This window comes from Pyrus communis, chromosome 1 (assembly GCF_963583255.1).
Source record: "Pyrus communis chromosome 1, drPyrComm1.1, whole genome shotgun sequence".
In the NCBI taxonomy this organism is placed as follows: Eukaryota; Viridiplantae; Streptophyta; class Magnoliopsida; order Rosales; family Rosaceae; genus Pyrus; species Pyrus communis.
In genome coordinates, this window is record NC_084803.1 from 17,078,725 (window position 1) to 17,147,516 (window position 68,792).

Here is a 68,792-nt window from a genome sequence, read left to right on the forward strand (position 1 = left end):
GAATAAAGTTTCTGACAACTCAACTCTTGTCTCACCTCACCTTTGTTTTATGCCTTTATGACATCAATCATTTCGAAATCCATGATGACGTGTTCTTTGGATGTTTCGGCTGTGTAGAGGTAGCATTGCAGAGTATCGCTTATATTTCCCAACGTGTAGAACCGTTCGAAATGAACCATCTTACCTATGACTTAAAGTTAGCAGTTATCATCTTTACTTGAAAACCGGATGACACTTCTCTGTAGAGAAACGTGTTCATAATCTTTACCAACCTTAGTTTTCTTAAATGCATCTTCATTTGAGATAAGCTAAAATTTTTGATAGCGACGATGAAAGAACCAAATCAACACCTACGATTGCACTATCGTGTATTACCCTGGTTGTGTAAACGTAATTACTGTTCACCGAAGTAAAAGATATATTTACCCTTGAACATTTCCAGCCTTTCCTATCCCATTCCAGCTGGAGTTCACAAACATCGATTTGACGTTATGTCCGAATTATCAAGAAATTATTTGAGTGGTATAATCACTTCCTGTATATGAATAAAGTTGGGAAAGATCATCATAAACTCCCAATACGAGGTTTCTCGTACATGTGGAGAATATGATGATGTTCGATGGTTACTGACCGACTTGACAAGTCAACTCACCTTCCGTTGTGCACATAGGTTCATTCCTACTCACAACGCACTTTTATATTTAGGCACTTTCATGTTTAAATTTATCACATTTTCCACTACACTACACTTTATGGCTTTGTCACATTTCAGGTGTCGGCCAGCACAGCTCAATTCGGAGTCCAAGTGAACATTCCGGGTCGGGATGTGTCAGAATGAAAGTAATGTTTTATTAGGTTTATTTTAGAAATTAATTAGAGATTTGATTTATATTGTATTAGGGTATTTTTGGCATTAACGCATTAGGGTTTCTTAGGTTTATATCGCTATAAATATAGCTTGTAAGGTAGTTTGAGAGGTAAGTTAGTCAAAATGTAGTCTTTACGGGTTATGTAGCCTTCTTGTCACTTTCAATATTTTCAGTTAATAAAGTATTATTTTATATTCTGCTTATTCACTGCTTAGCCTAATTTTCAACTAGTAATACTTGTCGTTAGGCATTTCAATAGTACTTACACGTCTAATATAACATGAGACAAAATTAAAAGGATAGTGCAAAAGGTAGAAGGAGGAGAATAGAAATTACTAAAGAAATTTTATTCAGACTCATTTATTCTTTTTTTACATTTAATTTATTATTTTTTAAGGAGATTAGATTCACACACCCCAAGTTACTTCTCCCACATCTTTTTAATTTTTTAATATTTTTTTATCAAGTGTTAGTGGTGTGTAGAAAATATTAAAAAATTAAAAGGGTGTGAGAGAAGTAAATTGGGGTGTATAAATATAATCTCTCTATTTTTTATCTTAAAATTCTGAATGTGTTAAACAATTCTCGCTTTACACCCAAAATGAAAAGAAAAAAAAAAACAGAAAAAAAAAATAAAATTTCACCATTAGAAAACTCCGACCACCCCATCTCTCCAAACCCCAACCACCCTCAATTTCTACCCCTCCCCAACCCTCCACCCCCACCTTCCCTACCTTACACAACGGCTCCCTCTTCCCCACAGTCCTTCTAACATCACTGAATTCTCTAAAACTATTGACTGGTCGAATCTAACGCTTTACTAGAAGTAGGATTAGAAATTAAAAATTATAAGTTCAAAACTTCAAATCATGTGGTAATGCTAAAACATATAAACATTAAAACTCAATCGCGGCAAATTATTGACTATCATTTGAACAAGATTTGATAAGAAAAAGGATTAATCAACTAATCCCAATAAAACCCTAAAATAGTTGTAACCAATGAAAGGTTTATTCAGAGTCATCCCACGGATTATGCATTTGCCTACAAGCTATTAAGTATTGGTACAAATGCAAATAAAGGTCTACGTTGGAGCAGTTCTTGCATTTTTTATGGGAGAAATTAACATTTGACAATCCAAGTATACACTCTTGTTGACTCACTCTCAAGTTCCTCAACGTTCTTCACTTGTGACAAGTTAGAGTGAGTGATGGCTGAGATCGTTGGGGTTTTCATTGTGCGTGGTAGCGGAGGTCGCAAGGGGGAAGGGGGTTGGAGAGGGGTAAAAATTGGGGGTCGTTAGGGTATGGAGAGATGAGGTGGCCGGAGTTTCCTAGTGCTAGAATTTTAATTTTTAATTTTTGTTTTTTTCATTTTGGGTGTAGAAAGAGAATCGTTAGGCACATTCGGAACTTCAAGATAAAAAAATGAAAAATTGGTGTAAAAAGAAGATTAATGGGTCTGAATAAAATTTCTCAAATCATTGTCGTAGCTAAAGAGCATCTCCAATGGGTATGTCAATTTATTTATTTTTTTGATCAAATTCCTAATTGATGCTTAATGTGGCCTTTTGAAGAATGATGTCAAATTTCTTTATATTCCAATCAGTGTGTTAGTTATTATTTTACTATAATATAGGGCCCACTTTAAAATAAAATAAATAGTAAAATTATTTTTAAAGCTTTATCTTGCAGTGGATGATGGGCCCCACCAATTAAAAATAAATAAAATAGAAATAAATGTAGCGTCAAAATTGGCGCTAGAGGTCTTGCTGTCATTCCAGGTCAGCTAAAAGACTGTTCAATTGAAGCAATATTTATTGTCAAAAGTGATTAGTTGACATTCTACCTGATTTGGCATCTCCTTTGAAGATGGTGTAGTATGCCAATTGACTTCACATTTACTGCTAGCAAGTTTTGATTTAACAACCTAATTTTACAAAGTCACGTGTTATAATATAACTAAGAAGACAATTTCGTATTCTCAAAAAGAAGACAAAGTCGTTGATATGACATAAATTTGACTGTATATGTAATACTATTCCAATTAGGAGGTTTCACGTCTCTTCTAGTCAATGGTTGCATCATGATCGTAATGTAACATCCCATAGTTTAATCTAGGGTAAATTACAAAAAACTACCTCAACTATTGGGTTATTAACAGTTTCATACCTCGTCTTTAAAAAATTTCAATGTCATACCTTATCTTTCGAATTTGTTGCAATGTCGTACCTTCCGTCAATTGACTGTCAGTTCCTCAGTTAAATGCTAACTGTGAGACGTGGCACACTTTCTATTAAAAAATTAATAAAATAATATTAAAAACTTAAAAAAAATCATTTAATATTTTTTAAATATTAAAATAATAATTAAAAAAAAAAAAACCCCCTCACCCCCTGCAAACCAGAAAGAAAGAAGAAGAAGAAAAAAAAAAGCCCCAAGTTCGTCTTCCCCCACCCTATTCTCCCTTCACCCCATGCAACCCAGAAAGAAAAAAAGAAAGAAAGAAAAGAAAGAAAGAAAAAAAGAAAGAAAGAAAGAAGAAGAAGAAGAAGAAGAAGAAAAAAAAAAAAACCTAAGTTCGTCTTGCCCTCACCCTCTGCAACGCAAGTTCATCTTCCCCGACCCCCTTCCTTGCAACCCGGCCCTTTCTTCCTCCTCCCGTCTTCCCATTCCCTCCTCCTCCGCACCCACTACCTGCAACCCAGAAAAGAAAAAAAAAAAAGCCATCTTCATCTTCCGCCGATTCCATGGGTGGAGAAATTGGGCACGGAGAAAATGGGGGAAATGAGCATGAATTTAAGAAGTGTGGTGTGTAGAGGGAGGGAGGGTGGGTGTGGGTGCGAGGGTGGGTCCGGGGGGGGGGGGACGAACTAGGTTTTTTCTTCTTCTTCTTCTTCTTCTTTCTTTCTTTCTTTCTGGGTTGCAGGGGGTGAGGGGTTTTTTCTTTAATTAATTATATTTTAATATTTAAAAATATTAAATGATTTTGTTTGAAGTTTTTAATATTATTTTATTAATTTTTTAATAGAAAGTGTGCCACGTCAGCATTTAACTAAAGAACTGACAGTCAACCGACAGAACGTATGACATTGCAACAAATTCGAAAGATAAGGTATGACATTGAAACTTTTTAAAGTCAAGATATGAAACTGTTAATGACCCAATAATTGAGGTAGTTTTTTTTGTAATTTACCCTTTGATTTAATCCAAACGAATTTATAATTGCAAATGACATTTTGATTTGTGTATTTATTTATCAATACTACCCCGAAAACGCGACCGTCACACTAATTTTTTTTGTAATGCATTGTATCATCCTTTTAACTATTATTTTTTTTTTCTTTCTCAACGAGGTCCACTATGCGTGTGCATGTTTACTCATGTCCTAGGGCTATTTCCATGACTACACAGAAACTCCAACCCGGGGGAAAAGGACGAGAAGAGAAGAATAATAGTTGGGCTTATGGGCTTAGGAGAGAAGAATAATTCGACCAAGAATTTAGCCCAGAAAATAATTTGGGCCGGCTATGGCTAACGTCTTGTTCACATTCTGTGTACTCCTGTCTTCTCCCGCTTGCTCTTTCTCTAAACCCTAAACCCTAAACCCTAAATTACCAGAAGCTTTATCGGCCACCAAAACAACCCTGTTTCAGCTCACAAAGCAGAGCCAAAGCCGACGAAGAACAATGGAGCCCGCTACGCTGACGAACTCAATGGACCTGAAGATTGGGGAGCTCTTGAAGGAGGTCCAGCTCGACTATTCCCCTGCATTCACCAAGGCCGTGGACGACACCGTTTCAGCCATCAAGGACGCCATGGACAAAATCCCAGAAGGGTTCAATGTTCGTTTTCTTTCCACAGACTATCATTCGGCAGTCGGATTCTTAAACCTCTGATTAGTTGCTTATATAATCTTTCATTTTAACCCCGAATTTTTGGAATTTTTAAAAAATTTAAGAAGTGGGATTTTACGTTTTATTTTCTGATGAAATTTTGCTTTACCATTTACCTTGAACTCACTGGTGGTGGTTGGATTGAAAACCGGGCAGGTGACAGCTAACGAAGCTCCAGGATTCATCAGAGACATAGAAGCTGACAAGGTCGAATTCACGTTTAAGAAGCCGAATTCTTTTGAAATTGGTGGGAGCTATGCCATACAGTGCATTGTAAAACCTGAGGTCAATGTGGACCTTTTCGTTCAAATGCCCAAGGTATTAGAATTGCTAATTTTGTAATTGTAATAATGTTGTTGTTTCGGTAATCAGAAGAAAAATGCGTTTCTTGTTGTATTATTGATGCCAATTAAATGTTAGATCTTAGAATAACATAAATCATTTTCTTTTCCTTCTAAAAATTGAATTTCGCTGTTTCAGGAGTGTTTCCATGAGAAGGACTATTTGAATTACCGGCGAAAAGGTGCCTGTACCTTTGTGTAATTAAAAGGTTTTTGAAGTCATCTTCATTAGTTTACAAGGTTGAATGGTACACCTTACAGAATGAAGCCCGGAAACCTGTATTGATTGTCTATCCAGGTTGGTGTCCTGTAGCAGCGTTTTCAAATTCTGTTTTTCTTCCATCAACTTGAAAGAGCGAATGTATTTGTTTCTTTAGTGCCTGGTAAATGCGACTTTTGAATTACAAATAAATTGGTTTTGCAGCCAACTTGCTGAAGTCCCTGGGTTTTGCTTAAGGATAATTCCTACAGCACCATCCCTTTTCAGCATTCCAAAGTTGCACCTAGAACGGAATAATGTTCATGCTTTAAATCAAGGTAACATACGTTAGTGCTTTTGAGCTATTTGGTGATGTTTTCAATTTTCAGATGCTTATATATCTTTTTAACTATTTTTGAAGGGGGCATTCCACAGGCTACTCCGAAGTACAATAGTAGTATTTTGGAAGACATGCTTATGGAAGAAACTGAAGAAATTCTCAAGAAAACTTTCCTTGGATGGAAGGAATTACAAGAGGCATTATTTTTGCTGAAGGTATAAGGCCAGCATTCCATGGCCACTTAAAAAGTACTAATGCAATAGCTGTGTGACAATGGTTTTTCTTATTGATGTAGGTCTGGGCTCGTCGGAGGGCACCGATATATGCTTATGACTGCTTGAGTGGATATCTAATCTCTGTCATACTGTCATACCTAGATGATAGGAATTGTTTTAAAAAGTCAATGACGACAATGCACTTTTACTTTGAGCTTCCTTGGTATGATTCTTTTTTCCTTGGCCACAAGAGACTAACTTAAATGACATCAAACCTAGTTGTAGATTCGGGTTTATCTTACGCGTGTCCCATTTTGACTTATATGGACTTTTATCCCTTATCACAATCTATTTAATAGTGGGGATTGATGAAAATTGAATGGTTTTATTACATTTACTGTTGAGCTTGAAACAGAAAAAGGAAGCCATCTGCTGCAAACTATATAATGTCACCTGCCATTTATATAAGCGTATTTGTCAGACATGCTATTTAATGTGAATGTTGTTATTAGCATTTATCACTAAAAAAAGTCATCATGTTCTCCTCCCTCTCTTATTTATTTCCCAAGGGAGGAGTGCTGGATGACTTTTTGGAGTGCCAATAGCAGCCCCTTTAATTTTACAGGATTTTGTTCTTTTTTATACAAGGAAATCTTGATCTAAAACTAATTTTAATCACAAATACAGAACCGTGATAATGATTATACACACAATTGCCATTGCATGTGCAGCGAATTCAGAACTTTGGAAACATGGGCTCTACTTTACACCGAAAGACCAAAATGCTATACTAAAGGAGGTCTGCTGTTTACTGGATCTTAACGCCATCAATTATGTTTTTCACTAGCCTTTTGTCATTACTGTCCACATTCTAGAGTCATTCTTGGTTTTCTTGTTTTAAGACTCTATCTGTTTTCCTTTGATGATTACCTAAGAAAGTCTATGAAAGAGAAAGACAACATGGGTAGCGAGATGAAATTACTATGTATTTCTTATATATGAACTTCACCTTAGCCATTATCCTTTATTATAGTCAGCCTTGAGACTTGAAAAACTATGTGCTCATTGAGAAGTTTGTTTATGTCTCTTTCAGTTGGTAGTAATTTGAGAAAGTGCTTTTTTTTTTTTTTTTATTTGGAATGAAGCTGTGCAATTATCGTTACAAGTATCCCTCGTTGCTTGGATATTACTTCAGTGTCTATTTTGAACTTGTACGAGATGCTTTCCCTCTGTTGCATTTTATTGATGTTAGTTAACCATGATTTCTGGGATTGTTCAGAATGCTCTCCCCTCTATTGCATTTTACTGATGTTAGTTAACCATGGTCTCTGGGATTGCAGAAAAGGTTGCCACTTAAAGAATCATTTCCAGTTGTTATATGTAGTCCATCTACAAACTTTAATTTGGCCTTCCAGATGACAAGGGTTGGATTCCTCGAGGTACTAATTGGCATTTAAATATTGCCCCTTAATAATGGTAAGTGGTGCACACTCAGTTAACCTCTTAAAAATAATGCATTTCTCTTCATTGCAGCTCCAAGATGAGTCTGGTTTGACACTAGCATGCATAGACAAATGTAGAGATGGTGGATTTGAAGAAATTTTTATGACCACGGTGGACTATCCTGTAAAATATGACCACATCATAAGGTGTATATATATTAGATATAGTATGGTTCTTATTGAAGTTGTCTTTTGTGTGTACAATGACCTTGCGTCAGCATTGAATGTGATATTGCATTATACCTTCTTTTCGTTCCTGCTTGTGGTTTGATTTACCCATTTTGTTTACATGTTTGCTCTTTTAGGTTGAACTTAAAGGGGAACAGTGTAGTTTATACATCAGGATTTTGCTTTGATGATGAATGTTGGAGATTGTATGAGCAGAAGGTGCAGAGTATTTTAATTCAAGGGTTGAGTGACAGAGTGAAGAATGTACGTGTTACCTGGAGAAATATGTTATCAGACCACATCATAAAAAATGTACGTCATCAAGTGTTTTACTTTATCATATTTTATCAAACATATGTTTATGTAGCAGATCAATTTGTTTAAATTTGACTTGTGACTCCAGGGACTGTCAACCCTGAATGCAGAACCATTGCTTATTGGAATTACCGTGAGCTCTTTAGAGAAAGCTTTTAGGCTTGTTGATATTGGTCCAGATGCTGATAATAAAGAGGAGGTATATGAGTACCTGTTTGGAATCATATGTTGATTCTTCTTTTGATGCATGTAATTTACTATGTTCTGTGTAGGCTCTCAAATTCCGCAAGTTCTAGGGGGGAAAGTCGGAGCTCAGGAGATTTAAAGATGTTAAAATTGCAGAAAGCACAGGTTAGTCATTTGTTTTGGCTTTTTTCCTTCTTTTTTACTTGACCTTAGTTGTATCAGTATCATTTACGTGCTTTCCTTGCTCTTGCCAAAATCAATTGTCAAGATGACTAAACTGTTGACACTGTTTGCACATCCTTAGTTTGGGAAAGTGAGCAATGGAGAAGACATATTATCTTAAAAAGGATTTCCGAGTATGTGCTTCAGCGACATCTTTCTGTATCAAAAGAGAATATAATGCACATCGTGGATCAACTTGATTTCTCTTTCCTATATGGTGCTGGAGGTAAACTAGAATAATTCATTACTGTCTTTCTATGTGATTTCAATATAATTCTCATCTTTGTTTTATTTTTTGCTTTATGGTAACATTTCAACTCTTTCAGTTCCTATATCATCTTCTGGGAATTTGCTTGGGGAATTTGAAATTCTATCGAAGCGCTTGCGGCTTCTTGAAGACATTCCACTGAAGGTTTCTACTGTGCAGCCCCTTGATTCAGGTATAATTGCATGGCTGGAAAAATCAATTTTAAATGCCCAGCTTCAATTGTCAATTCCAAATATTTGATTATCCGTTGTTTTTTCACTATTATATATTATGAGATTTGTGGATTGTGATATTCTGTTTGTTTGGGATAAGCAAGTTTTTAAGCTCTGCTGCATTTTTCTTAGATCAGTTTGTTGTTAAATGTTGTGATTATTAAAATCGATCCTCTTGTTTTCATAATTTTACTTTGAAATTTTTTTTCTTGAACGCACTCATTGTCTTATCCCTTTTCCTTCTCTGTATAACTCGTCAAAAGTTTTGAAAGGGTTAGATTAAGGTTTCTTTCACTACAAATAAGCACACACACACACACATTATGCTGTAAAGTGTTGGGGTAAATTTGGAACTTTTTTTTTTTTTTTTTTTTTTTCAGAAAAAAGTAATAACAGAGTCACTACTCATTAGTAATTTCTTTTGAAATGATAATATAATTTGATTTTCAAATGGATTTTCCATCACCCTGTTCACCCCAATATGCAGCTTTCCGGTTTTCATCTGTCTTCCCACCTGAACCTCATCAGCTTGCTAATGAGAAGGGTGCTTTTGTAAGACTAGATAGGTTCACTCCTTCCTGCATTCATCCGCTGGAAGTTATGATCCAGGCACGTCACAATACCCAATAACTGTTAATAACTTTTTTGTTTATTATTTTTCGGTCAGTTAATGAAGCCTTATTACTTAATCTAATTTAGTTGGAAGGTTCTGGAAACTGGCCAATGGATGATGTAGCAATTGAGAAAACTAAATCTGCCTTCCTTCTCAAGATTGGAGAGAGGTGGGCAAAATGGGATTACTAATTCTCAATTTGATTTTACTTTCTATTGAACAGTTATCTGATGATACTATCATATGGCAGTCTCCAGAATAATTGGGGGATGACGTGTACAGCTATGGAGGTTGATGTGGATGTTTTTGTTTCTGGATATGCATTTCGCCTGAAAATTTGGCATGAGAGAGGCCTCACTTTGTTGAGACGGGAAAGTAAGAACTCTTGACTCATGTATCATTACATATTCACCACTGGGATGTTAGATTCTTTTTCTCTTTTTGAGAAGGATGATGTCTTCTTTTGATGCTGACCCCTTCGACTTCTTACTGGCTACAGATGGAAATGATCAAGTGAAGCAGGTCTCTAATACAGACAGAGAACTTTATTTCCGAAGTCAACATTCCAGCATGATTAATGGATTACAGGGTTGTTACGCAGCATATGGGCCAGTTGTTAGGTGAGTTATAGCATTTGCATTCTCATTTATCTCTTATTGTTTTATCTGTTACTGCATATAACTTTTTTTAGTTTCATGTGAAGGCTTGCAAAGCGGTGGGTAGCTTCACATCTGTTTTCGGCTTGCTTGAGGGAGGAGGCAATTGAACTATTGGTTGCATACGTCTTTTTGAAGCCTTTACCATTCAATGCTCCATGCTCACGAATCACTGGATTTTTGAGGTTGATATTTATATAACTCATTTCCAGGGCATTTTGATAGTTCTCACCGACACTTCTGCTTTAAAAGATAGATTCTCTAAATGGCTTGATGTCACTTTTGAATTATGAACATCAAGCTAAATAATTCCAAATTAACTGGCAATTAGATATAATTATTGTCAAACTTTAATAGTGTATTTCGCGCTCTCATATTCATGGTAATTCTGTCAACAGGTTCCTGTGATTACTTTCAGATTATGACTGGAATTTTTCTGTACTAGTTGTTGACATAAACAATGACTTGACTCCAAAAGATATGAAAGAGATAAATGTAAGTTCTTCAGCTAAGTAATAAACTCTGATCCATGTCGATCTCTTTGCTTTCTTGATTTTATTATTTCCTTTTTTTGGTTACAATTTTATTATTTTCTTGACTGCTACTATTTGGCTTTCGATTTCAGGAGAATTTTATGTCAAGTAGAAAAACTAATGAAAATGTGCAAAGTGTAAAGCCAGCAATGTTCTTGGACAAGGCATCTGAGGCCTGGACCAGATTCTCACTAAACTCAATGGTTAGTTTAATTGGTGTCGTTTTCAACACTGTTAATTTTCTTTAGTAAATTCTTGACGCTCCCTCTAGTAATCAGGCCTGTGATACTTTTCCCCTGAGCCGATCCGGGTTTTTTAATTTTACTGGCATTTCAATGCATTCCTTTTCTATAAGAATGCATTCTCATTACTTCAGTCATGTCAGAATATTAGTTTGAAACTCAGTTCCATGAAATTGTTAATTATGGACATAGAGGACTTTCTTTTGTTATTTTGATGATTGTAATAAAAATTAAGATTTGTTGATACCATTGGCCGACGGAACATTCAAACGAAAAATCTCCCATAGAATTTTTGATTGCTGGCACTCTAGAAATCCAAGTGCAGCAACTCCTTTTATAGATATGTTATTTAGTATTGCTTATACATTTTGATCTTGTTGAATACGTAGGAGTTAAAAAGGTTGATGGCTTATGCTGGAAGCAGTGCAAACTTGTTGACCAAACTGATTTCGGAGGATCATAATGATAATTATAGATGGGAGGTGAGCCTGATAAATTTTATTGATAGTGATCCGTGAATTGTTTTACCTTGATGTATATTTGATATATGCAAAATATTATTGTTTACTTTTTGATTTGCAGTGCCTTTTTCGAACTCCTTTGAACAATTACGATGCGGTTATTCTTGTCCACAGAGAAAAATTACCTTACCCCCAACATCTTCTCTTCCCATCCGAATTAAATCAAGGTATATTCTTTATGTTACCCCAATGTTTGCATGTCCTCGGCATTATGTTGTTCTCTCTCCTTTTCTAACAATGCCATATTCAAATTTTAGTATATCCGCAGAGTTTTAATGAGCATATTTACACAGGCGCAGGGGTACATGTGGCACGTGGGAATGCGAGCAAGGTTTTCCACCCATTTCTGTTGCCTGGAGACATGAAGGGAAACTCGGAGGCACTACGAAATAAGCGGTTGGTAGACTTTGATCCACTGAGGTGCTTTGTTGGGGATCTAGAGGCAAGTATTATGTGATGCCTTGGTTTTGACCATTACGCCATTGCTTTCAGTTTTATGTTTCTGGTCACTGTCGTCTTTGCTTACATCCTTGTGTCTTGAATGTAGAAAGAGTACCCCAACACCTTCAAGCTGTGGTATGATTCTCTGGGTGGTGATGCTGTTGGCATAACGTGGGGGAGATATGGTTCAAAGGTATAATTGGATCCGTTCTAACTGAATAAATGTGCATTCCAAAACGACATTGAAAGTTTTAAAAAAATCGTTTGCTATCTAGAATTCCTAATCAGTTGTATTTTCGGATCCTAATATTTGCAGAAGCGAGGGCGGGAAGGAGAAGCAGAGGAAGTAAAAGATCCAACTGATTTATTAAACGACACCGGTAAAGTGGGAACAGGGTTTGTGAGGGGGGTTTATCTTCCCAAAGCCCCAAGGCTCACGAGTTGGCTCTGTTTATACTCTAAAATGCTCAAAGCTTCACGGGCGACAACACTTTTCTCCGTGAGCTACTGCTGCTTTTCGACATGAAGAGCAATCCTCGGGACGCCCCTACAATACTCGTAACAGAGATAACTTCCCCAGTTAAGGAATCTTGTTTGTAATATGTGTATTATTTGGTTGACTGGTAAATGCAATATTCGTAATGAAAGTAAAGAAAATTATTTGTATAGTTGTATGTCAGCCATGAGAATTTCACTATCTGAAACTGTATCACGTTACAATTAACGCCTTGAGAGAGGCATTTTTGTTGATGAGAAATTCGATTGAACTGTTCGTTACAAAGGTTATACTCGTATTCTTATTCTGTTTTGAAAGAAGATATTACTATCTGAAATAATGTATGTTTTCTTTTGACTGAGTAAAGTTGAGAGAGCGTTTACACTAGTACTCGAGGTGGAAAGAGCGTTTACACTTGCACTCAAGGTGGGCTTTTTCACTTACAATTAACCATGATACTCAAGAGAAGAATGATATATAAAAAATGACCGGGTGAAGAGTTTTCGGAAATTGTGGATTCATCAGCAGCTGCCATGTTTCAAATAAGAACCGGATCACTGCTCCACAATAGTTAGACTGCTTCCTGAATGAGTTTTTCTGTGAGTTCTGTAGGCAATCCCATAACCGTGTCAATCGTCCCTATCTGCAGCAAACCATATGAAGCACATTGCAAACAAATTTGGATGGACAGATCAAGACGCAACTGAGGTAAACTACTTTGATCGACAAAATGGCATATGCAGGCCAAAACTCGAGCATGTTTGGTTGCTAGTTCAATCTCGGAATAAGAAAGAAAATTTAGAACCCATTAGCAAAGCGAACAAGGCTGAAAGAAAAGGAAGAAACAAAGAGATAAAGACGACGAGTCTGTAAAGATGCATCAAGCGAATAGCAAGAGCGGACATGAAATAGAGAGATAAGAGAGAGCTAACCACTGCTTCTACAAACGGAGAAATCAATGGATGTTCCAGCATCAAACCACCAGCAACATTAAGCGTAATTCCCTCCTCCATCTGGCCGAACATCAGACTCATGAACCATATTCAACACAGAATTGTTCACAACGAAGTGCCTAAAGTGAATTTGTATCCAAAATTTACCAGGCTGTCGATCACCTCCTGGTATGACATGAAAATAAACCTGCATTCAAATACATGCTACTATCCTTCCCAACCCAACCATAAATTAACCAATACAATTATCGATATTCTTTGTTAGTAAAACCTTGAACAAACGAAAAAGAAAGGCAAGAAGGTTGCTTCAGGACAGGACAGTAAAAGAGTGAGCTTAAGCAGTGAAAGGACCAGTACCTCCGCTCTGCGCCAACCGCCTTTTCTTTTGCCAGTTTTAAGGTTGGTTTCAAGTACAGATCCTATGACTGCTGCTTGACCACCAGAATAGCCTGCAATCCATCCATGCACATCCATCTGAGACTTTAACAAAGGGAAAGTGGTGGACGGTTTCCTTTTAACCAAACCTTCGATAAAATTCCATGCTTCTTCCTTGCTGGATGGTTTTTCCCTTATTATCCCTTCACACACCACAACCTCAAAATCAATAAAGATTTTGCAGTGAGATATAACCTCAACTGCAAAGCACATTCCCCACAAGAGATATTCACTTAAAAAGCAAAACTGTTTCGGGTGTTTTTTACCGGTAACATGTTCTCTGGATAGTGAAAAGAGAGTTTTTATTGTCACTTCAAAATAGTCGTCTTGCACTCCACATTGTTTTGGAGTGCTAATTACGGCTCTTGAGTGAGAATACAAATTAGGAATAGGATTAACAAGAGTTATGGTTACATGGGTCCTCTATCATTTAGGCAATATTGTGTGATTTTCACAATGGATGAGAAAGCATCACGTTTCGAGTTATCATACCGCATTAGGACTAAATTGTGCTTAATTAAGTTAGTTCGATTTCAAACAAAAAGTTGAAAAATGAACAAATATTACTTACAAACACATACTGTGTCTGCAGTAATCAACAGTGTAGCGGGAGCATCCCCATCCAATTGTCCTTCACTTTGGAGCCTTCAAATAATGGCATCCGCCTAACAAAAAATAAAAGCAAGGCACACCTAAATCAAAGTCAGAAAAATAAATTGACTTCTTTTAAGAAGAAAATCACATAGAAAAAAATGAATCCACTTATTTAAAAAGAAAAAACTAAAAATTAGTTTATGGGTGGTTCAGTGGTCATGACACTTGCCGAGTCCGAATTCCGATTAGATTAGACTAGTTTAAACTAAGAAAACTTTAACGAAAAACTCCTAATATTATTTAGTTTAACGAAAAATCATATTATTCACTTTAACAAAAAGTTTCCGATATTATTCACTTTAACGAAAAACTTCCGATATTATTCACTTTAACGAAAAGCTCCCGACTAAATTAGAGTAGTTTAAACTATGAGAACTCGTATCCTATCTCTGCCAGTATTTGCCGGCGCGCCGCCGACGCCGACCCGAGTATTATCTGTCGCAAAAAAAATCAGAAATTGCCACTAATTTTCACTTCCTTTAAACACCGAATCTAACCGTTCAAGCTAGAATGGCAAAGGGGATTGTCATTTATTCTGGATTTAGCGACGAACCTGAAATGACATCTTTGTCTGTCTGCATTCACTTTCTGCTTTCTCGGAGAGGGAAGAATTTGCAACAGTATTGGCTATGACTGTGCACTTTCCGTTTTGGGCCTAACGGGTTCAAGTTGGCCCGGTTCAATTCGAATCTTCCACCGAATATATCCTACAGAAGAAACGACGTCGTTTTTATCCGTTGCCGCCTTTACATTCCGCCCGAAGTCGGCGTCAGTTTGGAGTCTTTACCTCCTTTTCAACCTTCTCTCACCTTTCTGCTCAGCCCCTTTGTGCTCCAAACACCGCACCGACGTCGTTTTCGGGTTACGCTAGGAATTTTGAAATCAAGGGTGCCGATGAGTTCTTGTAGCAGGAAGAAGAATTTCGGGAGCGGCAGCTTCGTATCGAATTTGAGGGATCACATTCATGAATTTCTTCATGCTTCCATGGATGAGCACAGAACTTGCTTGAAAGAGACGGTACGGAAGGTACGATTTTAACCTCACTCTCTCTTGTTTGCATTGCAATGGCAGATTCCTGTTTGTGAATGATTGGGCAATTTGGGAAATAAATTTGATTTTTGGGTTTTGGTCCAAAGCAGATGTTTGAAAGGGCAAAACTTTACAGAGAAAAGAGTGGCGGCGGACCAAACGAAGGAGAAAAGCCCCTGCCTTTGCAAACCACTACAGATTAGGAAGAATTTGCAAGCTTTTCTATTTTCTGGGTTGCAGAGAAAAAAGAGTACTGTAAGACAAATTTGATATCTTTATCTTTAGCATCTGTATAGGTTGTGTTTGAAACAATAGTTTGACGAATGACATTGAAATGCTAGCGTCAATTACTCACGCATTGGAGTTTCATTGATGTGGGTCTCATATTGACTTCATATTTCAATCAATTGCTAGAAATTGTCCATGCTAATGTGAGTGACTGGAGCAAACTTTTTGATGACTCGAATAGTCGTTCGTTGGATGGCATTGAATTTGATTTAACCGGTTATTTACACCCTTATGATACTAGTGTTTCGTGTGAATCTAATTTATTGTATTTTTTTTTTTTTGAGCAAAAATTTATTGTATTAAATTATAGTAATATGCTATTTAATGCTTCCTTTCTTTAATTTTTAACCTAAGATTTCTGCCCCTAATCCCACCCCACCTTGTGCAACTGGAGCTAATGATCATGTGCTAATAGTAATACATGCTCTCTTTAATTAATGATGATTATAAATAAATAAATAAATAAGCAATTGCATCTGCAGAGATTCTTACTTGTTACATGTGCAAACAAGACAAAGAAAAGTATGCTGCATGTAGAAGTTACGGGAAAAAAGTAGGAGGGAATGGGAAGGGAGTGGAGATATAGGTTAACTGCTAATTTGCTAGATCCACTTCAAGAGGAAATTGGTGCTGTGTCTACTGCTGGAGGGCTCCTTTATAGCTTTAGGGCCTTTAGCCTGTAGAAGGTAAACGGAAGTTATTATACAGGATGCTTATAATTTTTTCTGAATTAAGTGCTTTCTAGTTCTGAAAATTAATTATCATTAGGAACATATGATATGAGCGAGGGAGTATAGGAACAAATGATATGAGCGAGGCGTAAGCAGTGAGTAGCTGAATAATGTCATTGTCTTGTACCTTCATCAAATCGAGAAATAGGTACTGGAATTGACATTATATTCATGCTATTCAAAATCATTGGTAGTGAGTTAATAATGCATGTTGATAGTGCAACTCCGCCTATGAAAAGTGAGGGCCATGCAAAATGAAGAATGAGAAGGTTAGTATCAAATTGTAGCCTGAGAGGTTTATGACCAGAAATTATTATATTTATATTTTGAGTAGGGATTTAATACAGAAGTGAGCTTCACTGATTTTGTTGGTTATATATCTCGTGGACATGAATACCGTAAGGTCTATATATGGTCAATTAAAGACTTACGAACAGTAATTCTAGGCTTCATCTTGTCAAGTAATAAGGATAAAAAAGTGTATTACCTCTTTTCTTCACTGCTGATGCTGCTTTCTCCGACTTTCCTATACTTAGGAAGGGGAACTTTGCCTGACTCAATGCGGTTGATGTCCGCTAGAAGGATCTCATACTGCCTCTTCACTTCCTCCTCAGTCGTCCCTCCAACAACCCTGGCAATATTATGCCAACGATCAGGGGTTTCCCTATCATATGTTGCCAGAGCGATTTCGAATGATTTGTTTTGTTTGGCTGTCCAAGTTGAATTGGAGTGTGGAGAAGAAAGCGTGCTAGGTGCCATTTTTATGAGATATTAGAGCAAGATTAGTAGGGTGGAGCTGGAAGTGACGAGAACCAAGTTTCGGTAGGATATTTAAGAGAGAACGAATTTGGGCGATGAAAGGAATCGAAGAAATTTAAAGGGAAAGCCGGAGGCAGAGAAAACAAATAGTGTAGAAAGTAAAATATGAATAAAGGTAGTATAGTACTCCAAGTCAAGCGATTAGCGAAGATGAGACCAAAGAATTACAGTTCATACAAATGAGATGATGCAAGTTGGCAGACAAAACTTAAGGATAGCATATTATAAAACTTTATGTGCTTAGAATAAGCAGCAGAAACTAGGAACAGATAGATCTCTAAGGATGGTAATTTGCTTCCCCTTCAAGTTTTTATTTTTTTATGATTGGAAGTACGATGATCTAATATAAATATTATATAAGCATGTGTGATTTCGTAAGTAGAAAGAATCATTAAACATTGTCAAAAGAAGTGAAACCTCTAACCTTTTGAGAACTCTTAGATGTCAGCGTGAAGCCTTTTTTTTAAGTAAAAAATGCAATCCTATATTGAAAACTTGACAGAATAAATTAAAGCTTATATTGAATCATTCTACTCTTAATCGTATCAAGGTCTTTTGTGATAAAACTCGACACTTGCAGGGATGTGCAGATGGTTAGGTTGGGATAATATCGGTGTTATTAGTAGTGGGTTGCTTGATTGACTGAAATCTTGAAATTCTTTCCTTAAATTTAAATCATTGCAAAACAGTGTTGGTTAGGAGAATTTGGATATACCTGCTTTGTTAATTTCTGATGTCTTAGTTTCCTAGGAAATGAATGTAGAGCTGTAAAATCCAGTTATGTGCTCCAAACAACTTCTTTCTTGATATTTATTGATACAAAAGAAGCAACTGTTGTTATAAACATGTGTATGTGTGCATCCTTGAAGCATTTGTTTCCAAGACATTTCCACTTCTTAGCTCAAATGTTCTGCATGTTTATGTCATTAAATAACTTCTCCCTGGTTTTCTGGAAGTGGCAGGACCACATTGTGGTTACTTACAAGAATCAAATCACTTCTTTTTCCTAGCTACTATATAAAATTTGATGCACTCTAGTCCTACCTAAACATGCATTCTAGTTTCAGTGGAGAAAGACTTTCGTGCAACAGGGGTACTATTGTAGCAGTAACCCCAAGTGCAAAAGGCATTGCCTTGTGGGAATGTTAAAACGCATGGCAGTCCATGATTGACTTGAATTATGGCATCTCCATTGCAGGTAAGTTCTATCCTCTTTGTCACTACAGCCTAGAATTTGGTTTTTTGATTCACCAATGAGATAAAAAAAAAATATGTGGAAGCGGTCCAAAAACGGACACAAATAAAACTTAAGAAAAATGATGTTTCTTTGTCAAGCTGCAGGTTTATAATATATACTATTTGATTAAGTGTGGAACAAATCTTTTAAACCCCATGTGAAGTTTAATCACATTTTGGCTAAACTTTTCTTGGCCACCTTCCAAATCGGCGGATTTGGTAAAGGAAGTACTTCCTTTGTGTTTTTAACTTGTTCTTATGAGGTATTTTTATCCTCTTTTGGAGCAAATTGATTAGTTTAATTAGTAAAAGATAATCATGTTAGAGAAGGTTAATTAAAATTATGTGATATGTCCTTTTGTGCTTATCTTGGGGCAATTCCCCATGAAAGCATCTTTTGGCTTGACTAAACTCTAAACATGTTAAACTGTGTACCCTAGGCGTAGCCCTGAAGGAAACTAAAACCAAAAGTGATGATCTCCTTTGTAATTTACTTTCAGCCTTTCAGGCTTTAGACCAACTAGGATGATACTTAATGCTTAAGAATTAGTCATTTGATAAGTTCAAACTAAACTCTATGAGAATGCATCAACATTTTCTAGCTCACAAGGAGATTCAAAGGATGAAAAAGTAAGTGAGTCGTTTATCTCGTATCGATTCGCTTTTATTTTCACTCATTCTCATATCTATTCGATTCGCTTTTATTTTCACTTATTCTCATATCTATTCCTTTTTGTCCCCACCAAGTAAGAAAACATGCCCTTAATACCATGTGTTGGTAAACGCATGGGAAGTTAAAATTCTAAATACTTTTACGCTCATCTTCTTAAAGAAGGGTTTGTGTTTAAATAACTTTACAATAAAAACCCTAAATTATCCTTAATTTATAAAGACTAGTGCTATCCATACATCCATTTTTACTTCAAACATACCCCTTTTAATTTTCAGCTGTCGAATCGAATGAATTGAAGAAAATCAATGACTACAATTAACAAGGGTGTGTGGAGTTAAAAATTGGTGTGTGAATAGAACTTTCCTTTATAAATTAAGGATAAATTAATAACTTTTAAGGCCTACAAATGGTGGATTGCTTTGGTAGATAGAGCGTTTCTCTTCATGTCTGGTTCGAACGATCCTGTCTTAGTGTAATTTAGAGTAGAATATTGTTTGTATTAAAAAAAAGTTATGGCTTTAAAGAAGCAAACATAAGAAATACTAGTACCTGGACTAAGTTTGTACTTGTTAACTAATGGATATCATTCCATGCATAGCTAGTGTACACAAGAGCCTCCTGAAAGCCCGCAAATTATTCCAAATGCAACATCTTATTCAATCGACAAATGACGAAGAGATGCAAGGGTTTCTAAACTGGGAAGAGCCTCTAGCTTAGGGCAACGACTTATTTCCAGATGCTCAAGGCAAGTACAAGACTGAAGCCCGTCAACCGGTAAACACTTCAAATTTTGACAGTCATGGATACACAGTGAGCGAAGAGAAGTACAAGATCATAGTCCGCTCAGCGTGCTTGTGAATCCATGGCACTCTACAATGTTCACTCGATGGAGGGATGTGCAACCGTGCAAAGATAACTCCTCCTCGTCAGGAGATGTAGTTTGCAGATTCTTTGAACCATGCCAATTCGAAATATGCAACTCGCGGAGGGAAGGTAAGTTGCGAATTGAAAGGGATGTGATCTTTGCACAATTCGTTACTATTGCCAAATCCTGAAGAGACGTGCAATGTTCAAGACCACCTGGGAGGCTTGATAATTCATCACAACCGAGGAGGGATGGTGAAATTGGAATGGATGTCAGATTGGGGCAACAATTTATTCTCAACGTCTCAAGAGCGGTGCAGTCTTCTAACCCGCCCAGCGAGCTCGACAATGTCTTGCAATCCTAAATCACCAATTCTCGGGGACATGTCAAGTCGCGTAATTGGAATCAACTCTAAACAAGGACAATTCCTTACAGTTAGCTTCTCAAGAAGAGGGAGTGTGTCCAGCCCCTTGGGCAATTGCCTCGGCTTTTCACAATTCCTAATAAGCAGTGACTGAAGATTGCGGTTCTCTTCCACCATCCCTGCTGGCAGACAAGTAAGCGCATTGGCGCCATGTATTTCAAGGGAAGTGAGAGTAGTTAGTCGACTGCTTATATTTTCTATTGACGCGACGGTGCCAGTACAATCTAACTTCAACTTTTGGAGAGATGGAAAATTTGCAGGAGCATTTCTCAATTCTGTACAAGAAGAGAGAGTCAACTGCTCGAGGCAGGGAAACACTACTGGCGCTACTTTCTCATCGGTTGGCAATGGCATCACAACAACCGCTTCCTTCCATTCAATCAGAGCTGGACATTCAAGAATGTTTAAGCTTTTCCTCGCGCTATCCAAGTAAAGAAACGTAACGTTTGAAGATGAGTCAATCATCTCATCCCAAACGGAACCACACACTTGTGGAAATAAACATGTCGCAAGTTGATCAAATTTTCCAGCTCTATTGGAAACATTGAACTCTCGAGAGATCCCGTCGGAGTCAACACTCTTAACGTCTGGAGGTTTTAGAGCTTGCCAATAGATTTGGGAAGTACCCTGATTTTTGTTCTGGAAATGTTGAGATACCTCAAGTGTCTTAGCTCACCAATTGAAATGGGCAACTCCTTAAGATCATAACAGAATAGATTTAACACATGTAAAGCCTTGAAGCTTGAGAAAAAGTTACAAAGTTCACCATTTAAATAGGGAGCGCACCTTCTCAACATTTCTTTTCTTTGTTGTATTGAAGGAATATGTGGCTCCTTTAGGACGTTCAGTTCATCTTCTCGGTCAGATTTTGACGCTAGTTCTGCAAGATCATGTACTAGATCATGCATCTTGCATCTGATGATGAACCCGTAGCGATCCTTCGTAACATCTTGAAAAAAGGAGTTCTCTAATAGACTGTTGAAATATTCATTACCTATATCCTCCATCTCTCGACTACTTGGAGAGCGGAGCAATCCTTGAGCCATCCACAGTTGAATCGAATCATTCTTTTCAAAGTTAAAATCTTTTTCCAATATGGAGCAATATATATGCAAAACATTGTTTCGAAGGTGGTGATTTCAGATTATCGAAACTTAGCTTTAAAATTGACATGAGTCTCTCATCTCCTTCCGGTAATTCCCATATTTTACTTTCTTGAATTGATAACCATTCATGTGCACTTTCTTTTAGAACGCATCATGCTTTCCAAAGCCTGTTTGCACGAAAGTCCGAATCTCAATCAATAAAGATTATAACAAGGTGCATAAGCAACATATAATTAATAGGAGTAAAAAGTTAGGGAATTGTTCTTAGCACTCCAAAAATCTCATTTAACACTCCAAACTTTCTATAATTAGAAAGAAAAACACTTGTGAGGAGTGTCGAATGAGATTTTTGTAGTGCTAATAACAGTTTCCAAAAATTAATCGAAAGTGAATAATTAATCTGCTTTAGCGAAGCTATATTTAATTAGTGGTAATATATCGATCAGTGCATACCTTTGCCGCTAATGGTAAACCAGCACACTTTCGAGCAATCGTTCTTCCATTTCTTTGTAACTCTGAATCTATTCGAGCATTGCCGAGTGATTACAATCACAACACTGCCGCGAGCAGAAATGAGTTTCGATAAACAACTAATCAAGCTGCTCCATAGAATGTCATTTTCATTCCAAATGTCATCGAGTAAAAGAACATATCTCCTCCCTGTCAACTCTTCTGATACACACACCCATATATTTGAAGTAATGATCGACGAAGCTTCGTCAGTTCTCCCTTGAATCCCCAGGCGAGCAAGACTTCCTGAGCGGCAAGAGAAGCCACCTTAGTGAGAATTCCCTGGGCTGCAAAAGTAAGCAAAATTTCAGCTGCCATCTTCCGTTCCTAACAACGCCAGCAAAGTGCTTTAGCCAGAACTAGAGAAGGCGTTGATTAATGCTCCAAAATGTTGATTTACATATTGATTATAATTATTTATGGCTAATTACGTCACGATCATTTTCTTATAACAAAATTGAAATTTCAAATTGCAATCACGCGGGAAGGTGGTTAATTAATTAGCAACTAAGCATTATTATAGTTCTTAAAATTGCAATCATCTTTATTTTTTTATTTTTTATTTTTTGTGAAGGGGCATTTCAAAATACAAAATTCCATCTTAAATTACCTTTGTCCTTTATTTCTTTTCCAACTGAAACTTTAAAATGCTTTCCAACTTGATTATGTAATTATTTGTTAGATTAAATATTAGATTAGTCATCACGTAATTTAAACTCATCATACAAGAATTCAACACTTTTTTCACTCATCTGATAAAAGGCCACTTCCTGATCTTTTACATCATTGAATGTATATAGATTTTCTCTCGTGAGCATAGCGCATGAGCCGACCATACTCATCATATCCACTCGTCCATAAAAATGAAGGGCTGGGATTTGATTAAACACGTGAAATTATATACCCAATATTCTGGTGCTTAGTCCTGAAGGAAAAAAAAAAAAAAGAAAAAAAAAAAGAAGAATAAAAAAGCAGAAAAGCAATAGAGTGAAAGAACACAGCCGTTAAACATTTGATTAATCACGAAATTGGGTGTAAAGCGCCATTTTAATTTTTAAGTGGTTAAGCAAGGTGTGATAATTATTTTATTTTGAATTTACGATGGATAAATTTAGAGATTATTTTTAACGATTTTCAAGGTAAGAATTATACTAAATTCAAAATCTATTTTAACTAAAAAGCTATTTTCTTTTTGGAGCTTTTAGATTCAAGTCCAAAAACATAAATTGTTTTTAGGACATGTTTTTATTTCTTTTATACTCATTTTTCATTTTCTAAAAATATTAAAATCAATAAAAAATTTCTAAAATTATGCATTTCCAATTCCAAAAAATCTAATTAATATTTTACAACAAAAAACTAATATATCAACATGAATATATCTGTAAAATATTCTACCTTAATTCAAGTAACAAATATATGTTCGAAACCTGCTGCTGGTGTAGAAGCCAAACTTGTGGCCAAAGAGACTGAAATGCCTCTATAAGTCTTCATAGAACCCGAAAAGAGTAGATAAACGTAACTTGTCACCAGTTGCCTCTTAAAAAAAAAAAAAAAAAAAAAACAAATATATGAAAATGCTACTAGTTTTCAAAATTAAAGGTTGAGTTTTCCCTTTTTGGAACGAAAGCAAAAGCCAGTCCCAGTAGAGGAAAAAAATGTGGCGGAGGAGCTTTAGCAGCAGCAGCAGCACCGGCACCGCCGCCGCTACAACCGCGTTGAAGAAGAAGAAATGGGACGCTCTGGTCATCGGAGGCGGCCACAACGGCCTCACAGCAGCCGCATACCTCGCACGCTCGGGCCTATCCGTCGCCGTCCTTGAGCGGCGGCACGTGATTGGCGGGGCCGCCGTTACCGAGGAGCTCGTTCCCGGGTTCAAGTTCTCTCGGTGTAGCTACCTCCAGAGCCTCCTCCGCCCCTCCATCATCAAGTAAAACACATTTGTTCATCTCTTCATTTGTCTATTTGTGCATTTGCATCGTAGAAATGTTTGAATAATTTAATTTTCTACCAAACTATGCCTTACGCCTCCTTCTAACAGAGAATTAGAGCTGCCGCGGCACGGATTGAAGCTGCTGAAGGGGAGTCACTCGTCGTTTACACCCTGTTTGGATGGAAGATATCTTCTTTTGGGGCCAAACAAGGACCATAACCACTCTGAGATTTCCAAGTTCTCCAAAAGAGACGCCGATGCTTATCCAAGGTCTATACTTATACTATCTATAGTCCGTATCCTGTATTTTGAGTTTTGTATTCTGCATTTGGTATTCGATTCGCTCTGGTTTGGTTTTGAATAAATTGATTGTGCAGATATGGGAATCAGCTGGGGAATTTTTGTGAATTTATGGACCCCTTGTTGGATTCAGCTCCCCCTGAATCTTTGCAATGCGAGTCATCTTGCAGTGTTAGTGATCGGTTTAAGAATAAGATGCACAATTTGATGTTTTGGGCTCGGTGTCTAAGACAAGCGGCCGCCTTAGGCCAAAAGGACTTTGTGTAAGAATCATTAATTTTCCTAACAATGTTATAGCTAGAACCAGCATGAATTACTATGGTTATGGAGGTAGGCTAATTGATTTCGGTTTATGATTGTGTGATTATTGGGTTTTGCAGGGAGTTTATGGACCTTTTGTTATCCCCGGCTTCCAAGGTTTTGAATAACTGGTTTGAGGTGATCAACTCATTTCTACATGAGAGTTATCATTTATGATTCATCCAAAGTTCATACATTGTGAAGTTTTTGCATATTATTTTGTTGGTCTTCTCTCTAGTTGATTTTGCTGTTTGCAGTCAGATGTTCTGAAGGCAACCCTTGCAATGGATTCTGTAATAGGAACTACGGTAAGACTTCTCATGAATGGTGGGAGATTTGTTACTTCAAATTTTTTAATACTTGTCGTATATACTGGACATTTTGTGTGTGTATTTTTTTTCTTCTCAAAAGGACTTTCCTACTGTTGTTTAGTCATTTTTCCACGCTGTTTCTTATCTAGGGAAGTGTCCATACACCTGGGAGTGGATATGTTCTACTACATCATGTGATGGGAGAAACTGATGGTGAGCGTGGAATTTGGTCGTAAGTTACTCTATTGCTTGCTTGACGTATTTCTGCCCTTTTTTTTTTTCCAAAATTAGTTTCACATGATATCTTGATAGAAATTCTTGAGATATTCTTTGTTCTTTTCTTGTCAGCTTTCATTTTCTACAATATCTTTCGTTAAACATTTTTGGTTTATCCCTATTTAGACTTGCTCTTAGTATTGGAAACCCAATTTTCGCTATAGGTTTGTTGAAGGTGGGATGGGTTCAGTATCCTTGGCTATCGCTAATGCCGCTAAGGAAGCTGGGGCTCATATTGTAACATGTGCAGAGGTATTTATGTCCAGAAAGGAGCTAGCTTTAGTTTATGCTTCAGTTCTCAAACTTTTTGCGTTCGACAATTCTTTTATATTGTCTCTCTGTATGACTTTATACATTATGCGGTTATCTTGTCTATAGCTACCTTTAACTTTTCAATTTTTGTTGTTCAGGTTCAGCAATTGTTGATTAATGACTCTGGCACTGCGGACGGGGTTAGTTTCTTCTTGCTTCCTGAATGAGGTAGTCTTGAAACTTAAATCTAACTTTTTCGATAGTTTACATGTCTTGTTGTAGGTTTTGCTGACTGATGGCTCACAGGTGCATTCTTCAATTGTTTTATCAAATGCAACCCCTTACAAAACCTTCAAGGTAAAATACTGGGCCTGCATATGTAAATTCAAATATATAGAGAAGACTTGGGCTGTGAGAAATTAGATGGGAAATAACACCTGTGTAAACCTTCAATTTTTTTATAATAAATGCATTTTTAATCTATGTACTATAGGTTTCCATTATATATGACACAGGAGTTGGTACCAGATAATGCTCTTCCTGATGGTTTCGTCCGTGCAATTAAGTATTCTGATTACAGCTCCGTAAGCTCCTTTTATTACTTCTTTTGCTGGGTCGTTCATCTCAAATTTTCCATTTATAATCTTTCCCTTAACTTGAGGTTACTTACCTATCCGCAGGGAACTACAAAAATAAATTTAGCGGTTGATAAATTGCCCCTGTTCAGAAGTTGCAAGATAGGTCATCCGGATGCAGGTCCTCAGCATGTGGGCAGCATTCATATTGGTTCTGAGAGGTATGCTTTTATCTCACCATTATCATTTCCTTGATTCCACATGCTGTGCTTTCTCATATTGTTTCCGTCTCTATTCTATAGCATGGAGGAGTTTCACTTAGCCTGGCAAGATGCTGTCAATGGATTGCCATCGAACAGACCAGTTATTGAGATGACAATTCCCTCTGTACTCGACAAAACTATTTCTCCACCTGGTACATAAAACTTCTTTGCCTTGAACGTGTGTATCATATGTCTCGTTCCTCTAGAAAGCATTCTAGTTCTCATACGACATAATTTAACTCTTTGTAGGCAAGCATGTGATCAACTTGTTTACTCAATATACACCATATAGCCCCTCAGATGGCCACTGGGGAGATACTGTTTACAGAGTGAGTTTTTCATTTTTTTGCAAAAAGATGAGGGGGAAACTCTGTAAGATATCGGAGAAGCAAAATATCTATCTTTTTCTTTCTAGACAAGGCATCAACTCTTTTTGCTTTATTTTTTGTGGCAACTTTACTTCTGATGGAATACTCTTGTGGTGACACAGAAATCTTGCTCTGGGCCTCTGACTAAATCTTTCAAAATGGCATGGTGCTTTTGCAGGAATCATTCGCACAAAAATGTTTTAGCTTGGTTGATGAATATGCACCTGGGTTTAGTTCATCGATCATTGGTTACGACATGTTGACTCCGCCAGACCTTGAAAGGGAGATTGGTTTGACAGGTACTTCAAAACTCAAATCTTTGTGGAAATGTAAGCAGAAGGTTCAGCCAAATTTAGTTCACCTTAAATGATATTAAGGGTTGTGGCCGGAAATGGCAGCTGTTGAACATCACAATACGGAGATGGGAAGTTTGTCAAACAAGCTTGATCTAACTCAAAATATAGCGAAAGTGTGTAATGTTATAATAGACCAAACATTTTCTTCTTTCTATGCATAATCGATGAGATGGCTCATCGTCTCAGCATAATTGTGCACCGAAAAACTCACACTGACTTGTAAATGTTTTTTGACAGGAGGGAATATCTTCCATGGTGCTATGGGATTGGATTCGCTCTTCCTCATGCGACCTGTGAAAGGATGGTATATCTTATGACATTGATTTTACCTGTGACAAAATCTCTTCCTGCTATAGCGCTGCCTTATGTTTACTTGTGTAAGAAGTCATTATCTGTTTATGTTAATTTGGCATACACGATCCAGGTCAAATTACAAAACGCCGCTGAAAGGGCTGTATTTGTGCGGGAGCGGAACCCACCCAGGGGGCGGTGTGATGGGTGCACCCGGGCGTAACGCTGCACGCGTAGTTCTTGAAGATGTGAACAAGCCATTAAAATGATTCTAATCTGACTGGTTTCAATTTGTAGCGGGTGTGCTCCGAAATTTCCAGGCATACGTGGTCGTGTTTGTATCTTGTATCTTGTATCTTCATCCAGCATAGAAAGCGAACAATATGAGACTGCATTATACCTGTTCGTGTTAATTATCTTTTGATCCCTCAAAATTCTTTGGTTTTCCTGCAAATCATGTTGACAAGAAATTGTAGTTTGAAATAAGGGCGGGCAATGGAGCCGAGAAAACCAAGCACACAACCATACTAAACTGACGCTCCGTTTTGGTGGCATATGCTGCCTCCTCGGACTGTACAAGGTGTCTCAAAGGCTCGAAACCAAAAACACACATGCTCAACAGCTCAAGAAAACAGAATATATATATATATATATATATATATATATATATATATATATAACACCGATAACTCAAGCTTGTCACGCGTTTCTTTTTCTTTTTTTTCATGCAAGTATTAAGCCATCCATCAAGCATCCAAATATTTACAAACATCGCACTAATATTGCAAGAGCTCTGCAGTGATTCCTCTCAAAGAAACTTGGAGGATCGGTGCGTGATCAAAAGACAAATATTATAACGAATCACTCTAAACTGCAAACTATCGACTCCGCCAGGAGGAAACAGATTTTGGGACCAGTGAGATGGCATTTGAGGCAGATTCTAACCTGCACCAGAAGTTTAGTGAATCCGTTAACTTTTCAGATGAAAATAAGCAAGCAGACATTCAAAATAGTCAGCAAAAGAACATTGATAGATACGAGGGGGGAGGGGGCGGGAGGGAGAGACGAGAGAGCACCTTGAGATTTCTTCGACGGCCTTCATAACTTCAGTAGAACTTGTTTCCAGCACTTGACCTCCAAAAATGATCTCATCCAATACGGTATGCATCTGTGAAAGAAGAAGATAGTTACCATAAACATATATTGACATTTGGTTTACATAAATGATCATTTTTCAGTAATGACGAGATATTAATCATATATCGACAGCACAACGATGACATAACGACAATACAACGAGGATATAATGACGACATAATAAACACTCATCACTTCTGCAACAAAATGTCAAAATATGTTTATTGTGGCTAATTGCCCAAAAAATAATTGAAGCACAGTTTGAGGGAAATGGTTTCACGAATCAAAGATCACAAACATTTTATTCAGCTACATCTCCTAAACAATAATGAAGTAATCTAACACCCACTCTTTTACGCGAAGTATCAAAGTACATGCAACAAATCACAAGTAAACAATAGTCACGCCAAAACAAAGGGAGTAATTTACCTTGCTGTAATTGAGGACCACATCAAGCTCGCATACATTTTTGAAGCATTTGTCCAATGTTTCCACAAAAACTGAAATAATGAGAATCGAAGTAAGCTAATCATTGCCATGTTCGGTTTGAATATAGGGAGGGCGTGAAAGCTTAGTCTATTGTTCAAGTCAGGACCATATACACAGTAATCCCCATTTCTCATCGAGTCGTGACAAATTAACTGTAACCATAAGGTCTCTGCAAGAAAATTCTCTCCTATTGAACACATTGCATTTCCAATTAGCAATAAACATCTCGAAATTTCAATTTCCAACAATAAAAAGCTTTCCCCTTCTGATTTCAACTAAAATTGCAAGCAATCAATTTGAGAATTCACTACTAGCCAAATGTGCGGTAAATTGTAAATTCGAAACTTTGCAATTCGGTAGCAGCTCTATAAATAGGGATAACGCTAGGTACCTTGAATGAGGTCGAGCATGGCAAGCTCGTTTTCAGAACTATCGAATACAAAGACGAAGTACAAAGTTGCAAAGTGCTTGTACACAAGGCGAGTATCCTGCACAAGAACAAAAAATGATTCATACACAATTTGAGTAATCATTGAGAAAGGAGTAGGAAGAAACGGACCAACTGCTGCAATTCGGATCATACAGAAACATAAAAAGTAGGAAGAATTTGAGAATTTGAGGGAAGATTAGCTAAAATACCGGGCCGAAAATAGACTCGGCGTCCACGAAATTGCTCACATTCTCAGCTCTACTGGATAACACTGCAGAAAAGGAAACCAAACATGAAACCCTAATTTGAATATAAAGATCACAACAAATTGAGTGTCAAGCTAACATCCACATGATTTATGCAGTAAATGAAGCACAAATCACAGTAGACCGAGAAAGAGAACCTCCATAGACGCTGCGTATAAGCTCCTGTTGCTTCTCCGCAGGCTGACCTTAAACACTGTAAAGTCAGCCATTTTTATACAACGATCGTAGAAATAAATGAATAAAATTTTACAGAAAAATAAATAAATAAATATTGAAAATTGGAAGGGGGAGGTGACCTGAAATTCGTAGAACTTGGCAAGGCGAGGCTTCCCCTGCGTGTTTATCACCATCACCGATCGTATCATCTTCTCCAGAAATAACAAGCAAAAAACCGTTTCTTTCTGTATTTTTAGTGAATTTCCACACGACAAAAATGAGATTTGATCTGAGATCCATGCTGGTGCGGTCCCTTGTAATTATGTAAATAAGTAGGGGCCTACTCGTAAATTCGTATGCGGGGAAGCATGGCAGGAGATCCAAATCCGCGCAAGTAGGCGGTTTAAAAAGTATAAATATCAAATAGTGCGCCAGACAATCCCTACACCACCCTAGTCCAATTGAAGTCAAACCGCAACCAGAATCATCGGCGGCGCATCAATGGCGGATCAAGAAGGTGGTGATTCTGAAGACGATGCAATACTGATCCCCGAGACCGCAACGCTCCTTCCATCGACTCAACATTGCCTCCACTCCATCAACTCAGTCGTCTTTATCCGGGAGCTCCGGTCTCAAGGCCTCTCTTTCCAGCTCTGGCCGGCCGCCACCACGATCCTCACTCTCCTCGACGGCCACCACGGCGACCCTAACACCAGTCCCCTGGGACCCACACTCTCGGCCTTGGACATGCGGAAGCGCCCTCTCAAAATCCTCGAGCTCGGCTCCGGAACCGGCCTCGTCGGAATCGCCGCCGCAGCCACGCTCGGGGCTACCGTCACGGTCACTGACCTCCCACACGTCATCCCTAACCTTTTATTCAACGTGGAAGCGAACGCCTCGGTATTGGAAGCCAACGGCGGGATTGTCCAAGTGGCGGCGCTGGGGTGGGGGGAAGCGGGGGACGTGGAGGTGATTGGGCGCGAATTTGATCTTATTCTGGCGTCGGATGTAGTGTATCACGATCATCTCTACGAGCCGTTGCTCAAAACGTTGCGTTTGCTGATATTAGGTGAGGCGAAGGAGAATGAGGAGGGAAGGGTTTTTGTGATGGCCCACCTGAGGCGGTGGAAGAAGGAGTCGGCTTTCTTCAAGAAGGCCAGGAAGGTTTTTGAGGTGGAGGTCTTGCACGTGGACCCCCCGTGCCATGGCTCCAGGGTTGGAGTTACTGTTTTCCGTTTTACCGCGAAGAAGTCGGGTCGGAAAGTGTTGAATTCTACTCACAATACCAATGTCATTGCCTAACCATCAAATTCCATCTTAATTATTCTTGCGTTTTTGCACTTTTTAAATCCTAAACCAGTCTAAATTACGGGAGGGGAATTGGAATTCAACCTCGGATGCAAAGTGACGGGAATACTGACGTTACTAACTGGCGTAACTCATTTTTGCTTGGGTTTATATTCTCAGTTGCCACAAATACAATGCATTTTTAATTTAACTCAAAACGACGACTATTTTTACATTTTACAATCATTACAAAGAAAGCTATAAATAACCAACAAAGAAAGCTCACAACCTCACTCTCACACAATCTACCATGAACCTCTGCCGAACATCGCGCACGGTGGCCACTTGAGCAAAACGAGCGAAACCCGGAATGCTTGGAGTGCCCGGCAAAGTGCATAGTTAAACCACCGCCTTAAAGCTGAGACTTGTGCATGAATTTCAGCATCTGCTAACCGAAAATGGAGGAAAGCGTTTCTTTTAGCCACATATGAATGCTTGATTTTCATCGCTTCCATAGCGGCGATCCTCTGCCCACAGTTTTCATACTTTGCGAGTCTCTAAAGCACACAAAGTGCACTAACGTTTTCCCGTTTGGATACACGGCAAAGACACTTGTTCCTATTTTCTTCCTGCAAAGGGAGCACATGCTATCACTGGTGATCTTCACCACCCCTTTCCTTTGTTCATAGAGTTCATCTTTAACCTGTTTCAGATAATCATTTATTTATTAGTTCAGGTGAACTACGTTTAAAATCGTTGACATAAATAACTCGTTGGGGAATCTCAACCTCATCAAAAAGCATTTTAAATGAGCACTTTACGATGGGACTAAACGAACAAAAGGACATGCGCCAAGGAGAAAAGGAGACTAAAGTAGAACACAGAACTAGGAGTTCAGTATCATCTGCAACAAGATCAAGCCTAAGATACCTACTCACTGCCGAACTAGATTCCAAGCACGATATATTCATACCTGCAGGTTCTCACTTTGCCTCAAACTCTTGATCACTGAAAGGTTCCTGTACGCTTCACTGGATTTTCTCAACAGAGGTCCCATAAATGGAAGCAAGTGCTGCAGATCAACATAGACAAGCATGAACAAACCAGATTAAAGAGACATCGACACCAATGCGTTAATCGAATATTTAAAAAACAGAATTCAAATATTCATTTCCTCAAACTCTTGATCACTATTTGCAAACACATTGCGTTGTGGTCGATAAAATCATATTCTATGAGAATTAATATGATGAATACCTGTAGCTTAGTTTCCCTTGGCAAAAGTTTAAGTGCCTGAGCTCCATTAATTCTGTCCCACCTTTGGCTCAACAAATCGAGGACCTCATCAAGCATGATTGTTGACCCTCCTTCCTCGCCATATTCCTCTGCATCTCCATCACTCCTGCCACTGTCAGTGCTACTTTGACTGACTCTTATGTCAGGTGCCACCTCTATTGCAGCAATTTTTTTAGCACCACGACCTCCTTTACTTTTAACTGTATTTGCAGAACCAACCTTTGGTGTACTGATATTCTGAGGTGATACTAAATTTGTAATTCGTTTCTCAAAGTTCTTGGTTGTTTTCCTCGGATTAAGATAAATTTGTAATAGAGTTAGGTATATATTGCCGGAAGATCTTGAAGATGGTTGATGAATTAAGGAATCATACACTCGATCACAATAGGACAGTGCCAGCTTGGGAACATGAAGCTACAAAAGTCAAGAACTTAATCAACTCAAACAGGATTCACATAATATACATACATAGTCTTTCTAGGATGTGAACATATAGAAAATACCTTGTGAACATAGAGAGATAAGGCAAGCTCATGTTGGTTCATTTTTCCCAACAACATTGCACGCTCTTCGTATAAAGCATCCGCCGGAAGACGTTTCAACAAAGCCTCCGGACTATATCCTGAGATACTCTCTAAAGCAGACAATAATTTCTTTCTTGTTGAGGAGTAAGTTTGCTCATCCCATTTCTGCTGAGCGCTTAAATCTGCATACCAATCAAGTACTTCTGATAGATAGATATGTACCTGCCACATGCACTTAATCCATTAGAATGCAGTTTTGACTAGTAAATACCGGCATACTACTTGCATCACCAATTTACAGAAATTACAACAGAGTCGCTGAAATTGGCAGCAGATATTTTGTTTCTGACAAATCTACCTTTTTAGCTTCTTGGCGAATCCAAATGACCCTTAATCCCAACTTATAATTGGCCTTACCATTTACATTTTGTAGATTATATTTGTGAACCATGCATACATCTTACCATTTCATTTTGCAGATTTCCAGAGACCCCGTTTTCATCCATTGCAAGCATAAGCTCTAAGTATGTGGCCTGCATGTTTGGAGCATGCTGCTTCAAGTAAGAGTTGACCAGGTCTGCTGGAATATTGCCATTCAAAAAGAGCTGAATTGTCTGTGTTGGACAGCTTTCAAGAACAAGCATTGAATACTCCAGGACAAGCATGGGATCAGTCCCACACAGAGGCTGCACATAAGAAAACCGATCATATCTATTTAGGTATTTTACGTATATTTTGGATCCTAATCCTAATAAAACAAGTAATCTGATCAAATAACCAAGTTCCTAAAACAAAACATTCTCCAAAAAAAAAAAAAAATTATGCTGGATGCTAGGAAATGAAACTCCATCCGTTGTATGAAACATTAAAATATAGTTCTATACTTCTGAAATAAACCCTACATCACAATTTTCAGTTCTATATTCCAAAGTATATGGAAAAAACATCAGATGACAGTAATGCTGAAAAAAATTGTAGTGTCCAGTGATATGAAAAATTTTAAATGGTCAGGCAACTTGTGGTTGACTTAGCATTCATAATATACACCACGGATTTCTGTAATCCTACCATCTGGTTCCAGAGTCCAAATTCCAGTTATTGATGAATGTAAATCTTTCAAATCACTAACATGCTCAAATTTCTAGAATATGACTAGCATATTCAAGATCAAAGTCATCAAACAGATTGAGAAAACCTACCTTGAGATATTCAACAATTGACTCAGGCTTTAACTTTTGGATCAGTTCAGTCTGCACTTGGTTAGATTTAGAATCTTCTACCAATTGATGCAAAAGTTTTAGAGCTTCATGGTGCATTGAATTGCACCTGTAAAGTTCTAACAAAGCAGCGTAATGATTATTTTCCTGGAGTATCTCCTTGCATATTTTTACATCACAGTAGTTAAGACCTTTCAGTAATTCCAAAGCCACTGAAGCCTGTCCAGTAAGAAGTAGAGCTTGGAGTAGTGCTGTATCCAGGATTGCAGCCATCTCCCTAGCACCAGAGGTAACTGGAATGCTGCCACGCCCCTTACGTACCAAAGACAACGTGAGTTTGTTGATATCACAATTTAAATAAAAGGTAGTGACCATATCAATATACATAGAGATATTCAAGTTGTGAAGATTCGGACAGGAATGTACACACACAAGGTCATCAATATTGGTCAACTGAGAAAAACTAACTGCTGACATTTGAGTTATGCATGTTTGCCAAAGGCTAATCTTATCTAATATAACAATGCATGGTTCCTTTTGATAACTATGTGCTTCATGCGTAACCAAGCTAACTTTATGTAAGTAACCAACGCATAGCTTTTTGTACTAAAAATCATAAAGAAACAGGGTGGTAAAAACATAAATCTTTTGCCCACCAAAAAAGAAAAAGAAAGAACCATTTCTTAGTTTGCAACCAAAAATGTCACAATATCTGAGTTCTGGCAAACAAAATCTGGAATGCTGGATTTGGTGACACAAAATTCTCATCACATGTTCATAACCCATATGAAATTTGTGTACCAATACCAGATCAATTATTGAAATCACATATAAAACAAATATAACTAGTTTACCTTGTTTGATTTCTTAAGCCTAGATTCATAGGACACAAAATTGTCTCCAACAGCATCTAAAACAACCTCTTCTGTCCCCTCAGCAGTGGCCTTTTCAATTATGCCATATCTTTTTTTCTGTAAGAACTTTACGAGAGCCATGAGAGTGTTATGGCTCATTTTCTTGGACTCGAGTGCTGCACTCTCCTCAGATTCCAGTACAGATGGAAGAGGGTGTTCCATATCATCTGATAAACCAGACGAACCTCTTGAGAGGTATGATGAATCCCCAGAAATATCCATTAGCTTCTCTGGCACAGCAACCATAGTTGTCTTAGGAAGAACCATAGATGGATACAAAGAAAGAACATAGGTTATGTCTACTTGAGATGCTAAAAAGTGCTCCATGGCATCTTCGTAGGCCCCATTATCAAAAAGATGATGAGCATATCTGTAAACAATAACAACAAAATTTAACATATAAAAAGAAATGGCATTAAACTAGCATGATTTATATGCATCAGCAAGTGATGAATTCTTTAAATCCACTGACTGGTTCACACAATTAAAGCGTTTTTAGTATGCTTGGTAAACTTAAGATGAAAGTTTACCAAGCATACTAAAACCGCTGTAATTGTGCGAACCAGTCAGTGGATTTAAAGAATTCATCACTTGCTGATGCATATAAATCAAACTTAAGCATTACATTAGCATCCTCGAACATGTAAAATATAATACAAAGACATAAATTTATTGCAAGTTTGGCCCCAATACATCAGTTTTTTCACATAAGCAGAAAGTATTCACCTCATATGAATTGAGGCCTCCTTTGCAGCTCTAAGACTTGCTTCTTCTGGAGGAAGCATCTTACATAACGCCAACGCTTCATCAAAATCACCAGATGCTGTTAATTGTACAATCTGCAAGGCAAACACACAATTCACACCTCCTTACCAAAGAAGATGGTGCATCTACAATATAAGCTGTAGTCAGCACAGCAAGAGCATCAGGAATACCTGGGCACCAAGAGGAACAGGGAAGAGACCATAAACAGCATTCTCTAATGCAACAATTACAGCATTGTTGCTCTGTAGAATACGACAAGCATTTCTAAGAACAACCGTCTGTATCAAAGGATAGGGATCCCTGAGCGACCGAACCTGCAAAAGGCATATCTTCCCTGTGTCTTGTAAAATTTTAAAAGCAGAAATAAGTACTTCTTTCTTTAGGAATATGAGGCCCAACGTACCTCAACATATCTTGGTAATAAAGCAATTGCATATGGCTTCTGAATAACAACAACATTCGGGGGATCCGACCAACAAACCCTGCCTTCTTGACAAAGCTTCCCGTTTTGGTCCACAAAAACCCCAATGTTATCCTAGAACACGAGAACACGCTTATCACTAATCAGTATTGCTTTTAGGAACCCTTCTACTATACATCAATGTACATACAGCCTTAAAATTCAGCAAAGTATGCCATATATTGATGTTCTCTAAATTTTTTGCGCTTTTATTCCAAAACGCAAACCAAATGGGACACACGGCAAAAGCAAGTACCTTTCCGAGAAGAAGCTCTCCGGAAGGAAGAGAAACCACCAGCGGCGGCGCTATTCTCCCCGAAGGAAACACCTCAGACAATGCACCATTTGTAGAATTCAGTATCATATACTCTCTTCTAATCCCTATGCATATATTTTCTCCACACCATGACATCGACTTCACCACATCTGGGACCCCAAATTCCTTCACTTCCACAAACCCTCGTCCACCTAAACACATTCAATTCCCAAATGATTTCAAAATTCGAGCATTTTCAACTTAAATTCCTAAACACAAAAATAATAAGAATTAAAATTCATGTGAATTACCGTCGTGCCGGAAAATACAGACCCGCTTCTGCCTCGCGAAGCAGAGGAATCCTCTGCGGTCGTCCCACGAGTAGACATTGGCGCCCTTCGCCTTCGTGATCACGGCGATGGTGCCCAGGTTCGGGAGGCCGTGAAACGCAATCGACTCCGAGAGGGAAAGGAGGAGCTCTCGGGATTCCAGGACCTCCATTGAAACCAAGGGCTTCTTTGAGAAACCGGCGACGTTCCTCTCAAGCGCGTACGGTTCCTTCTGGAGCTTGTGCGCGTGGTAATCAGACGGCGGAGTGCGGTCGGAGCCGGAGGAGTCTGGAGCGTAGATTTTGAGAGATCCATCGGAGCAGCCGAGGAGGAGCTTCGGACCGTAGGATTCGATGGCTTCGATCTTCGTCGGGCAGTCACCGATGAGCTCGAAGGAATCATAGGCACTGTGTACCATGTCGTCGTTGTCCTTTGCTCGGAATATTATGTTGGCTGTTATAGTGCTAGTGAGTCGTACGACGCCGTTTCAGTTGTATACACTATAACAACTAACTTTCAAACGCAATCCAGTGAAAACTTCAGACAAAGGACACATACGCACCAAAATAACAGAATATTAGCTGATTTCAATTTCGTCGTAAAATATTTAGAACATTCCAAATAATTATGTAATGTTTCATTGACAGCAAAGCAAACATGAACACGTACTTTATGGACCTCTAAATTTTCACTATTGGTCATTTTATCTAAGCTAAATTTTAAATTTGTAAATAATTATGCACATTATCACTTAACGCTAGTGATTTAATTTTTTATATCTTAAATAGTTATTTAAAATATTTTAGAAAAATAAGAATTTATTTACAATTTCTCGTAAAAGTTAAATATTTATATGTACTTAACCCCAATATTTAGTTTAAATTATTTTTTTCTCAAATACATTTCTAACACCACATCTCCCATACAATATTTCTAACACCCCAATATTTAGTTCAAATACATTTCAACACCAAGTTTATTGTTTTAGTTGGTTATGCTTAACTGTCTCAGACAAGGGTAAAAGGGAATCGGCTTAGAAAAAAAAAAATTAAATAAATTGCTTTCTAATCCATCATCTATGGACGTGATTTCCACCCAAATGGATATTACTTGGGTTTACCAAAGTTAGTAATCAAAGGCCAGGGGAGTTAGCTCAGTTAGTAACGTCTCTGTTTTGTATGCCGCCGCATCAAAGTTTGAGTTCTGTTGCTAGCAATTCTCGTTGGTACACAATCTATAAATTCTTACTTAAATCCATATCGGTGGTAACTGGCAATTAAGTGTCACGCATAAGTTCTTCAGACTCAAGGTTGTGAGTATGTGCCCTAACGCTAGTGGTAAGAGTAACTAATCTCCCTATAAACTTTCTATTACCCAAAAAAAAAAAAAAAAAGGTTAGTAACCAAAGATACTTCAAAAAGGGACTGTGTGAAAATAGCAAAATAAATGTGGGGAAAATGTAAAAGGATCGTAATAAAAGAGATTAGCATGTGAATTGAAGAAAACAAAGTTTAAAAATACTTCCAATAAAAAAAGGGACTGTGTGAAAATAGCAGAATAAATGTGGGTGAAAAATATAAGAACAAAAAAATTGGTCCCGGCGGGGCTCGAACCCGCGACCTTCGGCTCATAAGACCAACGCTCTAACCAACTGAGCTACGGGACCATGATGTTAACTTTTTACACAATATTATTAATGTACGTTTTCTTTTGTTCTGGTCCTTCTTCCCGCCTATGGTAAATTACCAGTGAACGTCAATTACCAGAAAATTTTAAACTAAAAAATTAAAAATTAAAGAAAAACTAACGAAAAGTTCAAATTTTTTTTTTAATTTTAATGAAAAATGACAAATAAAGTTGCAATGAATAATATTAAAAAAAGGTAAAAATATAGTTTTTCGTTAAAAATGAACAGTACCAGAGAGTGTTTCATTAAACTTTCTTTAATTAATAACAGAGCTAAGGTAAATGCCCAAATTTTCAAAGCTTTTAACTTAGCAAAGTTAATTCATGTATACGAGGGAGATTCTGCTGCATAACTGTTTTTTATTCTTTCACTTTTATTTGTTACTAATAACAATATTATAAACAAAGCGATATGAGAAATAAAAAGACAAAATAAAGAACTGATTACATGCAAGATTTTGTTGATACTACAAAATAATTCTTACCAAATTTCCCACTTTTAGTAAAAAAATTTCTTCTTTACATTACACGTGGTTTAGTTGTTATGTACAATGATACATTTTTATATTAAGAAGTGAAAAATGAATTAGTTACGAATTCGTCATTTATGAGATTCAAACCTAAAACTTCTTAAATGAAGACCAATACTACTTAGAGAATAATAGAAGTAGCACACGTGACTTATATTTAATTGCTTCTTATTGAGAAATTTGGAAATATAATCATTTGGTAACCTAATTTTTCCAATTCTTATAAAACTAACTAAAATTGACATTCAAAAGACTTAATTAGCCTTGGACTAAAATTCTATTTTTCTCCTAAAGTTGTGATTTTTTTACTCTCAACCCCATTGAACCGCTAGGGTCTAGATACAACTGCAATGCTCTGTTATCTCTGCTAAAAAATATTACCCCAAGAGAACAACACACCAATCACTTGACCCCAAGAAATTAAGGCCCTCTGCCGCATGATGAGTTTCACGATTGTTACCCGATTAGTAATACAGTAGTTATTGAGCGATGTATGAGTTTGAGATAAGTATTTGAGACGTCGAGTAGTAAATTCAATCTTTGTAATATTACTTACTTTTTTAAAAATTTTGGAATATAGCCATTTTAGAGAACAAGCTAATTAAAATATGGCTTATTTTTTATAATTCTTGCCAAACTTGCAATTCAAAAGACTAAATTATTGTAAGACTAAAACTTTCTCTTTAAAAAATGAGGTCTCGAGTAATAATACAAAGATATTATAAAAAAGTCAAAATTAGAGGAATAATTTTTTTAATGGTAGGTGCAAGGTAGATGTAAAATACCACACTAAAACTATAGCACAAGAGGATAACAAATAAAAGACAGAGATATAGATGATGTTACTGATATTTTTCTCTTGTTCTCTTCTTCTTATATTTTCTATAACTTGAAAACATACAGAGTGCTTTATTTATAGAGCAACTCCAAACTGATGTATTAACTGCATATTGAAATTTACGACACTTCCTTTGACAATACAATTTCTATGTATTTACATATTCAATTTTTACTTTGCATGAGCATTGAAAACTTCGCATGCTGAAGACTTTTGCTAGTATACTGTGGGCATTCATTATCCAGACTTTTCAACAAAAGATAATAATAAAATCTCGCCCACTTGAGCTCTTGACCAGGTAAGCTGTGAAGCATTGAAAAAACTTGGACCGCATACTGTAAGGGGAAGGAAGAAGAAGAAGAAGATGACGTTGGGTCTGATCAATGCGAATCCCGTGGTCCACGCTAAGAAGGAAAGGGTTGCTCGCACCGAAGATCTCCACGCCGACGACGCTGTCGATCCTCTCGATATCTATGATATCCTTTCCAATTCCATCTCTCACTGCCTTACCCTTTTTTTATTTTATTTAATTTTATTTTCTGATTTAATTTTGTAAAAGCTTGGTTAAACTTTTTGCGATCCTTGACTGGAAATTGTAAATTTCGTGAGGGATATTAGAGATCCGGAGCACCCCTATTCGTTAGAGCAGCTCAGCGTGCTTTCAGAGGAGTCCATCACAGTGGATGACAAGCTCGGTCGTATTCTGTGAGTATTATCATTTCTCAGTTTTCAGCTTCAATTTTTTTTTTTTTTTTTGCTGGTGATGTGGATTCTGGGGTTTTAAAGAAATCACCAAAGTTTGGATTTTTTTTTTTAAATTTTTTGCTTGAAGGATAACTTTTACGCCGACAATTCAGCATTGCAGTATGGCAACAGTGATAGGTCTGTGCCTGAGAGTTAAACTAAAACATTGCTTCCCTCCTCATTACAAGGTGAGTTTGCTTGCTATGTAATTTTGATGGAGTTGGATTGAATTTTAGAGATTCCATGTAAAATTTTGAGTTAATTCGCTCAAGTTCTTGGTGAGATTTGACAATGCTTAAAATACACTACAAAATCTCTCAAATTCCCTCGAATTCCCCAACATTTTAAAATCCTTCAAAATCAATTTCTAATTGAATACACCTAGAATGTTATAAACTCCTTTAAAATCCTGATTGAATACACCTTGACTTAGAATCACTTAAAATCCTGATTGAATACGAATACACCTGGATTTGTAAAAATAATTAAAATCTCTCTAAATCCCAATTGAATACACCCACCCTTAATTTATCCAATGCCTTCTGATTTAGTTATGCGAAAATTCTATGGTGCCTTCGGATCCCTTAGTTTTTAGTTATGACTCTATCAATTTTGGTAGTTGCAATGGGGACCAAAATTTGATGCTCTTTAGTACAAACTCTCATGGTGCTAGATGAGACCCATCATTCTCTATTTCTCTTGGATAGTTCTCACCCAATTATTTGCTAGTTGATTAATGTGATACTTGATGTGTACTTGTTACATTAATATGACGGTTACAATCATCTGTTTTTTGGCACCTAATGCAATTAGAAAATGTCATCCCCTTGCACCACACACTACGTGTTCACTCCATTTTTTGATCGGGGTTGAAGAAATCAATACTAGGGATCAGCACAAATTAGCCTCCCATGTGGGCTGTGACTGCCAACTTAGTTTTCCCCATTTGGAGTCACTAAACTATCTTTGGCGTGTTAAAAGTGTCCCAAGTTTTATCTTAATTGACAACCAATTTAATCCAGAACCAGTGCCAAAGCCGGGTTTTATTTTGGTAATTGGTGTATTTTGAGAAATAAGTTTGAAACGATAATGAGAAATAACATGCAAATAGACTTGTTCTGGCGTTTATGTTTTCTGATGTTAGATATCTAGCTTTTCTTTTGTCAGAGATTTTAGATATATCATTGATCTGCTTTGCATTGTAATTGTTTAGCTATTGTCTTAACCATACGTTTGATGATGCATTAAAACAGGTTGACATTAAAGTATCTCCAGGGTCTCATGCAAATGAAGAATCAGGTAATCTCTTTTCCCCTGTTTAGCCTCAAAAAAAATGACTAAGAAATCTTGTCACAATATCATCTTCAGAAAGGGCTGTTGTCAGTAACTTGGCGTCCTGTCCTGGCTAGTTACGTGGCATATTTGTAACTTTGTATTGTGCGTAGGGAATTGTTGGACCACTCATTTAGGCAAGAACAGAAATGATTGGGTTATATGTTTTATGAAAGCAGGGAAAATAAATCCTATATGCTTTAAGTAGTTTTGACAAATGTTACCACTTTCCAAACCGGTTTTTGGTGCCTCAAGATGTTTTCGCTTAGATACACATGATCCATCGATGACACATATCTTGGCTTCCACTGATAACATGTCAAGTATCAAGAACGCATCAAACATAGTTTGTGAATTTCCAGTGTGCGAGGAGTAACTTTTCTTCATTGCATTTTGACATCTTTCTTGTGAAAAAATATTCAAGACTCAGATTTGAAATTTGTTTCTTTCCGTTTTTCTAGTTAACAAGCAGTTGAACGATAAAGAAAGAATTGCTGCTGCACTGGAGAATCCCAACCTTCGCCAACTTGTGGACGAGTGCCTGTATTCCAATGAACTCTGACCAAGTAAACTTCACAGCTCAAAACCCACTGTACAAAGGGAACCTCAGTAATGCATATGCTATAAGAACCTGTTTTGTTGTAATATTACTCGGCATGTTCGTCTCTATATAAAGGAGTTGCTTTGCAGTGAGTGGCCTTGTTATGTCTGCATGAAATTCAACTGCAAAGATATCAGGTAATATAGGAAACCAGAAGTTGCAATATCCAGTGACTTGTTTTGTAAGCTATGCACATTGTCTCTAGGTTGTGTTTGGATTTGTGTAATAATGTGCCTTGTTTGTCTTCCTTCAGAGGTCTTGCCTTGTATCATGGTTCATATTCATGGGAATCAGTAAGTAGAGCCTCTTAGGTGAATGGTTAGCTTTCGCAGTCGTAGTCTGAAAGTTCTCTAATACCGTCTTATGTAATATTTCGGCGTAGAAGGAAATGAAATGAATGGCTGAGTCAATATGCTATTTTCCTTCTTTGGTATCGGGGTGAGTGGGAAGAAACAAAGGATGCGAAAATAAATGCTCTTAACCATATGAATAAGACCTTCCGACCCGCTATGTCATATGTTGACGTTGCAACGTTGATATCGGGCGAGCCTTGTGACATTAAGTCACTGGTATGCTGTCAACAAGTGAAGTTTGCCTTTGTGATGGATGTGAAACATTGCAGCAATTGGAGTGTAGGGGAGTTGTTAAATCAAGTGAAAATATTATAGAAAAGTCCATTAAAAAACATAGAATGTCAGGAAAACAACACAGAGGTTACGATTTCCCTCGTAATTAGCAGTTAAGCACAGTAGTTCAAATGCTTAATAACCCGCAGAGAGGAACTGAACCATGAATCCTCCCAGTCCTCATTCAGAATATGAAACAAAGACAAATATAAGTAGGTCCAGCTTGAAGCCTTGTACTCATTGTATCCCTTTAAATTCTTACTGTACTTCGCTGGGCGGGGCAGGGTTAATCAGCTAGCCACAGGTGCGACGGGGAGAGGCTCCGGTGCCACCTCTGCTCCAGAATGCCCATTTGTTATATGGCAAGGCTTCTCGTCAAATCCCCAGAACTTGGCAGTTTTCACATCATCCTCCGCCATCATTCGTGAAAACTCCTCATGGTCATACTTGAGGGTGGCTTGTCCCCCAAGCTCGCTCGGAAGATTTTCAACATCAAAGAATGTCTTCATGAGCTCCACACTTTCTTTACCTTTAGGGTATACAAACTTCACCTTCTGAAAGGTCTTGGGATCCAGGAAGTACTTGACAGCCTACACAAACGAAAGGCAGCAGGAAGTTCATCAAAGGACATATATAGCTGTTAAGCGACAAATATTGTGGCGCTAAATATAAGTAAGTGAAGTCAAACTTTAATGAGATCTCACTAAGTCACGGCCCTGACAGTAATCCCAACGAAATCTCACTAAGTTGCCTTCCAGTGTTCTATTAACTAAACGTTTATATTCTGAAAGGAAAAAAAAAAAAAATTGAAATATTGATACTTCAAATTAAGTTCGTACCTTCCAGAATGCCTGAAAAATTCTTGGTGGGTTATACAGGAATGCAACCGCAAGCCTCTCGGGGTAATGGTTCTGTAGAATGTTAATAATATCCCGGGCTGTCTTGACGGTGACATTGGTGTTGATTGAGAATCCAGTGAAGTCAACCAACCACGACATTTGTTCTTGACCTTGAGGAAGGTTGAGGATACCATTTTCTATAAGATAGACTAAATGGCGGATATTATCTTCGGGCGAGTTTGTGTTCTGAAAGAACAAACAAAAAACGAAAAAAGAAAGGCAACGAGTTAAATCTGTTCACTATAAGCCTACTGAAAGTGTAACCGTGTTTTGGAGGGTGGGGAGGATAGCCTACTACAGACCTGCTTTGCCGGCCTCATTATAAGCACGCTCCTCCCAAGTCGATCATGGAAAGTAGCTCTGGATACTTTGCCAGTCTCACCTTCATGCGCTATTTCATGCTGAACAATGGCATGTTTCGATGGTAAGTACAAACTTAAATCAAACCCAAAAAGTGAATTGAAATTTATCATCAGTAAGTATGACGGGCGATAACCTATGTGCAATGCACAGAAGTAAGTTGCAGAATAGGTAAGGGAATTATATGAACAAATTCATACGCAATGTGGTTAGAGAACACCATCCGACTCCATATTAAGTTTTTATTCTGCCATATATTTGATGAAAACAAAATAACTTACCCAACGGGTTTCTTCTGGCTTATAAGTTGCCCTCCACCTCAGCGTCTCTTCAAGCATTTTCTTCGCCTTATCAAGGTTCCAGCTCCGAGCTTCCAAATATCTCCGAAGGCATCCATCGGCGCAGTACTTCAAATTACGTCCAGATAGGGGGCCAAGTGCAGCCCTGAGTTCTTTGACCTGATTGTACATTTGTGTCATTCAACATCAGATTTCTATAGCGCACACAGCTTTGTTTTTTTCAATAAAGATTGGAAGGTAAGGTTTAATTTTTCTAGCTGACTTGACAATTATGATCGTGTGTACGCCGGAGAGGCAGATCGATTTACTTGAGATACAAAACCCCTTTGGATTGCAAGTTGTACACTTTTGCTATTACTACAAACCAGAAACGTAATTGGATTCGTTACCTTTGCATCTTTTTGTGCAGAATCATGCTCAGGGGTTGGTTTTTGAGATTGTCTTCTCAAAAGATACATGTTGCTCACCAATTGACCTCACTTTTCACCCTACAGTAAATAACATAAATAATTAAAAAGTTCAAAAATAGTATAACAAAAAAAATCCTCTTTCAAATACAATTATACAACAAGTGAATCCAGAACAATGTAATAAAATAAAACCATTTGGGTTTCCCACTTCTCCGAAAATATGGGAAAATTACATGGTCTTCAAGTTCAATGTAAAGTTCACCAAATATTTAACCGCACCGCCTAGTTTCATATTTGGCCAACTCCCTCTTGGTTAAAGCAATCACACTAATTTCCAACACTAATATTTTACCAAAAAAAAAAAAAAAAAAAATCTAACGCAATCAGGTAAAATCATTCAAGATCCATTGGGAGAAATGGAGAAAGGGGGTGTAGCTACAATTATTGGATCATCATTTGGGAGTGACAGATCTCCTAAAACATCACAGAAACATGATAAAATACAAAATAGCAAATTGAGTAAGTGTTGGGCAGCTGTGTAATTGCAAAAACAGCCGAAAAATCTCATCTTTTTTGTTGGGGACAGAAGGAATTGAATACCTTTGAATGTACCTTTGGTTTGATGAGAGGAGAGAGTGAAATGCAAGAGATCCCTGTGGGCAAGCAATTAAGGTAGAGCTTTGTGCTTGTAATTTTATGGCAATTAAAAATGTTTTAGAGAGAGAATGTGTTTGGCTTGATGACGCTGATTTTTGACCTTGAAGGGGGTGGCATTTGGTGAGATTTACCGGATGCGAGGATTGAGGTCGATGGGAAGAAGAAGGGAATAATGGTTGGGATTTATAATATACTGGCAAGTAATTGGTGTGCTGCTGTGTGTGAGTCGAGAGTCGAGGACACCAAAGTTGGCTAATTTTGTCAACTTAATTTAATTTCGGATAATAATAAAAAATTAGTTGAAAATATTGAAATGTAGTGTAAAGTGGAACACTATGGTTAGGTAATTATTGAAAAAAAAATACAATTTTTTATATTTTTAATTAGTTTTTTTTATAATTTTTTAATAATTTAAATTGTGACTTAGGTCAGCCTTGCATCACATACGCAAAGCGCTAGGCTAGGCAATTATTGTCTGACTTTTCCATCTGGCTAGCCTTGAGCCCAATTGCCCAAGCGGGCTGTAGTGTTTTGGGAAAGGGGGAAGTGGAATGGGTTGCCTATCCCTAAAGCAATAAGCAACGGTAGAGTTGTTCTAAATATAGGCACTAGCTATGAGAAATAACACACACAAAATTTCTAAGCCTCTCTCCATTCCTCTGCTGCACCCTCTCTTCCTTCAATAAAATAGGTTACGAAAGTTATTATAATTTCATTTATTGTTCGTGTGAATGTTACATTTATGATAATGATACGTTTATTTTCTCTTATATTTATTTAAGGCTTTTTTTTGCCAAAATGGTCACTAAAAGTGACATAACTCCCCACATTAGTCTCTGCGATTTAAAATTGATTGAAGTGGTCACTAAGTTTGTCCACCGTCAATCATTTTAGTTTTTCCGTGAAAAATATCTATTAAACAAGACCAAAATGAAAAAAAAAAAAAAAAAAAAAAAAACCCTCAAATTTTGTTAAATCATTTTGGCCCATTGTTTATTAAATTGAGGGTATTTTTTGTCTTTTGGTCCTTATTCAACATAAATTTTTCACGAAATAATCAAAATGATTGATGGTGGACAAACTCAGAGACCACTTCTAATAATTTATTTTCCTTATAATAGGAACCATATAAGAATTCTTGGAAGTATTTCTATTGTATGGATTGCCGTTTATAATGGAGGGAAAACATTTTATATTCAAATTGCATTTAGATGCAAAAAGAAAGGGAATAAGATTCTCTTCTCTTCAATTCTCTCGTATTTGAACAATCACGATAAATCATGTTAATATTTTTTATTAACTTCTTTATAAAGACAAAAATGAAACTGAGAAAAAACTCAAAAAAAAGAGAGAGGAAGAGAATTAGAGGGAAGAGAATCATATTCCAAAATATAGAGCATTTTTTCACCATGTTTTCTTCCATTCAACTTTCCTATCACCATTGTTCTTTCAATAGGTTATTGTACTTGTAAGACAATACAAAAAGTTACTAAATTATTGGATTTAAGAATTTGTCACCGAAAGTAATTATTTTTTCAATTAAAATATCATACAAAATTTTAAATATTTTTTCCAAAAGAAAAAGGTGTTTTGGACACCTTTATGTGTTGGAAGTGTGGCATGGTCCCCTCTCTCCTATCTGTTGCAAATTTGCAGTTAAGGCTGTTCCTTTACTTTTTAGAGATATGAAAAAGGGTTGTTTAGTGCTAAAAATAGTATTATATTTCACATATAATTGTGAGATCTTCGGTTTTAATGTCGTAGATGGTAGATGAAAAGTTTGATATCAATTTATTCTCTTTCTTTCTTAGTGTAAATATATAGTTATATCAAGACTCAAGAGAGAGATTGGAAAAATAAAAGTTTAGCCGTATTGAGAGTATAAATCTCACATTGGGGAAAGAAAAGATATTGCATGTGCTTATAAGTAATTGAGCTACTCCTCATATTACTAATTGGTTTTACAATGGAACCTTAACTTTCTTCATGATATCAGAGCAAGTTGCCCCACGTTTGGAACCCAACAACAACACGTGTTCCTCATCACCTAATTTGTGTTGTCCACATGCTAGACTTAAAAATTCGTCACATGTAATCAGAAGGGGTGTTGGAGGGGAGCGAAATGTGCAATCGCACAAGGCCCCAAGTTTGAAAGGGCCCCCAAAATTTTGCCATCTAATATTATGTAATAATGTTCTATATTTAGAAAATGACTCTTGTTAGCATTTTAGAATCTCATTGCATTTTTTATAAGAGTAATTTTTTTTTCTTTTTAAATATAAAAGGGTAATGCTAGAAAGACTAAATTTGTAAACTAAATTATGTGTCACCAATAAGAAATGAGCATGTATATCAACTCATATGTCTAATTTACAAAATTTTGTCTACAAATTTAGTCTCCCTAGCATTACTCAATATAAAAATTTAGAGTACAATAAGATATTCTGATTGTCAATAATAACACCTCAAAAACCAATGGGTTTTTAAATTTTTTTTATTTTTTATATAATAATGTCATATATTCAAGTGAAATTTTACAGTTAGAGTTTTGAAGTTTTTTTTCATGTTTGGTTGTTTAAGATTGAACTGTTTTTGAATATTTAGTGAATGTTATGTTTGCAGCTTTTTTAAGTATAATTAATGACATTTGTAAACTTGCAATTAGTGAGTGCTAAAGTTTGTTTTGATTTAAGTGATTGTTTTCTAAAATCAATACATTGGTTTACTTTAAAAAAAAAAAACTATCTTAAGGAGGGACTCTTTTATAAATTTCACACAGAGCTCCCAAAATCTCAGAGATGGCCCTGCACATGAAGGGGTCGTGTTGAGAGTTTTCATATTGAGAAAAGAATGGACCTTGCATGTAAATTATTCCCCATTCTATTAATTATTTTTATGGTTGAACCTCAACTTTCTTCAGTTAGATTAGCTAGAGAAGTGTAAATTCTTCTCTAAACACAAGTTCGAATTTTCCTTTCTATAATTTAAATAATTTAGTGTATATATTATATCCTACCGATTGTCAAAAAAGTTAAAAGTTGCTACAAATAATTGTATAAGTTTATGCCATTGTTTATCAGGTTTCCGGTTTTATCTTTGTACTGGTTTGGTTCCATCTTAAATAATATAATATCGATGATTTTCAAAAGTAAATGCTGTTATTAAAGAACAATCATATATTTTTTTTTTTCTTTTCCGTGCAATGTTTTTTTCATTAAGTTACATTAGAAGCATAGCGGGATTGAGACGTTGTCGCTAAAACTTAACTACTTAAGCAATCATTGAGAGTTGTTTATTTTTTGTAGTTTTTCTTTGTACTTATGATGCTTTAATAACGCATGAATCACACTAAAAATCTTTGACCAACAGAAGTAAAAAAAACACTAAAAATCAACCATATATAAATTAAGACCTCATCTGCAATAGTATATTATTTAAGATTCTGATTAAAGATAACGGACGGGCCACCTGTGTTGAATATGTTCTTGGTTGTTAGAACGTTGTGACAAAAAAATGGGCGAAGAATCAAGAAAAAAAAAGCGACTGGAAACCACTTTTTGTTAAGATGTAATTCAAGCCGAAAGCTTCGTGGGGTTCGGGGGCTCTCAATGTTTTGAGTCCTCTCCTTTCAGAAAAAGCAGATGAACAGTTTTTTCGGTCTCAATTCAAGTAACATCCTATCATCCATGGTATTGGTTGGCATGAGGTCCATATACCCATGCTTGTACAAATCTTTTTTTGGCTGGGGTTTTTAATCCACACGGTGTGATCATAAAAAGCTACGAATAAACGAGTGTTCTCGAGTAGGGCTGCCGCATGGGAAAGTTATTTAGAAGTGAATGGGGGCGCTATTTAGGTATAGGAAGCAAGGGAAAGATTTTTGTATTTTTTTTTTTTTTAATGGGGATTAGTTCTTGGACCCACTTCACATTGAAATTTAACGATCCAAACCATCTATTTTTCAATGGGGAAATCCCTTTGGATAAAGGGCCTGTTTAGGTATATATTAGTGTCACTTCACTACGACAGTTGTCCCATGCTTACATGTATGTAACATATGGTTGACTTAGTTGTGGTAAAATATGATTATGTACATAATTTTAAGTTGAGTAATACTAGAAAGATCGAACTTTTAAATCAGATTTGCAAACCAAATGGTGTGTCACTAATAAAAAATAAGTACATTAATTAATTCTTAAGTAATAATCCAATCATCAACGACCACATCATTTGATTTGCAAATTTGATTTAAAAAATTTAGTCTTCCTAACATTATCTTTTAAGTTTACCGAATGTAATCTGGGATTGGTAGGGTTGGCACCAAAACTACCCGTTTTGCCAAAGGCAGTATAAATTTATACAAAACGGTGTCGTTTAATGGCGGGCAATTTTCTCACAACTCAACCGTGGTGTCAAGCCAAATCTTCTCTAGAAGATTTTGAACCTTCACAGAGTCGATTGACCCCCTTGACACACCGTTGAGCCGCCAGTGGCTAGATTAATATACCACTTGCATTAATTTTGGCGAAGTGCAATTTTGAGGTACAGTTTAGATCACAGTTTGTGACCAAATGCTCAACTTTCAACAATGGTGGCATTGAATACAGATTAAATAATTGATATGAAATCTTTCGTTTATCAGTTTCATATTTTAGTCAAAATGATGTTGAGTTTGGCATAACTCCTTACTTTGATATCTGAGATTTGAAATTAATAGAAGCGGCCTCTGAATTTGTCCACCACCAATCATTTTGATCTATCTGTAAAAAAAACTTCGTTAAATAAGAACCAAAATGACAAAACACTCTCAATTTTTTTTAAATCATTTTGGCTCATTGTTTATTAAATTGGGGGTCTTTTTGTCATTTTGGTCCTTATTTAACAAAAAATTAACTGAATGACCAAGATGGTTAAGGGTGGATAAACTCATGAATTACTTCTATCGGCTTCAAATCTCAGGGACCAAAATAAGGAATTATGTCAATCTTAAAGACAATTTGGCTAAAAGCTTTATTAAAATATCTAGATGGATTCCAAATAGAGATAGCCTTCATGAAAAAGATAGAGACTTACAAAGAATGGGAACCTCCTCTAATAAAAGCAACAAGCAAAAGTTTTCATGGAAAATAGAGACTTATATGGAATGGGAACGTCAAGAAGGCAGTGTCCTAAATGTATCATGCATAACTGTGTGTTTTTGTTAATCCCATATGATGTCTTATGATTAATTTGGAACACTGCAACTATAACGTCAGAGACAAGTAAACAAACACCAGAAATAGGCACCGATGTGCAACCATGTGCAATTTTCAAGATTAGAAACAAACAAGAAGTAAACGCATAACAAAATTTAGTATAGCACGTAACACAAGTGATTTATGTAGTATGATTATTTTATGCTCTATATAATAAATTTACTTTTTTAATAGAAAATCTTGTATATTTCTTTTGAATATACAGGAATCCAGTTTATTTATTTTACACTCTGTTGATGCACAAAATCAGCAAAGACTTTGGTACAACAGAAAGTGTCAAGTTTGTGACCTTCGCCTGGTTGCTTCGGTCACTAATGAGGATAAGTATGTAAAGGGATAGAGACAGGGAAGCAAACACAAGATGTACGTGGTTCACCCAGATTGGCTACGTCCACAGAGTAAAGGAGTTCTCATTAATAGTGAAGGGTTTACACAAATACATAAGTTCAAGCTCCTCATAAGTGAGTTCTAATGAGTAGTATTGTACAAATGACATTAGGGATTATTGTGGGAGAATGATCTCCTTTTATAGAAGAGAGTTTCTTGCTTTATTCTAACATTGACACTTGTTGTGTTATGATTGGTCTCTGATGTTGACACGTGTCGTGCTGTGATTGGCCTCTGATGTTGACATGTGTCGCGTTGTGATTAACCTCTTGGTTAGAGGGAAATTCTTGTAGGTCCTTGACGGTATAATGTTGATCGATGCTCAGTAGTTTCAGGAATGATCAAGTATGGTACAAACAGTGCTCCCTTAAGTTCCCGAGGGAGGGAAGCTCCTTGGTTGGGGACTTGCAAGATCCAAGCCACTGAGTAATCATGAAACTTCTAAGTACTGAAGTGTGGTATCGTTTTCACTTGCTTCTGTCCCATAAGTAGAAGTGGTATGCTCTCTCTGGAGGTACTTGTCCTCCATCCAGGAGTAGTATCTTTAACTAATGTTGACGAACAAGGTAATGTATCATTTTCACTTGAAGCTTACTTGTAGTTTTGGGCTTGGTCAAGTACTATACAAACCATATAGTAGTAGTCCCCTAAGTCGCTGAGCTAAGAGATATGCCGAAAGAGGTGACAGACAACGTAAACAATCAGAGTTCCAAGCAATTAGTCTCAGATCGGAAGTTTATTTCAAGTTCCGGCTGATTGTTCTCCTTATCCTTGTTTTGCAAGCAGCAACAAGGACAGAGAAAATGACAGAGAGAATAGATGATATGAGATACTTTTTCTTTTGAAGGAGTAACAGATGAATCGGCACTTGTTTTGTTGTACTTGTTCACTTTCTACAGGCTTATTCTTGAATTGTGTTAGAGGGTTTTTTGATCTCCTCCAAATGAGCGTGCCGACTCAAGAATCTGAGGGTCAAAACAAGTCCGTCAAATTTAGAGTATGTTCGACCCTAACGATATGGGATACTTTTGCTGTTGACAAAGTAGTGGATATGGCATGGCAAAGCTTTGCTCTTCGACGACGGTGTCAACAAAAGATTTTTGAAGTTTCTCGAACTCTTCGGATAGGGCAGCGACGGCGAGCTTGGATTTGACTTAAACTCCTCCATCTGGATTATACGATTCTCCAGGAAGGGCATCGTGTTGTAATGACCTATTCCAGCTCATCTTTGAACCTTTTGCTTCAATTTTTTGCATAGCAGAAGTGGTGCGCAGCCTTTACATTTGAATGGTCCTTTTGAACACTACTTCATAGCGACTCATCCATACTTGGTAGCTTCAGTGTAAAGAGTTAATCGTATCAACTGTTTTGAGGAATTTGCCGAAAGAATTCGTGACCTTGACAACAGTTGAGGATAAGTACTCGAGAGCAATGCTAGGTAAGCAACCAGGCAAAGGTTCTAAGCAATCAGTTCCAGATCGGAAGTTTGATTTCAGGTTCCGACTGATTGCGTTCTTTCTCCTTGTTCTGCAGGTAAAACCAAAGGTAAAGGAAAAGGCAGGGAAAAAACATGATATTGGAAACTCTTGCTTTAAACCCTGATGATATGAGATATTTTTGCTCTTGGAGAACTATTTTCTTGCTGAAAAAATGAGTTAAGTGTTTTGAGTGATTTGGTTGACGAGGTATTCTCGGGGAGGAAGAAAGCTGAGTATTTCGAGAGGCTTCGTTAGGAGTGCCCTCTCGGATGTGAGGAAGGGTTGGGCATTGTTGTAGGTCTGCCTGGCCATGGAGGATAGAGGTCGACATATATAGGGATTTCCCCAATATCAAGTAGTAATGTTATTCATTTACCCTTCTCGGTCTTAACGATGTAATGGGAACTACAAGATTCACGCGTTTAACTTTGTTAGGGATTTTTGACAAAGTTACCTGTGTTTTCCAAAAAGCTGATGTTGCGTGTGAAGATTGCAAAAAAAATTTATCCAGGGAAATCTGGCTCTCAAAATTCGAAGAGCGTTGCCTCTTTGATTTTTGAACAAGCAGATATGTTGAAGATGCATTCTTGGAGATTAGGAAAAAAAACTAGGTATTCTCGTAAGTAAGCTTTGCCACGGAAGACGGAGGTCGACACATCTAGAGGTTTCCTAATTAGCAAGTAGTGGTGTTGTTCCTTTACCTTTGTGGGTAATAGTAAGGTAGCTGGACCTTAAAAATTTATGTGTCTTAACTTTGTTAGAGATCTTTGGCAAAGTTACCTGTGGTATTCGAGAAGCTGATGTTTCATGTGAAGATTGTCGACAAATATTATCTAGGGAAATCTGGCTCTCGAAATTTGGAGAGCAATGCCTCTTCAATTTTTGAATAAGAGGCCATATTGCCCTTTCTTTTATAAGGGTACCAATTGTGTCCAGGAAGTATGTTCAGAAAGTTACTGCTTTTAGAAATTTCCTCCTTACTTTTGTACTTCTGAGATTTATTGGACCTCATTTTTGCTTCATCATTTCTAAAAATTGTTTGCCCATCCGACCGTCGTTTTGACTTGAATGTTGTGGAAGAGGTAGCCATGTCTTCTCAAGACAACATATGACGCTCATCCTTCTTATCCCCGACTAATCCTCTTACTGTTGGGGACTCTGTGATAAAGAATGACATTACTGTTACGGTGGTGACCAAGAATCTTCTCACTCCCAAAGATAACAGGATACTTTCCAAACGATCCAATGAGTTGGCTGTTTAGGATTCTCTGGCTCTCAGTGTTCAATGTGCGGGCTCTGTATCCAATATGGGCCAACGCCTACTTGCTCGAACCCACCAAGTTGAATCATTGAAGACTGAGGTGGCAAGTCTCAAACAAAAGATCAGAAGGCTCAAGCACGAAAATAGACAGTTGCATATGCTTGCACATAACTACTCCACGAGCATGAAGAAGAAGCTTGACCGACTATAGGAATCCAAGACTCAGATTCTAAGTAATCATCAGAGGTTTGTGGGTTTGTTCCAAATGCATCTATTGCCTGTATCTTTTAGAGCTTTACAAAGTACAGAAGCTCCAAACGATCAATCTCTGGTGCCTTCACTTTCTAGGGTTCTACCTAGTAGTGAGGCTCCAAATGATTACCCTCTGATGCCTCCTCTTTTTGGGGCTCTACTGAGTACTGAGGCTTCTCAAGAGCAACCTTTGTGAAAACGCCCTTCTGTTTGTTTGTTTTGATTCATGTGTATATACATATATGTAATTTCTCAGGGATATCAATAAATAAGCTTTGATTCATTTTAGCGTATTGTGTTAAATACACCAAGGCATACTTCACTAAGCTTTTTGAATTTTTTTTCTTTTGTTGAAGATTGTATGTTGAGACTTTGTTGGTGAAGCCTTTAGGTTGAAACATTGCTCCCTTAATTTCCCGAGTGAGGAAAAGTTCTCAGTTGGGGACCTGAAAAATCCAAGTCATTGAGTAGTCACGAAACTTTCGAGTACCGAGATATAGTACCATATGGTAAGAGTCCCCAAGTCTCCGATCAAGAAGAGTTGCCGAATGAGATGTCTTGCTAGTAGCCAAGCTGTCAAAATAAGCACGTGGCTCATCGATCCATAATTTTGGTTCCATAGAATGTATGTGGTGTGTTGCCATATCCCATGTTAAAACTGTTATATCAATAGAACATTAGTAAAAATTATAAAATAATAATTTATTTGTGTATCAACATTTTATTTAACAAGAAGACAAGTCATGGAACTGGTTTTGTCAAATAAAATAGGGTAAATTACACTTTCATACCTTAGGTTTAGGGTCTATTTCAATTCCTTACAACATCTTCAAAACATTTCACTTTCATATCTTAAGTACTATTTTATTTCAAAATAATACCTCCGTTACATTTTCCATCCATTGATCCGTTAAATGCTGACATGGCTGTCAAATGTCAGCCACGTGGCAAAAAAAATAATTTTTTAATTTTTTTTTAAAACCGAAATCTTCTAAATAAATAAATATAAAAAAAACAAAACTGAAATAAACACCTCGTTAACCCCCCAAACCAAAACCTAGAAACCTAATAACCACCCTAACACCCGCGCGACCCCATCCCTAGTCAAAAAGTCGGCGGTTTTGAACAGCATCTCGTTCACATCCACGGTTCCTTTCAGTGCAATTCTGACGGCGGCAAGCACCATCACCAGAATGTGGTTGCGCCAATATGTGATCCTCCCCATCTTCAATTGATTCCACCACCGCTGCGCCGGCGGCTTGGCCAGATCTTTCTCTTTCACCACCTCGAACCTGACCTTCCTCACCATCTCCACAATATCCGTATAACTCATGAGTCCTGGCAGAGCGTCCCCTCTCTCGCATCCCCCTAACCCGTGACCTTCCCTCCCTCCGCACCCACCTTCGCACCAACTCTCTTCCCTTCTCTACACACCCCCCCCCCCCCCCCGCCCACTCCTTAAATCCACACCCATTCCACGAACCCGACGATGGCGAGACAGGATCTGGGTTTTTTTTTTTTTTTCTAGGTTGCAGGTAGGGGGTCGGGGGAAGAAGATGAAGATAAGGGAGAAGAGAGGGGAAGATGGGGAGGGGGAAGACAAACTGAAGGGTTTATTTATTTTTTATTTTTTATTTTTGGGTTGCAGGAAGAAGATGAAGATGGGGAGATGGGTTTGGGGGTTGTGGGGAGAAAAAAGGAGGTTGGAGGTAGGGGGTCAGGGGAAGAAGATGAAGATGGGGGAGAAAAGAGGGGAAGAGGGGGGGAAAAGACAAACTGAAGGGGTTTTTTTTTTCTGGGTTGCAGGGAAGAAGATGAAGATGGGGGGATGGGTTTGGGGGTTACGGGGAGAAGAGAGGAGGATGAGGGGGGATAAGGTTTTCGTTTTTTTTTTTTTTTTTTTTTTTCCTCTAGGTTACAGGTAAAGGGTCGGGGTAAAAAGATGAAGATGAGGGAGAAGAGAATGGATGATTTGGGGGGGGGGGGGGGAGGAAGACGAACTGAAGAGGTTTTTTTTTAATTTTTTTTTATTTATAATATTTAGAAGATTTAGGTTTATTAAAAAAAATTTAAATTTTTTTTTTGCCACGTGGCATATATGTGGCAGCCACGTCAGCATTTAACGGATCAATGGATGGAAAATGTAACAGAGGTATTATTTTGAAATAAAATAGTACTTAAGGTATGAAAGTGAAATATTTTGAAGATATTGTAAGGAATTGAAATAGACCCCAAACCTGAGGTATGAAATTGTAATTTACCCAATACAATAATAATTGTAAGAATCAGGTATGTGATTTGATAAGTCTATGCCACGTGACTAGCAATTGTCATGTAATAATAACAATAGTAATATAAATGGTGTAGTGGGTGTATGGATTAAAGAGGGTTTTAGGTGAATGTGATCAACCTACCCATGTGTTTAATGGATTAAAATAATAAAATGATATGTGATGTCATATGCTTTTGGTCAACATAATATTAAAGTAATAAACAATGAGCTGAAAAGGAAGATAAAGATGCTCTTATCTTCTTCATGAGTTTTTCCAAACAAGGGGTTATCGATTGGACTGTTGTTAAAGCTTTTGTCTCACTGGCTTGGTCTTGGGATCAATACTTAAGTAGTGGCAGATGATATTAGAGAAAGATGCCCGGCATGTCCTCATATGATCAAGTGAAGACCTAGGTGTTCTTTTGCAAAAAGTAGATCAATGCCAACCAAATAGGTGGTGACAAAGTGGTGTCAATCTTCACTATGTGGTCCGGATAGTCTTTTGAGATAGATACATTCTCCAATGCCTCGGCAGGTTGTGCTTGCTGGGTAAAAGAGTCGTCTCGTGGATCATCTGGTTAACCGTTGCCACCACGAAAAGCCAAGTTGGCTTCATCCAGACTGGTCTTTATGACCTAGCCATATATAGAGAGGGTTTCATTAGGCATAGGCAAATGTTGTTGCTTGATGAAACTGTTGTAGCATGATCGTGCACTAAGTTGATCTCTCCTGATGTAACCATTGCCAGAAGGTGTTGGGAATTTCATCAACAACATATGTGTGGATACCATAGCCTTAACATCATTGATGCCCGTGTACCCGAAGATGACATTGTATGTCGTCGGGCAGTCGACCACAAGAAAATTAGTGGTAATAGAAGTTGTGTAAGGACTTGTGCCAATAATGAGTGGTAAGTGTATGTTCCCTAAAGGTTGCACAATATCACCAAAAAAGCTTATCAAGGGAGTAATTGAGGGATCGAGCAAGTGTTCAGCTACATTAAGTGCCCTGAAAGCTTCTGCGAACATAATGTTGACTGAAGCCCCTATGTCTACAAGGATCAGCCGCACATCAAAATTGGCTATATGAGCCTCCACAATCAGTGGGCCATTGTAAGGGTAAATGATACCTCTTTCCTCATCGGGGTAGAAACATATTAGATCCCAGTTAGGTTTTTGAAACTTGCCTCCCCTGACGTCTTCCACGTGAAACACTTGGTGACCAGGCCTCAAAATTTGTTCATTGTTTTTCCTGGCTCTATTGGAAGATTCAGAAAGGAGTATGCCACCATTTATAGAATATATCACGTTTACTTGACGCTGGCTACGGTTATCCCTTGGAAGGTGAAGAAGGAATTGATTAATTTTTCCGTCACACGCCAAAGCTTCAATATGGTCATGGAGGGTGATACATTTCTCGCTGTTATGGCTATTATACTCGTGGTAGCAGTAAAACATGCCCGTGTTCTTCATGGACTTGTAATCTGGCTGCCTCAGCTTTTGCTTCGGTATCAAGTGAGCTATACTAGGGTAAATGGCTACATATATGGCGTTCAAAGGTGTGTATGCCTCATACCTCAGGGTAAGGCATGTCTTGACATGTGATTATCCTACTGCAATGATTTCTTAGGGGCAGGCATTATCGTGGCGATACCCTTGGTTATTGCGATAGTGCCCCTTACTCTTTTTACTAAAATGAGACTGGTGATGATGGAAATCTTTCTTCTTGCCCTAAGATTGATACACATGTTGACTTAGCAAAGCATTAGGTAAGGTAAAGGGAGGTGCCACTGCTATTTGGAAGGTTGAGATCTTCTCACTTGGTTGGATCTCAACCTTTCACTTCCCACTTATTGATAAAGAATAGTTGTAGGGGGTTTCCCTTGGTATGTCCTTGCCTTGGCAGAGGCATAGTTGTAAGCATATGTCATCACCTCCGAGTAAGTCTTCCAAGTGTTGGCATTGATCATGTACTTGAAGAAACAGTCATGTAGGCCTACCATGAAGACCTTGAGGGCGGTCTTGTCATCTGCCTCAGCGCAGCGAGAATACTCATGGCTGAAGCGACCGGCATACTTACGTAGTAACTCGTCTAGGTTCTGGCAAATAGTGTACAAGTCATGTACATAATGTAGGCGATCGATCTGGAAAATGTGTTGAGAGAAAAACAATTTCCTCAATTCCTCAAATGAGTTTACAGTCTCAGGTGGAAGACTACAATACCAGTTTAGAGCTCCGCCAAAGAGGTGGAGGGGAAGAAAAGACATCGTTCTTCGTCGGTATGCATTCGGTATGCCATGGTGGACTCAAAGAGGTTAAGGTGTTCAATCGGATCCTCCATGCCGGTATATAGTTGTAAGCCGAGCTTCTACTTAGTTTTTGCTTGAAAGGGGGTGTCAAGGATCCTCCTTGTAAGAGGGCCAGGCATAGGCTGGTTCCAGTCAGGTATATCGGCCTGACATTCAGCCTTCAACTTGTTTACTTCCTCAATGAGATGTAGGGCAAGGGAGTCCTGAATAGAGTCATGTACCGCCGGAGTCTTCTTCCGTAGGTTTCCATCGCCTCTTGAAAGTAAGGAGGTTTGATCGAGGGCATGTGTTTTTTTCTTGGACTTACTGTACTAGCTTCCAAGGTGTGCTTATCGGAATACCTCTAAGTCCCCTATACCTTCATGTTCGTATGGGACCTGTCGTTCATTCCTTATATTGGTAGAGGACCGAGTCTTTCAGAAACCCTTGGGTCATTAATCTTTGAGCCTATATGGATGAGGTTTTCTCAGCGTTGCCTCAAGAAGTCTCGACAGTCGCAATAAACAGCTTTCGATCCTTCCACTCTCTCTGCAAGAAGTTACCTTCCTCCAATTCTCCTGCTTTAGGTCGAATCAGCTAGGTTAGGAAAAGTTTCATGTTGACACATTGATGAGTAACTCGCTCCTCATCATGAATATCCATGTTGAAGACTGGTGACCCTCCATGTTGGGAGGCACCCAGATGATGGTTGACATCCACAGGTGTGATGAGCTTGTGTGTTTGAGTATGCCTAGCCTCGTGGAGCATCTCAAAGACTTTCTCGTACTGCTCCTAGAGGATCTCATTCTTCATTGCTATCTTGTTGTTTTGAGCCTCCAGCTCATCGAATTTAGCTTGAAAAGCAAACTTCTTTCTTTCTTTCTTTCCCTGCCTCGCACTAGGCCTGAATGAGGTGTCATTCTGTGTTTGTGGCTTCCTTCGCTCCCCATGTTAGAAAGGGATGCTTTGATCAAAAGAAAATGCAAGAATGGTGGAAACCAGCTTGACAAAGCTGGAGAGAGTAGGGACAAGTGTAGTTCCCACAGACAGCGCCAAATGTTGATGCACAAAATCAGTGAGGACTTTGATACAACAGAATGTGTCAAGTTTATGACCTTCGCTTGGTTGCTCCGGTCACTAATGAAGATAAGTATGTAAATGGATAGAGACAGGGAAGCAAACACAAGAGCATGTGGTTCACCCAGATTAGCTACGTCCAAGGAGTAGAGGAGTTCTCATTAATAGTGAAGGGTTTACACAAATACATAGGTTCAAGCTCTTCAGAAGTGAGTTCTAATGAGTAGTATTGTACAAATGACATTAGAGATTATTATGGGAGAATGATCTTCTTTTATAGAAGATAGTTTCTTGCTTTATTCTGACATTGACACGTGTCATGTTGTGAATGGTCTCTGATGTTGACATGTGTCATGCTGTGATTGGCCTCTGATGTTGACATGTGTCGCGTTGTGATTGGCCTCCTGGTTGAAGGGAAATTCTTGTGGGTCCTTGATGGTATAATGCTGACCGGTACACGAAACATAAAGGAATTGGAAATGCATTAACATTAGCATTACAAAGGTTTTAGTAGTATTTTGCAAATTCCTCGAAATTCTTCTCACTCTTGCTAGTCTTTCTAATTCATGTTTTTAAGCAGATGGTGTTTTACCGCAGTGTCGATGTGTAATCATGTCTATACATTATGGTACGGGTTCAATGCTAACCACTTCCTCTCCCTTTTTAACAACTAAACTAGTTAACCCATTAACGCTATTGTTTGTAAAAAAAAAAGAAATTCATGTTTTGAACATTTTGCAGTGCATTTCTTACTAACGTAGCTTAAATTCTTGCAATTGAGTGATCCATGGTCCAAACACACCATAGAGAAACATTCCCACAACACAAGAAGAAGAAACATTGCAAGACTCCCAACTTAAAACTAAGATCCCCCTTTCCTCCTTCGAGAATGGGACATGATCATAAACCGAAATGGGGACTTGAATAAGCATTGTTCAATGACGAAAAGAATTGGCGTCACATTGGCTAAAGTAGAGACGCTCCCCGACACTCAAGCTTTATTCTCATCCTTGCACCGATTTGTACAAAAAGGAAAATGGTAAACTGATGGCCAACTCTCTTCGCCTTGGTCCTTCTATCTTGTTATGAAGATGCAAACCAATCCTTTGTAATGCTCATTAAAAACAGATATCCAAAGACGGGCATAGAAGTAAACGACCTGGATTTGTTTCTATAGAAATCGTAAAACAATGTCAATTACTTTTCTTTGTCCCATATAAACTACACATACGACATACAAGAATTGGCCCAAAAGAACCCTAGCCTTCGATTTGTAGTGTACGTCATGCAATTGCTAAGAGCATAAGTGCATTTTACATTTTTTGTTAGTCGAAAAGCTCTTCAAAAGTTTTGGCTGTAAACTGTAAAGGAGTAATTGCGATAAACGTGGCTTTGCATCTCTCCATTGAAGATAATCAAGAAAGAAATACACTTTCAATACGACAAAACTTTGGCTCCTTCCTTTGAGAAACAGAAATATTCTCGTTCTTCTGCCATTCATTGTACCTAAAATCCAAATGTTGAAATTGTGTAACGGATAGATTAAATCGAACCTACCAACAACTTAAGATGGTGAGCAAACATGCATACCCTAGAAATAGGTACTCCTATCTTCCAACAAATAACAATTGGACACGCATGAAAAAAATAGTATCTTTTTTTGTATTTTAGATAATTACTTGTTCATGTGGTGTAAACTGTAATTTAAAAGGAAAAAATAGAAAGCTACAAGACTGATCATATTGTCTAATTTTCTCACCTACGTTATAAACCCACCCACCTTAAAAAGTTAAAAAATTAAAATGTTATTTCACCACCCACTATTATTCTCAAAATAACCATTAACATATAAATACATATGAAATTATAAAACCCTCTCTTAAAAAAATATAAATAAATAATATATAAAACTAAAATTAAGAAACTGAAACCTGCACATCTCAGAGTAAAAGATACATCTGGAGGATGTGGTGCTAGCTTTGCCATTGAGTTTTGTGTTTCTCAGAGCTGTCAAGCATATGTTGCCATTCATGATACTTTTTTTTTTTTTTTTTATTCCAACATGCAAATGAAAATACGGATATGTTGGCCAAATTCTTTTGCTGTCTTGAAGTCACAAGTATACAAAGTCAAATAGAAAACCACAGAGCTATCCAAATTCAAAAGAAAATTTTCAACAATAACAAATTGAAATATATGATGCGGCAAATTCAAATAATCCACACAACATATTATTCTTTTACCTCTTCAATGGAAAAATAAAGCGTCATCTTCTACTTCTTCAATGAAAAAAAAGTCATCTTTTAAATCCAATTTTTTTTTTTTTTTTTTTGGCTTTCCCTGAATATAAGGAGATCAAAAGATGAGTTAGGGTTTAAGGTAAACTAGGCTTGGAACCCAACCATTTTTAAAACGCAAAAGAGGATAATGAATGTCCTTATCAGTCATTTTACACATGGACAAATTTGTAATTAGAAGGGAGCTTTATATATAGAGACAAAAATTTCACTATATTTCAAAAAACTCCACTAGTTTTTAAACATGTCAATGAGAGATAAAAACATAAAAACAACTAAAGCCCAACCCAAAAACATGGAAACAATATTTTAAAATACCAATCACGCCCTTAAGGCTTTAGAGTTATTAATAAACTTATTCTTCACAACTCCAACAAAATTAATGTCTCATCAGCTAAACTCATCCTCAACCATTTTTGCAAAATCAGTTCAACCCATCTTTGGCCATTTTCGCATAATCAGTTCAATCCATCCTCGACCATTTTTGCAGAACCAGTTCAATTGGTCCCCGACCATTTATGTATAATCAGTTCAACCCGACCTCGATCATTTATGCATAATTGGTTCAATCCATCCTCGACCATTTTTGTAAATCAGTTCCCTGTCCTCGACCATTTTTGCATAATCAGTTCAACACGTCCTCAATCATTTATGCAGAATCAATTCAACCCGTCATCGACCATTTTTCCAGAATCAGTTTCAACTCATCCTCAACCATTTTTGCAGAATCAGTTTCAAATAATTTGACCCTAGTAAAAGTTAACTCAATAACACAGCTGTTCTAATTTAGGTAAATAGTGAACAAAGTAAGATACTTAAATCCAAAGTAGAAGTATCGTTCCATCATAAAAACCTTACAAAAAGAACAACAAATGCTATCTTAATTTTTCTAGTACTATGAACAACAAAAATGAACAGGAGGAAAATACAAAAATCATTTATTTTTCCATTAAGTTGTAAAAAAAAAAAAATATTGTTTGGTTTGTTTTACCAGGTCAGAGCCGGTGACAAAGAAATGTACTTAAATAAGTTTGCAATATTCATAAGCATAGATACTTTGCATCCATTAGGGACAAAAACATTTCAATTTTTTTTTTTAATATTTCATATTCTAATTGGCATAGCAATATAGGATTAAACTTAACTACAAAGCCAGTGACCTTGGAGACAATGGTGATCTTGCTAGCGCAAGATCAGTTTTCACCGAAGCTTGTTCGTTCCGTAATCGAACAAACAACAACGAATCGTCAACCCAAAAAACTCCATGATTCAAAGAAAATCAACCAAAAATTTAAAACTTTCTTATCACTTTCAATGAGCTTGAAAATCGCAAAGCTTACCGTAGCGATCAAATTGGATAGAAGTATGAAAAGACTTTACCATTGTAAAAGGAGAGCAACAGATGAATTGAGATAGAAGTATGAAAAGACTTTACCATTGTAAAAATGTATTTTCGTAAGTTAAACTACACATAAGAAAAAGCCAGTAATGTCATCTTTCACATTTAATAACTTTTGTATCTCGTTAAAATGTTTAAAATGTGTTACCTCAATATATAATTCAGTATCAAAAGTATACCCTATGTGTAATTTTCCTAATTAAAAAATCCAATAAAATAAGACAATCCTACCACGTCCCCTAACAAGAAAGGGAGGAGCGAACATAAATGCGGACTCATTGGAAAACAAAGCAGCCCATAAAAAATAATTTAAAGGCTCAGCCCACCATGGCCGGACAAATTCGTAATCAAAAGAATAGCAGATCTGGGTAGATTCGAACCACCAACCTCCCAAAGCCCAGCAAAGGACTCCGGGCGCTCTACCATTTTTGAGCTTACAGATCTTTCATTTCAAACATACATGTCTCGTAATTCAATTTAAGCAACCGACAAAGCAAAATGATTCAGGCAGGCACGGTAGCCTTGAAAACAGTTCAGACGCCCTTCATCCAGCATTTTGACGTTAAATCTGTCCACAAAGAATCATTAGGGTTGTTTTTCAGGCATTCCTAGAGCAGCACTTGTTCAAAACAAATCTGAATATAATTTAATGTTACTTTATTCCGAACACCTTACTCTTTACTATATTTTTTATTATATTATCTACACTTGGGAGTAGAATTAACCTCCATCAATTAATGTAGTTCAATTCCACCTAAGTATTAAATAGCAAGTAGCTTATTTAAGCTTTATGCGTGTACATCTCAAAATTTCTTGAAGGGTTAAAAAACACACCATTTAAGTTTAAAAAGAGGGGAAAGAGATCCTCTACACATCCTTTTCTACTAATCCACCAAGTCCGGACCATTGAAAATTAATCAAACAACCCAAATTTTCATAATTTTTAAATAAAACCTCTCTTTGTATCCATTAGATCATATTTCAATAGCCCGAATCTCCAAACTTAGAATTAGAAAGAACAGATCCGAAGATAATCCCTTTCCAAAGAGATGCTGCTTCAAGCTGCTTCAAACCAAAACAGGGTGAACTTTTTAGGAGTACACTTACTATAGTTAGATACTGTTTTTTTGTACCGCTGTGTTCTGAATTTGCTGAAAAATTTCTCCAAAATTGGAGTAAATAAAAATTTTACAAAGCCAAATCATACCAGCCAAAAATAAATAATCATACCAGCCAGAAATAAATACATATTTTTGTGGTCAATTCATATGGGATTAAACGAATATACCAAACTGGTTCTCCATCCATCCTTCCCAAAATCAATATACCACAACAAAGATTGAATTTATATATAGCAACTGTTAGATAATAACATTGCTTTTCAGTTAATTCTTTGTTCACTTTTTTAAGCAAACTAAAAACTACCCACCAAATAGGAAGTCAATTCCTTAAGCATTCAACAAAATACACTTCAGCTTTCAACAAGATAAAAACCAAAACACTGACCCATTGTAAATATCAAAACCGCTTGAATGCAACTAAAATGGAAATAAGACGACTAAAAAAAAATATGGTTGTTATACTACTCGAACACCCACATCGCATAATGAGGCAAGACCGTAACTTGTAAATTAAAAACATTATCTCTACGTATGCAAGTAATTGTTGAAATGGCAATAGAAAGCAAAACTCGTTTCGTTGTTCACCTCAAAATTCCCGAATCCAGATTGCAGACGGGATTAGATAATCCCACAAACGAACAGCATATAATTCGATTATGTTGCAATTGAAGAAACATTCGGGCTTCAGTCTTCGCAGATGAGAGAGCACCGGTTAGCCCGGTTGCCAAAATCCTTGGTGCCATCTAATGGTAATACAATCTTCAAATATTGAAGCAATAGCAGCCAAGGGCAACAAAATTACAGAGTACTACAAGGGATCCACATAATATCATCTCCAAGGATACATTATTAACTTGAATTGTAATCAATACCCATAAAAAATTCGGTGTACAACACAAAACTTAAATTCCAACTTCAAGACTGGTAATAAAATTTTCAGCTCATTCAACATAATGTCGTATAGAAGGCACGAGGCAATATTTGGAAAGGATTATAAGCATATTGTAAATATGAATTCCAAAAACAACGTAGGTTATATTGAATAAGTGCACAAGGACAGGAGTTTCGGAAGCGGATAAGATCGACTGCATGGCATATAAATGAGGTACAATTGATTATTGATGCAATTGTATCGAATCCAATAACAAATGCCTTGAGGCAAGTCAACAAATACTTCACAACAATCCAGGATAGTTTGGAAAGATAATTGTTAAGTAGAGAAAATAATTCGAGGATAACTTTGTAACCATATATGGGGGTAATGCAAGGTGGACCAATTTTTTAGATTAAGTTCACAATAATACTTCATTTGTAATTGATAGGTCATAAGTTCAATTTTCGCGTAAAGCAAATTTGAACCGCACTGAGGCTTAAGCCCATTCACCAACCCGATAGTATCATTTGTTCAAAAAAAATAAAAACCTGATATAAGGACTCCAGTAATAATCCAATCATCAGCAACCACATCATATGGTTTATGAACTTTAGTCTAAATAGTTGGTCTTGCAGGCTTTTTCCTATATACAGTTAGGGTTGCATAAACTCCCTTTACCTTGCAATCAAGTGAAGTAGTTTGAAAAACATAATTCAGCTAACTGACAAAAAACATTATCATGCATGTCTACCAATCCTCATGTACCCGGTTATATTGGATTACATCAATCTATAATATTATCCCAGATTAGAAAATTGGACTACAAATACGATTAAACCCACATTAATTTGAAGTAAATTTAGCATGAGGCGAACTAATGGTGCATAATAATTACGGGTTTTCTGTGTAACTGGAGCTAATATAGTATCAGATGCATATCAATGGAATTAGGCAGTCAGATAATACCTTTGGCGGTGAGTTATGCCGTCGTTGATGTGCTGAATCCGTGTTTGAATGCGCAGGCAGTAGAGCGGAAAATAAAACACATCACAAAAGGAAGGGACACACACCACACACCGGAGGGGAGACCCTGGGCCAAAAAAACCCCATGCTGTCTCCCCTCAAAACCAAAAATCTTTATTTTTTTTATTCAGATTTTTTGACCTGCCATGCAAGCGCACCTGCCATGGCAAAGGCCGGATGACAAAGATCGGTCAAGGACTCAGCTCTTCCACCGAGCCTTTCGTCCCGACATCTCTTACATCCGTGCAAACCCAAATCCACCCAAAAATACCACAGCTTTCACTTTCCAAATCATCATATTACAGTTATAGCTTTCGATTAACCAATATACATGAGTTTGCACCCTTCAGCCGCAAGGACAAATCAGATCTGCAGATGTTGAAACATGTCGATCGAATTGATTTCGGAAACATCAAGGCTTCGAACCTCCATCGGTGTCAGAGGTCGGTAGATGCATCTGATCGAAAACAAAATAAATAAATAAAAACCAATCAGAAGCTGTATCTAGCTGAAATACGCTGCAGATCTATTAAATTCAATCAAATAATTAATATCTAGATAACCAAATCGAATCGAAAACACATACGAACCTTTAAAATCTGAATCAAAGAACACAAGCACAAGCTGGTCAAACCAGCAAAACTCCAAAAGCATCTCAAACCATCTTCACAACCCCAAACCACCATCAACGGGTAGATCCCAAGCGGATCTACACGAATCCGGAAGAATCAGACGAAGATAATAATCCATGCAGAGAAGATCTGCAGAAAAAGAGGAACTATAGAGTTGTGGAGAGAGACAGAGAACATAAGGTAGCGTTGAAACCTGAATGGTTTAGAGCCATCCACCCTAACGTAACTTTTATAATGGGATAAGGGTTGCCATGGACGGTTAAGATTGATTTCGCATCTTTGAAATCGACGACTAGTATGGGATGTCGTGTTTGGTGGTTCATGACCTGGACGTTACCATCCAAGACACGTTATTTTGCCGCTTAGTGGGGGAGGACAAGTGGTGTGACCATGGCTTTTCTTCTTTGTTTGGGAATCCGATACACGTTTAGAGCATGTTTACTGATCCGTAATCAAATTAAAAAGAATTGAATTAAGGATGAATTGGATTGATGATGAATTGAAATGAGATGGAATTAGAATTAGATTCCTATTGAGGTTGTTTACTAAAACTGTCTGAAAACGGAGTAGGAATAATGTTGAGTCCATATAAGCTGTTAACTAATTATCATGAATCGGAATGAAAACTAATGTCATTACTAAAATGTTCATATTCTAAATAATCTATATTATATGCTAATCTTTTTTATCTTTAATAAAAAATTATTTTATTTTTAATTTATGTGAGAAAGGTTTTTTAGGTCCTTTTAAATCCAATCTCATCAGTCCTTTTCATTCTTTGATTTGCTAACAAAATGCCTCATCCTCACCTTCTCACTCATGCTCGACCGCGACCACCCTCCCTGAGACTCCGACCATTCTTTGCTCTCCCTCCCTACCTCACCATCAAGGATTCAAGGTAAGCATTCTATGTAAATTTTTATTTTTGGTTGATTTGATTATGCTTTGCCCTGACCTTCCCTATGCGGCTCTGCGTAATGATTCATTCTAATATGTTGTTGACTGGTTGATATTTCAAGTGTTTAAAGGATGCCCAATTGCAATCTTTATCCCCTATCAATTCTAACGAGAGTTTGAATTTGCAGTCTTTGGAATTAGAATCGGCAACCGAGCCCCAATTCGAAAATGTTCAACACGGCAATGCATGGGGCGCATAGAGGAGGCGGCGGAGGAGCACAGAGTTGTTGGAGATGATGGCGGATGACAACGAGAAGATGGAAGGGAGTGCTGAAGGTGAAGGGTGCTTTGGGAAGAAAAGTTTGATTCCGGATGAAGCCTTCTCCCCGAAATCCAAATACTACCTCTGTGTAAGTAATCCAATTCCGTCAATATTAGGAATTGAATTCCTGATTTTACATGGGTTCCGGAACATTGTGCATTCTGGTTGAATTGGTAAATAGAGGAAACAACATTAAATAACATTAACCAACATACAAATTATACAACATAAAAAAAACATTTAACAACATGAAACTTAAAACAATATT

At 37.3% G+C, this 68,792-nt stretch overlaps 8 protein-coding genes, 2 long non-coding RNA genes, 1 other non-coding gene and 2 pseudogenes across 13 annotated transcripts; 5 read left to right on the forward strand and 8 right to left on the reverse strand.

The window, feature by feature from the left end:
* The first annotated feature begins 4,468 nt into the window (after positions 1-4,468).
* LOC137717407 (uncharacterized) lies at positions 4,469-13,337 on the forward strand (annotated as a pseudogene).
* On the reverse strand, positions 12,806-14,287 carry LOC137714192 (uncharacterized; annotated as a pseudogene).
* Positions 14,288-14,800: 513 nt separating this feature from the next.
* On the forward strand, positions 14,801-15,659 carry LOC137717416 (uncharacterized). The gene is made up of 2 exons (XR_011065771.1): positions 14,801-15,302; positions 15,416-15,659. It is a non-coding gene; the product is annotated as an uncharacterized lncRNA (long non-coding RNA).
* Positions 15,660-15,901: 242 nt separating this feature from the next.
* On the reverse strand, positions 15,902-21,248 carry LOC137747716 (protein RADIALIS-like 4). Its single transcript, XM_068487878.1, has 2 exons — positions 16,812-21,248; positions 15,902-16,270 (listed from the first exon to the last, which is right to left on the reverse strand). The coding sequence occupies exons 1-2, from the start codon at positions 17,081-17,083 to the stop codon at positions 16,249-16,251; spliced, it is 294 nt and encodes a 97-aa protein (XP_068343979.1). The 5' UTR covers positions 17,084-21,248; the 3' UTR covers positions 15,902-16,248.
* Positions 21,249-23,570: 2,322 nt separating this feature from the next.
* On the forward strand, positions 23,571-27,693 carry LOC137747824 (uncharacterized). Its single transcript, XM_068487968.1, has 16 exons — positions 23,571-23,887; positions 23,999-24,160; positions 24,268-24,453; positions 24,571-24,628; positions 24,748-24,798; positions 24,951-25,033; positions 25,242-25,329; positions 25,488-25,529; positions 25,612-25,686; positions 25,845-25,913; positions 26,010-26,125; positions 26,207-26,319; positions 26,417-26,496; positions 26,714-26,834; positions 27,129-27,195; positions 27,316-27,693. The coding sequence occupies exons 1-16, from the start codon at positions 23,616-23,618 to the stop codon at positions 27,449-27,451; spliced, it is 1,719 nt and encodes a 572-aa protein (XP_068344069.1). The 5' UTR covers positions 23,571-23,615; the 3' UTR covers positions 27,452-27,693.
* Positions 27,694-27,872: 179 nt separating this feature from the next.
* Positions 27,873-29,947, reverse strand: LOC137740913 (AP-3 complex subunit sigma-like). Its single transcript, XM_068480722.1, has 7 exons — positions 29,801-29,947; positions 29,642-29,684; positions 29,448-29,509; positions 29,200-29,296; positions 28,749-28,819; positions 28,259-28,350; positions 27,873-28,127 (listed from the first exon to the last, which is right to left on the reverse strand). Exons 1-7 carry the CDS (start codon positions 29,867-29,869, stop codon positions 28,061-28,063), a joined length of 501 nt encoding a protein of 166 aa, XP_068336823.1. The 5' UTR covers positions 29,870-29,947; the 3' UTR covers positions 27,873-28,060.
* Positions 29,948-30,047: 100 nt separating this feature from the next.
* On the forward strand, positions 30,048-30,984 carry LOC137740904 (uncharacterized). Its single transcript, XM_068480710.1, has one exon. It carries the CDS (start codon positions 30,162-30,164, stop codon positions 30,960-30,962), a length of 801 nt encoding a protein of 266 aa, XP_068336811.1. The 5' UTR covers positions 30,048-30,161; the 3' UTR covers positions 30,963-30,984.
* A 104-nt stretch (positions 30,985-31,088) lies between these two features.
* On the reverse strand, positions 31,089-37,240 carry LOC137740894 (vacuolar sorting protein 39-like). The gene is made up of 12 exons (XM_068480701.1): positions 36,691-37,240; positions 36,380-36,591; positions 36,067-36,198; positions 35,834-35,977; positions 35,625-35,737; positions 34,839-35,268; positions 33,967-34,296; positions 33,232-33,453; positions 32,747-32,989; positions 32,205-32,657; positions 31,921-32,019; positions 31,089-31,650 (listed from the first exon to the last, which is right to left on the reverse strand). The coding sequence occupies exons 1-12, from the start codon at positions 37,124-37,126 to the stop codon at positions 31,450-31,452; spliced, it is 3,015 nt and encodes a 1,004-aa protein (XP_068336802.1). The 5' UTR covers positions 37,127-37,240; the 3' UTR covers positions 31,089-31,449.
* A 1,060-nt stretch (positions 37,241-38,300) lies between these two features.
* Positions 38,301-38,374, reverse strand: TRNAI-UAU (transfer RNA isoleucine (anticodon UAU)). The gene has a single exon. It is a non-coding gene; the product is annotated as a tRNA-Ile (tRNA).
* Positions 38,375-40,022: 1,648 nt separating this feature from the next.
* Positions 40,023-42,852, forward strand: LOC137713154 (protein AE7-like 1). Its single transcript, XM_068452422.1, has 5 exons — positions 40,023-40,238; positions 40,362-40,467; positions 40,595-40,694; positions 41,760-41,805; positions 42,300-42,852. Exons 1-5 carry the CDS (start codon positions 40,127-40,129, stop codon positions 42,398-42,400), a joined length of 465 nt encoding a protein of 154 aa, XP_068308523.1. The 5' UTR covers positions 40,023-40,126; the 3' UTR covers positions 42,401-42,852.
* A 121-nt stretch (positions 42,853-42,973) lies between these two features.
* On the reverse strand, positions 42,974-45,824 carry LOC137713133 (uncharacterized). 3 transcript variants are annotated; one of them, XM_068452411.1, is made up of 6 exons: positions 45,646-45,824; positions 45,013-45,102; positions 44,606-44,782; positions 44,267-44,365; positions 43,905-44,150; positions 42,974-43,655 (listed from the first exon to the last, which is right to left on the reverse strand). In XM_068452411.1, exons 2-6 carry the CDS (start codon positions 45,079-45,081, stop codon positions 43,356-43,358), a joined length of 891 nt encoding a protein of 296 aa, XP_068308512.1. In that variant the 5' UTR covers positions 45,082-45,102; positions 45,646-45,824; the 3' UTR covers positions 42,974-43,355. The 3 variants fall into 3 exon arrangements, with proteins under 3 accessions (XP_068308512.1, XP_068308497.1, XP_068308505.1); XM_068452396.1 differs by having other exon boundaries at positions 45,013-45,111; XM_068452404.1 differs by lacking the exon at positions 45,646-45,824 and having other exon boundaries at positions 45,013-45,393.
* Positions 45,825-57,230: 11,406 nt separating this feature from the next.
* LOC137714288 (uncharacterized) lies at positions 57,231-58,861 on the reverse strand. The gene is made up of 3 exons (XM_068453562.1): positions 58,493-58,861; positions 58,249-58,325; positions 57,231-57,852 (listed from the first exon to the last, which is right to left on the reverse strand). The coding sequence occupies exons 1-3, from the start codon at positions 58,859-58,861 to the stop codon at positions 57,231-57,233; spliced, it is 1,068 nt and encodes a 355-aa protein (XP_068309663.1).
* A 7,906-nt stretch (positions 58,862-66,767) lies between these two features.
* Positions 66,768-67,485, reverse strand: LOC137731482 (uncharacterized). The gene is made up of 2 exons (XR_011068270.1): positions 67,264-67,485; positions 66,768-67,130 (listed from the first exon to the last, which is right to left on the reverse strand). It is a non-coding gene; the product is annotated as an uncharacterized lncRNA (long non-coding RNA).
* Between the last annotated feature and the right edge of the window lie 1,307 nt (positions 67,486-68,792).

Excerpts from the sequence above, each read along its gene's own strand:
- LOC137740904 (XM_068480710.1), top strand. The coding sequence starts at position 30,162 with ATGGCGGATCAAGAAGGTGGTGATTCTGAAGACGATGCAATACTGATC.
- LOC137747716 (XM_068487878.1), bottom strand. The coding sequence starts at position 17,083 with ATGGCACCTAGCACGCTTTCTTCTCCACACTCCAATTCAACTTGGACA. Across the intron at positions 16,271-16,811 it reads ATCAGCAGTGAAGAAAAGAG|GCTAAAGGCCCTAAAGCTAT; the intron begins GTAATACACTTT and ends TACCTTCTACAG.
- LOC137740913 (XM_068480722.1), bottom strand. The coding sequence starts at position 29,869 with ATGATACGATCGGTGATGGTGATAAACACGCAGGGGAAGCCTCGCCTT. Across the intron at positions 29,510-29,641 it reads TATACGCAGCGTCTATGGAG|TGTTATCCAGTAGAGCTGAG; the intron begins GTTCTCTTTCTC and ends CCTTTTCTGCAG. Across the intron at positions 28,128-28,258 it reads GCCGTCGAAGAAATCTCAAG|GTTAGAATCTGCCTCAAATG; the intron begins GTGCTCTCTCGT and ends CTTCTGGTGCAG.
- LOC137714288 (XM_068453562.1), bottom strand. The coding sequence starts at position 58,861 with ATGTCTTTTCTTCCCCTCCACCTCTTTGGCGGAGCTCTAAACTGGTAT. Across the intron at positions 58,326-58,492 it reads ACAACTATGCCTCTGCCAAG|GGCAAGAAGAAAGATTTCCA; the intron begins GCAAGGACATAC and ends TATCAATCTTAG. Across the intron at positions 57,853-58,248 it reads CACTATCGCAATAACCAAGG|AGCCAGGAAAAACAATGAAC; the intron begins GTATCGCCACGA and ends ATCTTCCAATAG.
- LOC137713133 (XM_068452411.1), bottom strand. The coding sequence starts at position 45,081 with ATGTATCTTTTGAGAAGACAATCTCAAAAACCAACCCCTGAGCATGAT. Across the intron at positions 44,783-45,012 it reads CTGCACAAAAAGATGCAAAG|GTCAAAGAACTCAGGGCTGC; the intron begins GTAACGAATCCA and ends ATGTACAATCAG. Across the intron at positions 43,656-43,904 it reads TTTTTCAGGCATTCTGGAAG|GCTGTCAAGTACTTCCTGGA; the intron begins GTACGAACTTAA and ends TCGTTTGTGTAG.
- LOC137740894 (XM_068480701.1), bottom strand. The coding sequence starts at position 37,126 with ATGGTACACAGTGCCTATGATTCCTTCGAGCTCATCGGTGACTGCCCG. Across the intron at positions 35,978-36,066 it reads TATTACCAAGATATGTTGAG|GTTCGGTCGCTCAGGGATCC; the intron begins GTACGTTGGGCC and ends TGCCTTTTGCAG. Across the intron at positions 35,269-35,624 it reads GAGGCCTCAATTCATATGAG|ATATGCTCATCATCTTTTTG; the intron begins GTGAATACTTTC and ends TATTGTTTACAG.
- LOC137713154 (XM_068452422.1), top strand. The coding sequence starts at position 40,127 with ATGACGTTGGGTCTGATCAATGCGAATCCCGTGGTCCACGCTAAGAAG. Across the intron at positions 40,695-41,759 it reads GCTTCCCTCCTCATTACAAG|GTTGACATTAAAGTATCTCC; the intron begins GTGAGTTTGCTT and ends GCATTAAAACAG. Across the intron at positions 41,806-42,299 it reads TCATGCAAATGAAGAATCAG|TTAACAAGCAGTTGAACGAT; the intron begins GTAATCTCTTTT and ends CCGTTTTTCTAG.
- LOC137747824 (XM_068487968.1), top strand. The coding sequence starts at position 23,616 with ATGTGGCGGAGGAGCTTTAGCAGCAGCAGCAGCACCGGCACCGCCGCC. Across the intron at positions 24,161-24,267 it reads GACGCCGATGCTTATCCAAG|ATATGGGAATCAGCTGGGGA; the intron begins GTCTATACTTAT and ends TTGATTGTGCAG. Across the intron at positions 26,320-26,416 it reads CAAAACTATTTCTCCACCTG|GCAAGCATGTGATCAACTTG; the intron begins GTACATAAAACT and ends AACTCTTTGTAG.